At 45.4% G+C, this 72089-nt stretch overlaps 1 protein-coding gene across 1 annotated transcript; it reads left to right on the top strand.

Annotated features, from left to right (window-relative positions):
- The first annotated feature begins 32493 nt into the window (after positions 1–32493).
- On the top strand, positions 32494–49879 carry LOC138299298 (P43 5S RNA-binding protein-like). Its single transcript, XM_069237461.1, has 9 exons — positions 32494–32788; positions 35978–36078; positions 42796–42880; positions 43184–43272; positions 45726–45799; positions 46434–46514; positions 47616–47845; positions 48084–48137; positions 49196–49879. Exons 1-9 carry the CDS (start codon positions 32657–32659, stop codon positions 49445–49447), a joined length of 1098 nt encoding a protein of 365 aa, XP_069093562.1. The 5' UTR covers positions 32494–32656; the 3' UTR covers positions 49448–49879.
- The last annotated feature ends 22210 nt before the right edge of the window (positions 49880–72089 follow it).

The following is a 72089-nucleotide window of genomic DNA, read 5'->3' as shown; positions in this document are numbered from 1 at the left end:
GTGCTGGTACTCTCCCTTCCAAATTAAATAAGTGCAGCTATTCAGTACTGGAGAGTGCCTGCCCGTTTAAAGCACTGGCTCTGGGACTAAGACACCGAAGTCTTAATGTGAGCTGTGGCCAAGTGTTCACGCTGTGTAAACAGGAGTTACCAAAATAAATTGGTTTTAACAAGGGAAATCTTACCTAACCTTTGGTCGTTTGGTCTATGTATTAAGGCAGCTCCCCAATTTATGACACTCCAACGAAATAATAACATATATAAAGACTCACGGCCAGATGTACGAAGCCTGTTTGCATTTCCTAAGGTCTGAATTGCTATTTTGTGCAGTTAAGAAATGCAAATCGGGCTTTTCTTATGTGCAAAGCCCTTTAAGGAATCACGAACTGCAATTTCCATCCTGTAGAAATCGCAATTTGTGATTGCCAGAATCAGAAATCACAAATAGGGATTTCCTGTTTGCGTTTCCTATTCTGATGTATCATGAATTTCCTAAATGCAACTTGGGCATTAGAAGATGCAATTACCATCAACTTGAAGTTGATGGTAACCACGTGTAATTTCAAACAAAGCACCCCAAAGTGCTTTTTTGTAATTGCAATAGAGCACACACATGCTCCTTAGGCATATATGTGCTCTACAGGTGCACCCCTATTTTTGGGGTGCACCAAGGGGGACCTTTTGCCCATTGCCATGCTTGGTTTTTCATTTCCTAAATAGTGATTTCCTAATAAGAAATCGCTATTTAGGAAATGCAAAACTGGCCAATTGACTCAAATACAATGGGATTTCTTAATGGAGAGCTCCTAAAAGCGATTCCTACTTTGTAGGAATCAGTATTAGGAAATCGGTAGCTTAGTACATTGCATTTCTTAAATAGCGATTTTTGTGAAGTCTCTGTTTAAGAAATGCATCAAGTCCTCAGGGCCTGATTTAGATGATGGCGGATGGGTTACTCCGTCACAACGGTGATGGATATCCCGTCTGCCGAAATCTAAATCCCATTATTTCCTATGGTGTTTAGATTTCAGCAGACAGGATATCCGTCACCATTATGACAAAGTAGCCAGGCCACCAGTATCTTATCAGGCCCTTAATTGGCACTAAATGTAAAGTAAATACTACACTATTATGATGAAAGAAAGCAAACATGAGGAAACGTTATACAAAACGAAAAATGCCAATTGAAATCAAATGCAAATAGGTATTTAAAGGGAATGGAAAGTGAAAAATACTTGAAAATATTCAAGTGACCCCCAGTAATCTGCCCCAGGGCCTAGGCCACTCAAGTGGTTGAACCACAGGTCCTTGCAGCTGGAATGAGGTTGTTGGTTTGGTCTGTTGAAGATCTCTACCTTTGCCCTTTGCAATGTTTTTGGACCCAAAAAAAGTAAACCATGAGCAACTTGGATGCTGCATCCAAGACGTGATCTTGCTTTAGCAAGTTACATATCAGAAGAGCGAGACCTCGGTCACTGTTGATCCGTGAATGGACAAAAATTTTTAATAGGATGAGAGGACCCAGAGAGTCGGCAATCACTCTCAGCTGGAGTAAAATTAGTGGTTGCCCAAGTGAGGATTTCTGTATTTGAACTCAGTCACTTTTGTTGAGCTTGAAGAGGCTCATTGAGACAAAGGTTGTCTGTTCCTTGATGTGGAATCAATAATTCTGACTTGGCCTGTTGTGAGAGTGTTTAAATTGCAAAAAACATAAGTGAAGGGGTCTACTTTTTTTATTCAGAGCCTCCCGCATGCACTGTCAAATGCCTACTCACATGAGAGAACCGGTAGCAATAAAGGTGCACAAGGACTTGGTTGGGTTTGGAGGGACGAAAATGAGAGGGACACACTAGCCTCCATCTATGACCGTGACTCGAAGTGGCTGGAAGGATTGCGTCTCACTTTGTATAGGCAGGTCCTCTGGCCACCTTGCAATGGTTCTCCTGCCCAAACAAGGTTGGAGTCTGGGCTCCTAAAGCAAATGTATTCCCAACAATGCACTTTGGTCAAATTCTGCCACAAACTGAGAATTGCCAAAGAGAACACACTTGGGAAAGGTCATGGATCGAACTATCAAACAACTTAAGACACCTACCCCATAGGGATTACCTACAGTCTTTCTTAGAGAACCTACAAACGATGGGGTTGTGGGAGCTCCCAAAGTCTTTCCATGTCTTAAAGAATCGCGTTAATAAAAGCATGTGTCCTCTATCCCATCTGAAACCTAAAAACGTCTTCTCAAAACGAGCACACTTATGGATTACTATACATTCCTATACAATCCTGGTACAACAAACTTAAGTTTCAGCTGGTCCACCTACATGATAACAAAGTTAATGCACTTGAGTTTGGGAGACTTTCCAACACTTGACCTGTGCCCAAAATGACTTGTAACCAATAACAATAACAGCTGCAGAGGTTATTACAAAGTCCCTGAAACTGTCGTGCACGTCATTTGCATCTGTCCAGCATTCCTGAATGGGCACCGATATTTTTTTTAGCTTTAAAACATTAGGAGTGCAAACATGCTGACAAACAGTAATTGCATGCTTTGACGGGAAAAACACACATCCAGATGTGCACACAATTACATTTTTGACTTGTGCTGTCAAAAAATGCTTGCATCCAGAAATTCCGGTGACAAAGCTAACTTGCAGGGTGCAAAATAGCTGGCTTCCCTCCTCTGCACAATAGTTGCAAATCATGTGTTTCCCAGATGAACTCTTTGAATTTTATACTCTATTATGTACTCTAAGCCCATTGCGACCCCTTTCCAGAGAGAATGAGCACATCAACACATTTAACTTATATGAATATTCTTATTGTAATTTAAATGATATAATTTATCAGTGTATTTTATGCAATGGTTTTTTATTAACTGAGTGTATAATAAATAAAGAATTGAAGTCACTGTTAAATGCTGAGTTTTCATTGAAGACTGTCTGGTCTTGTTTTCATCTCATGCCTCTTCCTTCCACTGTCATACATGTGATGTTTTTTTATCTCATTCTTGCAGGTTCTTTGTATCCCTGCTTTTTCCCTTCATGATTGTTTCTATATCCTTCTCTCCTCTTACATTCCCCCTTTTCTGCTTTTTCTGTATTTTACTGTGGGTCAGAGTCTAATGATGAAAAATAACTCAGTTTCCAAAAATGAGTGCTGGTGCCCATCACCTTAAACCACCTGCAAACTGCTTGATTGAGAATTGTTTGCAATCTTACTGTGGGAGCATCTCTGATGGTAGAGCAGGCACTGCTGGTACCAACTCTGACACTGAGGTTACAGAAACCATTTATGGGGATTGTTGCTCCCATACACTGACACACAAGGAGACATATCATTTTATGTTACCTTTCCATGACTGGACTGTGTTTCCACTTGAAAGCCTTGCTGGATAAAGCTCTAGCAGAATGAGGCATTGAAGGGTTGTATGACCCTCCGGAGGTAAACTGCCATGTTTTCAGCTACTCCCTGAACCTAAACAGCTCGGGTTTGAGAAGAAGATCAGTGTGGAGGTTGTTCCGTAAGGGGGACAAACACAGAATAGCTCTCCCATGCATTGCTGCAGGTGGTTTCATGGTACTGTCAGTTGGCGCCGAGATCCAGAGGGCAGGGCTCTCATCAGTCAGAGGAGCTTCAGCTTTTTCATTAAAAAAAGAAGGAAGACTTAGGCCCTCATTATGAGTCTGGCGGGTGGCAGAGGCCACCCGCCAAACTCATACCGCTGAGAGACCACCTATGCGGTCCAAACACCGCCAGCCCTATTTGGAGTTCACCATAGCGTTTTCACCCGCCGGCCCTGTGGTAATTAGGGCCTTAACATTGCAGCCGGCTTGTAATCGAGCTGGCAGCAATGTGGCGGAGCGGCGGGTGCAATAGCACCCGTTGCGCATTCCACTGCCCGTAATTCATGCAGTGGAATGCACGACTGGGCTGTGCATGGGGGCCCCCAGACACCCATATCCCGCCAGCCTTTCCATGGCGGTGGAGCCACCATGAAAAGGTATGGGGACTCATAATCCTGGCGGTGTTGGCGGTCTGACCGTGGCGGCTCCACCATGGTCATAAAGTGGTGGTCGGATCGCCACGACCGCAGCAGTCCGACCGCCACTGTGAGTCTGGCGGTCTCAAGCCTGCCAGATTCATAATGAGGGCCATATTCTGCAAACTGCCAGGCTTCAGCACATAGGGCTTTATTATGAACCTGGCAGTCTCATGACCGAGACATGGTCCGAGTTCCACATTACAACCGCAGTGGTTACGCCGCAGTCGAACCGCCAGCACCACCAGGATCAGAGTTCCTGGCGGTCATGACGATCCTAATCCTCCAGGGCAGCGCTGCATGCAGCGCTGTCCTGAGGATTACGACTTTGTTCACCGCCAGAGATTTCATGTTGGTAGCACTGCCATGAAAAGGCTGGCGGAGAACAGGTGCAGGGAGCCCAGGGGGGGCCCTGCACTGCCCATGCACTTGGCATGGGCAGTGCAGGGTCACCCTAGCCAGCACCCTCGCAATGTTCACTGTCTGCTTTGCACCCTGCGCACTACAGAATTGCCGTTGGCTCGATTACGAGCTGAAGACAATGCTGTAGGCTGTTTCCAGCTGGGCCTTTGGGCAGAAACTGAGGTTTCGGTTTCCGCCCGCTGACCCAGTGGGAAACTCGTAATGGGCCCAGCGGGGAGGCAGCCACAATGGCAGCAACCTCCCCGTTGGGATTTTTATGGATGGGCTTTTCGGTCTGCCAAAATCAGAATAAGGCCCATAGAGCCTAGAACTGTCTTAGACTGTCAATGATGATTCTATGGCGAAATATCACAAACAAAAATATCAGCAAAAAATACTGAGGACACAAAATCAACTTTGTACGTAAACTCAAAATATCAAAAACAAAAATATAGAAGATCACCATATTGTCAAAAATAGGTTGAATTGTAAATACATACACTATATTAACTTTATAAAGAATATTGCATTTAAAAATATACAATTATTATATAGAAATATATAAACTATGTATAACTTAGAAACATAAAATAAAATATATACTTTAAAATCATTAAAAAAAAATATATATATAATATTTAGAAACTATTGTTTAACCCCTTTCCTACTAGCCGTGTTCCTCCCCAATGCTAAGTCTTTTGTTTGCTATTTGGGGTAGTTCACGCTTAGGCCTCCATAACTTTATGTCCACATGAGTTATCCAAGCTAAATTTACATCCTTTTTTCCAACATCCCAGGATTTCTAAAGGACCCAGGGTTTGTTGATTCCCCTGGAGAGGACTGATAAATTAGCCAAAATATAGCTACATTTTGTTTTTTGGGGGAAAAATTGGAAAAAGGTGCTGCAGAAGAAAGTAGCTGTTTTTCCCCTGCAAATGGCATGCACAAAAGGTTTGTGGTGCTAAAATCACCATCTTTCCAGCTTTCAGGAACAAGCAGACTTGAGTAAAAAAAAGGCAAATTTTTAAACACAGTTTTTTCGTGCTTCAACCTCCTTCCAGTTTGTGGTGAAAACACATGTGAAACCCACGGTGGGTCTTGGAAAACTATACATTTCTGAAAACTAGACAACATTCTAAGTTTAGCAAGAGGTCATTTGTGTAGATCCTTCAAGGTTTTCCCAAAGAAACTAACGGTCTCATTACAACTTTGGCGGTCCTAAAAGCGGACTGCCAAAGCCGTGGGTACGACACCACAATCAAACTGGTGGCGTCCAACCAAGTGTATTACAGTGTTTCCGCCGGGCTAACCCACGGGAAAACTGTATTACGCAACAGTGCTACAATATTGACCTCAGCTCCCTTAAGGGAGCTGAGGCCAATATCGTAGCACTCCAGGACCATCAGAATGCACACTATCTGCAATGGACACGGGCAGTGCTAGGGCCCCCCTTTTGGCCCCCAACACTTTCCATAGCAGGGTCCTGCCACCCTGGCTGAGTACAACTCAGACCATCGTCAGCCCATCAGGAATGATGTTCCTGGCAGGCACGTCGGTCTCCTCTCCTGGCAGGTCTCCCCGCCAGGGTTGTAATGTGGTGGTCAGACTGCTACAGTTGCCGTGATCGGTCCGGCCGTCACCGCAAGGCTGGCGGTTCTTGGACCGGCAGCCTCGTAATCAGGCCCTAAGCGTTGAAAATAAAAACAAAAATTGAAAAGTAGTACGAAAAAATATGGCCATTTGTGAAAACGTTTTCATTTGTAACCTCTCTTCATGATGGCTGATTTACTAAAGCAATATACCATTAAAAATGCTAGACTCTTCTGGTTGTGGGTAATATACTGGGATTTTGGGTTTTCCAAGAATTTGAGGTACCCGGAGCCAATAATTGAACTGCACCTTGCAATGTTTTTTCATTGTGTACCAGGTTGCGAGCAATAAATATGGCACACAAGTGATGTATTGTTTTTATCGGGACAAGTGGGAGAATACTGGGTGGGAGGAATTGTGTGTATCCTTGCGCATTCCTGTACTTTACGTCACAGAAATGCACTGAAAAATTGTGTTTTTATTCAATGTTACATTTTTACACTGTATCCATGCAAGCCACACCTCCCTGGACACCCACCAGTTGTCTAGTTTTCAGAAATGTCTCAGTTTGGTAGGTTTCCCTAGATGTCCGCCGAGCCCGGGACCAAAACCTCTGGTGCCCCACTTGCAAAACTAGGTTGTTTTGAAATAGACAATTTTGTTGTCTCTACAATATATTTTGGGCCCTTTCTTGAGACCCAGCATTTGGCACACCCACACAAGTGAGGTAGCACTTTTATAAGGAGACAAAGGGGAATGCTGGGTGCTAGGAACTTTGTACCAGCACAGTCATCCCACAAATTTCCCACACAGAAATGTGAAAAAAATATATGTTTTTGGCAATGAATAAAATGTACAAGGACTTCTGGGTAAGTGAAGCTTGTGGGACCCTTACAAAACATACCACATATTATTGTCTTAGTGGCCAGTTTTCAAAAAGATGTGAGGGCAGAATGTATTCACTACATAGAGAGTGTGCACTGACAGTAGAAAGCAAAAAACACAAAGAAAATGATTGCACAACCACCCACTAGTCAATCACAGGCATACTGGTTGGGTTTGGTATGAGTAATGGTTCATAATAAAAAAAAATATTCACTAATGACTTTACTAAATAAAATCTGCAAAAGTCATTGCTAATAATTTTAACATTAGAATAGAGAACCACTGACTTACAGCTCGTGAGCTGTAAAGCAATGTCAAGGCACCAACGGCTTTACAGTCCGTTCACACGCCTTTCATGCGTCAGACACAGAAAACCATTCCCACTGCCAGCTGTGGGCTCAAAACAATACAGCACCTACATCTGCATACAGAGCCATTCAAGGGCTCATCACTCTCATATGCCAACAGGACTAACACACTAATCACACCATCATACACTCAAACCTCAGACAGCTTACAAGTACACCTCAAGCAAGTCAATACACATACTAGCTACGAGCCACCAATGCATCACCAGCACACACACACACACACCACTAGCCAGATGCCAGTTCAGACACAACAATCACACCACTTGTAAGCTGGCGAATTGTATGGACTACTGTTTCGTTGGCAGTATATGTGTAGTGACTTGCTGTTGGTCACAACATACACACTAGCATCCAAACATCAGTCCACACACACTGCCAGCACACACACCACCAGCCAAATGCCATTCCATGCACATCGCCAGCCAAGCTCCAGTCCATGCACACCTCCATACGTGCACCAGTGTACACACACACTGACAGCCAAGCACCAACTTACAGACACTGCCAGCCAAGTGCCGGTCCCTACACCAAAGGCCAAACTTCAGTTCACAAACACACAGAAATGTATTCCCTGTTGTTTACTGTTTTTGCCAAAAAATGTCTGATCTTCCGCGGGGGGGACACAGGGGATGGTGGGAGGCAGCAGAAAATGGACAAAACACTTCCTAATAATGGGAAGCCACTCTTACCCAAGGGGCCGCTCCCCGGCATGTATTCAGTGTAAATCCCTGGTGTCTAGTGGTTTTCTACTGTCCCTGCGGGGGCAGATGAGCCTAAAAATATAGCTGATCTGTCCCCTAGGGGGGCAGAAATGGCCAAAATAATGCCCCCATAATGGGGAGCGACCCTTGCCTAAAGGGCCATTCCCTAACATGTTTTCCATGTAAATTCCTGGTGTCTAGTAGTTTTCTTCCCGCCTTGGGGGCAGATCGGCCGAAAAGCATGGCTGACCTGCCCCTAGGTGGCAGAAAACTGTAAAAATAATTATCCTACAATAGGGTGCGGCCCTTGCCCAAGGGGCTGCTCCTCGACTTGAATTTTTGTAAATTCCTAGTGTCTAGTGGTTTTCTGTCCCCCCCCCCCTTGGGGCAGGTTGGCCTAAAAATATGGATTATCACCCCAGGGGGAAGAAGAAAACAGCCAAAATACAGCCCTAATAATGGGGAGAAACTCTGCTGTAAAGAGCAGAGGGATTTGCTGCCTCATGTGCCAGGACTGCTTGGAGCTGTCCTTGGCACACAGACACTGTGGTGACGGATGGCTCCAAACTGTCCTCCACACATAAGGGGTTACACATAGATTATTAAAATACTAATAAAAATGATGTAAAATCACAAACACCTGATAATAAAAAAAAGTACAATAACATTAAAATAAAAAAGTAACAAATAAAAAAGTGTATTATTACAAATAATAAAAATATGTTAAACTAACTTTTAAAATTAAAACAAAAAATGAATTAAAACAATTTTAAAAATCAGTTCAAAAAATTAGAGTAGGAGGGGTCATATTCACTACTCCCACTCCAACACAAGCAACAGTAGGGAATGTGCTGGATATTTGAGGGGGTCAGATTTACTATTGCCACTCGCACAAAAGCAACAGCAGGCAAAGTGGTGGACTTAAGAGGGAGGTTAGATTTACTATTCTCATTCTAACAAGAGCACAGTAGGGAAACTGCTGATTTACTATTCCCTCTCTAGCCATCTCTAGCCTGAGTAACTATAGGGAACGTGTTCACCTTTAGAACTATTCCTACTCCAATGTAAGCAGCAATTGGGAACGTGATAGACTTTTGAAGGATCAGATGTACTTTTCCCACTTCACCATACGCAACAGTAGGAAAAGTGTTATATTTTGGAGGGTCAAAACTACTATTATCGCTCCAGCGTAAGCAACAGTAGGAAAAATTGTACATTTTGGAAAGTTTACATTTATTTTTCCTATTCTAAATTGATACAAAATAAATTACATACATATTGAAAATTGGTATAGAAATTTTAATATAAACTCAGAAAACATATTTTATCAGTATATAATTTATATTAATTTGTAAAAACTAAAAACACAAAATTAACATACAGAACTATACATAAATCATGTAAAAAGTCTATCAATTAAAACAATTTAAAAACAGATTTTAAAAAATGAAATAATGTCACAAGAGTCAAACTCCTACAATCAGTAATATATTGTCACCAAGGCTTTTCAGGATCCTATGCATCAACACTAGAGTTAATACAGTGCAATACCTTTTGAAAGCTTTTCCACCCGCCACTAAATTCTTAAGATCACAAATATGTTTAGCATTTGTGTTAGCGAGTGAAGATCTCACGTGTAAAGCAAACCTTTTGTCATATTGCTCACTGTCAACAAAGCTAAGAAGGGTACACTGGAAGAATTCATTAAGCCAATTCTTGCCAACAGCTGTTTTGTGGGGAATCCTTGGACCATTTACCTTTTGAGTTCTAGTAGAGACCTGGAAGCAAAGTACATCTATGTGCAATGCTCAAATTAGCTATAAAATATAAACCACACTACTTAGTCGCACAGCAGGCATCTCAGATCTCGGAAAAAACAAATGCTTGCACTACACTTTGGAGTTGTACAAAACCATGACCCTTCTGTGCTATTTTGCAGAAACAATGTGTAAGCCAGTGAGATTATTCATTGTTCACATGCGGTTTATGCTGTTCCTTAAAACTAGGGACTCATTACGAGTGTGGTGGTCTACAGACCGCCCACTTGCAGTGGAACACTTGCAGTGGCCGTGGGACCACCACACTCCTGGCTGTCCCACTGCCATGTTACAACTCTGGTGGGCGGGACCGCCTAAAGACCGCCATCACCACCAGTAACATTGTTCCTGATGGGCTGACAGCGGTCTGAGGGGAGCGCTAAACTTAGTGCCACCGTGCAACTCAGCTTTCCGCCAGCCTTTCCATGGCGGTCACCCTGCTATGGAAAGGCTAGCAGAAAGCCAGTGCCAGCGGCCCCCCTGCCCAGCAGCATCAGAATGTGTGTTTGCATTTTGAGGGTGCTGGCATGCTACAGTATTGGCCTTGGCTCCCTGAAGACCAAGACCAATACCATAGCACTGTTCCCACCTGTCAGCCCGGATGGAACATTGTAATATGACTGGGGAGTGTCGGTGGCATCCTCCCCGCGGCATTGGTGGTCCCGTAGTGGGACCACCAATGTCGTAATTAGCCTCTCTACTTATTCTGTAACAACTACCAACTACGTATTATTAAGTCCCAGGTAGAGATTGTGTGACCATGAAAAACAGTTTATGTTGCACCTTCTACAATATCCATAGTGCTTAATTCGAGCTGGACTGTTGCCCCTGGGGTTGACCGACACTCATCTGTTAGGACCAGCACTTATATTTCCTCAACAAACTTTGATGCAGAAAAAGAAAGAGAAAAACTCAAAGGGGGAAAAAAGGAGGAAGAGAAAGATGGAAAAACAGTGAAAAAGTGAGAAAACAGGGATGAGAAAGAACATGCTAGTGTGAGCTAAAGAGGTAGGGATGAGGAGGAGTCAAGACTATGCAGCTGTGATATTCCGCACCCTGACATTCGAAAGTGCTGGCTGTGGGATTCGGAGCAAAACTTTGGGCCCCAGCACTTATTCTACTACAAATTAAACACTGCCTGTCTGTAATTTGTCATGTCTCCATCTCGTCAAAATAAAATAAAACTCTTAGAAGAAAAAAAGATATGCTATCAGTGGTTCACCAGCAGTGCCATTGACAGCTGCAATTCAAATTTCAACAAAAAATGTGTTTAGGACATCAAGAGCAGCTCCAGTTCCTAACCTCGATTTGAGTACTGGAGGAAAGGCTTTGTCTGATGCAGTAGACAAACGCAGTACATATTTAACCCCTTAGCTGCTAAGGCTTCAACTAAGTGCTGATACCGGTTTATTCTTATGTTCAGGTCACTTTACACTTAGGACTTCGGAACGTTTTGCTACAAAAGGTATCCAGAACGAATTTAGTTCCTTTGTCTTCCTACATGTTGGAGACCTAAAGTTATCCAATGTTTGTTGATTCTCCTGGAGGGAACAGAAAGTAAGCACTTTTTTTTTTTTTTAAACAGGAAAAAAGTGCTATGCAAGAAAACATATTTTTTCTTCTAAAAATGGCATTAACAGAAGATTTTCTGGGCTAGAATCACCACCTTTCCAGCTTTCGGGAACAGGCAGAGTTGTAAAAAGTGTATATTTCCACCACTTGTTTTGCATTGTAATAAGAAACAGTCCATTTTCCAGTGTTTTGTGGTATCTGCCTACCTGCAGTTTGTGGTGGAAATAGGTTTAAAACCCCTGGGTGAACCCAGAAATCTACAGATTGCGGGAAAGTAGATATAATTCAAATGCAGCAATGGGTTAGTTATATACCTCACTTATGTTTTTCTCAAAGAAACTAATGGGTGAAATAAATAAAACATTCCAAATAAGTTCGAAAAATGAAAATAGGTGACATTTTATTCTAGAATTGTTTGCCTCAATTCATAAAAACAAAATACCATTATGTCCATCAGACCCTTGTGGTTGCAGGGATATGTAACTTATGTTGGTTGTCCAAAAACATGTGACCCTCAGAAATAACAGAAGTGACAACTGAGATGCAAATTATCATGATATTTCATTGTGTGCCAACAATGCATCAATTTAAGTGGTCAATCAATCAATCAAGTAATAAGGATTTATAAAGAGCAGCTAATCACCTAATAGGGTACCAGGGTGCTTGCAGATCCTGGAGGCTTATTCGAACGCCAGGTCTTGAGGGCCATTCAGAATTCCAGAAGCGAGGTGACGGTCCAGAGGTGCGTGGGGAGGCTGTTCCAGGTTTTTGCTGCATTGTGAGAGAAGGAGCATCCTCCACTTCTGCTTTGGTATATGCTGGGAGTATGGGTAAGTGAAATGGAGACAGAGCGTGGTGTTCTTTACGGTTGACAGATGTTTAGGCAGTGGATAATGTGCATGGGTCGTTGGTTGTGTAAGGCCTTGGGTGCCTGGGTCAGCAACTTGAATTGACATCTCTTCTGTACGGGGAGCCAGTGGACTTGCCTGAGGTGGGGTGTAATGTGGGTTAGTGGGAAAGCCGAGGATGAGTCTAGCTGCCGAGTTCTGTATGGTCTGAAGTCTCTGTAGGAGGTGTGCGGCGATTCCTACATAGAGGGCGTTGTCGTAGTCCAGTCAGCTGGTGATGAGGGCCTGTGTCACACTGCATCTCGTGTGTAGGAGCAGCCACTTGAAGATTGTACATAGCATGCACAAAGTGAGGAAGCAAGCAGAGGAGATGGCGTTGATCTGTGATTTTATGGTGAACTTGCTGTTGGTGATGATCCTGAGGTTTCTCGCATGGTTGGAGGGAGTGCGGCAGGTCCTAGATCCGATGGCCACCAGGAGTCATTCCATGTGTTGCTGCTGTTGCCAAAGATCAGTACTTCCATCTTGTCTGTGTTCAGCTGCAGGCAGTTGTTCTTCATCCAGTCAGCGACGCTTGTCATGCATCTGTGGAAGTTGGTTCTGGTGGTGGAGCGGTCATCGGTGAGTGAGAGAATGAGTTGGGTGTCGTCTGCACAAAATCTGTAATGTGGTAAAATCGAATAAATAAAAAATTAGTATGAAGGAATCCTATGCATTTCTAAACTGTGCCCAAGATACTTAATTTAGGAATAGTGTTTTTTTGTACACTTCTGCATTTGGGGTTATCCTTACTTTTATGTGATTCAGAGGGCATTTTGCAAATCTTTCTTACATAGTGGTTTACATTTCAATGCCATAAATAAAGAGAAAATATTAACTGTAATGACCTTTGTGGGTGGGCCTAGCTATTGCAATAGGAGGTCCCCAAAATGCAACGTGGAGACATCATGTTTGTGCATGGACAAGTGACCCATTTGGTCAATGTGGGTAGCTGAGCTGCATTAAGGAAAACCTACAAAACCCAGGCATTTCTGAAAAGTCCATGGTGGTGTGACTTGCATGGATCCCACTATGTTTTCTTACCCAGAATGCCCTGCAAAACTAAAACCATGTATTTTCCTTATAAATATCTGTAATTTACAAAGATCCACAAAATTCCTACCACCCTGCATTCCTACATTTCTCCAGATAAAAATGCAACTCAACTTGTGTGGCTGAGCATAGCGTCTATGACAGGAAAAGCCCCAAAACACAATGCAGAGAAATCAAATTTTCGTCTTGCAAATAGATCCATTTTGGCTGTGTGGGTAGCTGTGGTATTTGGGCGTGAGCTTGGCTGCCACCCAAGAATACCTACTAAAGCCAGACATTTCTGAAACATAGATACTCATGTGAGTCCAGGGTGGCGTGACTTGTATGGATCCCACTATGTTTTCCTACCCAGGATATCATGCAAGCCTCAAACTTTTGTCAACACCACATACCTTTCTCACATTCCTGTGATGGAAAGATCCAGAATCTATAGAAAGACACAAAATCCTACCATCCAGTATTCTCACTCTTCCTCTAATCTATTCCGTGGGTGGGCAGGAAGACTGATGTGCCCCTTAGGGGTGGAGGTCAAGCCCAAAGCCTTGGTGGGCCACCTTCACCCCATTTCTTCTAAAAGTAAAATTCAAAGGGTTCTAATGAGCTTTCTGTCCCCCTGAGGGAGGTGGGGGTAACTGGATGTAAACACTAGGGGGATAGAAAGACTGTTGTTTCCTTTGGGGGAGCACTTGCCCGTTGTTCATGTGGGCCGTACCTTCCAAGCAAATCACTTGTCCCCAGTGGGTGGCTCCTGCTTGACCCGTTGCTTGGGGAGCGGAGTTACGCCCCCCCGAGAAAAGTCAAACCAGTCTGCGCTAATGGCACCAACCGGTTTCACCTTCAGTCAGTGTACCTGCAGTGCTGCCCTCACACTAATTGAAAAAAAAATACTGAGATGGGCAGAATCCAAGCAAAGTAGAAAGAATCCCTCTTTCTTTGTCAGAAGAATGGCTCCTTTCAATATTTATGTTTACATCACAGTGTTCACAAGCAGCATTTTCTTCAAAAGGTCACTTGGTGTTTTGAAATATCTAATTCTTGCATCTCTTTTTAGGATGAGGTTTCTTAAATCTAAAAGTACACCCTGGTAAAACAAGTACATAATACTTATGGTATAATAAATAACTTCCTGCAGGGCCCTTTCTTGTTGAAATAAAAGAGAAATCATCTTCACTAAAGGACTGCAGGCTTGTTTCCTGCCTAGTGCAACAATGTATGTGTTTCACACAAGCCTTTTCTCTCTAGACAGTGTTAGTAATATCGCATTCCTGTGCTTCCTTATAAGACACACTCAATACGCCTCCATGAATAATTTTGAATTTGATCCACTTAATCGACATGATTTGTATCTTAAGAATTTTATGTATGGTCTTTAGTGTTGTGATGACCTTAGTAATGTGTGATAAAATGTCAAAAAGGCTAGATAATAAAAAAACTGAATTTGACTTTTGTCGCATAATATATGCCTAATAAGTCATCTTCTGATGCCACATAATTTACCTTTCCCTACCTCATAAGTTAATCATTGTTGTTGCCGCGTGTGCTTTGATTGCTGAATTGTTACAGTGGCCCTGTATCCCTACTAATGCTCTAACTCGGATGGTACCCTGCAGATGCTGTGGTGAGGGTAAAGACTGCACCAAGCCATCACACTGGACAAACACTGACCATCATCAGTCTGAGCCTAGCTTCCTTGGGATCCCCTCCCTCAGACCTCCTTGAAGTCCAGGCCTCCTCCTGCTCAGTGAAACCTTGACATATGGAAAAGAGTAGGTGGACTTGCTGGGAAGTGTAGGCCCTCCACTTCCTTTCCTTTCTGTTGTGTCCTTTCTGTTTAAGGTCCAGATAGGGCAGTGCATAATTTGAGCCAGTGATTGGTGGTGGGGGCCACAAGCACTCGTTTTGGGGGGCTGGCACTTATTTTTCTGCATCAGACACTGACAGAGAGATACAGAGTGATAAACAAAGCAGAACGACAGAAGAGAAAAACAGAAAAACGCCATAAATGGAAAAAGCAGGAACCTTCAAGAGTGAGATAAAGTGGCACGGAGTGTCTGGCAGTGGGTTAAAGAGACAGGTGATGGATTCAAAACTACACAGTCTTATTATTGGACGTGCTGGCATTTAATTGCAATGGCTGCAATCTACTGAGCATTAGGCACCAGCACTTATTCTTTTACAAATGAAGGGAGCGGGTGATTTGCAGGCATGCTGGACTTGCTATTATGCTTTTTCCCGGCGGGTTCCACGCAAGGGCAGAATTGGCTGCACAGTCCATGTATGCTGCCATTGTTAGAATCTAGTTGTGGCTTTGTGCAGTGTGTGGCTGGTTTCACCATTTTTGCCAGTCCCACCTTGGGCCTGCTTTGCTATGACCCACATTCAAGCTTTATTATTCTCAGACAGTTTTCACTCTATTGCTAGGTTTTTTAATGACCAGACCTGTATTTTGAAGTCCAGGCCAGTAAAAAATGGTGGGAAAAGCAGGGAAATGTGATTTTGTTCCTTTCGGAATCATAAAACTTAAACAACAATCAGATAAAGAAAACAGTTCAAATGTATTTGGGTGCAGTCTAAATCCTCGCATAATGATTATTAGAGTGGATAGGGACGACTGCCATGTTACAATAGCAACCTCAGTCTTACACAAACTCTTTTTCCGCTACTAGTTCTTGGCCATTCCAGAATAGCAAAACTTAAACCGAAGGCCGGTATGTCTTCCTACAGAAGGTGGTAACCTTAGATTGCGAGTACAGCAATTAAAAAATACGGCTAAGGCTGAAATACGTGTAGTGTCCTGCATAATATATTACGCATCAGCCTTTCTCTAGGGGCAGTGCTCACAGCCACCCCACACCATCCAACACAGGCATCACCAGGCAGGCGACTCTGTCCTGCATAATATATTACGCATCAGCCTCTCCCTAGGGGCAGTGCTCACAGCCACCCCACACCATCCAACACAGGCATCACCAGGCAGGCGACTCTGTCCTGCATAATATATTATGTATCGTCCTCTCTCTAGGGGCAGTGCTCACAGCCACCCCACACCATCCAACACAGGCATCACCAGGCAGGCGACTCTGTCCTGCATAATATATTATGTATCGTCCTCTCCCTAGGGGCAGTGCTCACAGCCACCCCACACCATCCAACACAGGCATCACCAGGCAGGCGACTCTGTCCTGTATAATATATTACGCATCAGCCTCTCCCTAGGGGCAGTGCTCACAGCCACCCCACACCATCCAACACAGGCATCACCAGTCAGGCGACTCTGTCCTGCATAATATATTACGCATCAGCCTTTCCCTAGGGGCAGTGCTCACAGCCACCCCACACCATCCAACACAGGCATCACCAGTCAGGCGACTCTGTCCTGCATAATATATTATGTATCGTCCTCTCCCTAGGGGCAGTGCTCACAGCCACCCCACACCATCCAACACAGGCATCACCAGTCAGGCGACTCTGTCCTGTATAATATATTACGCATCAGCCTCTCCCTAGGGGCAGTGCTCACAGCCACCCCACACCATCCAACACAGGCATCACCAGTCAGGCGACTCTGTCCTGCATAATATATTATGTATCGTCCTCTCCCTAGGGGCAGTGCTCACAGCCACCCCACACCATCCAACACAGGCATCACCAGTCAGGCGACTCTGTCCTGTATAATATATTACGCATCAGCCTCTCCCTAGGGGCAGTGCTCACAGCCACCCCACACCATCCAACACAGGCATCACCAGTCAGGCGACTCTGTCCTGCATAATATATTATGTATCGTCCTCTCCCTAGGGGCAGTGCTCACAGCCACCCCACACCATCCAACACAGGCATCACCAGGCAGGCGACTCTGTCCTGTATAATATATTACGCATCAGCCTCTCCCCAGGGGCAGTGCTCACAGCCACCCCACACCATCCAACACAGGCATCACCAGTCAGGCGACTCTGTCCTGCATAATATATTATGTATCGGCCTCTCCCTAGGGGCAGTGCTCACAGCCACCCCACACCATCCAACACAGGCATCACCAGGCAGGCGACTCTGTCCTGTATAATATATTACGCATCAGCCTCTCCCTAGGGGCAGTGCTCACAGCCACCCCACACCATCCAACACAGGCATCACCAGTCAGGCGACTCTGTCCTGCATAATATATTATGTATCGTCCTCTCCCTAGGGGCAGTGCTCACAGCCACCCCACACCATCCAACACAGGCATCACCAGGCAGGCGACTCTGTCCTGTATAATATATTACGCATCAGCCTCTCCCTAGGGGCAGTGCTCACAGCCACCCCACACCATCCAACACAGGCATCACCAGTCAGGCGACTCTGTCCTGCATAATATATTATGTATCGTCCTCTCCCTAGGGGCAGTGCTCACAGCCACCCCACACCATCCAACACAGGCATCACCAGTCAGGTGACTCTTTCCTGTATAATATATTATGTATCGTCCTCACCCTAGGGGCAGTGCTCACAGCCACCCCACACCATCCAACACAGGCATCACCAGGCAGGCGACTCTGTCCTGTATAATATATTACGCATCAGCCTCTCCCTAGGGGCAGTGCTCACAGCCACCCCACACCATCCAACACAGGCATCACCAGTCAGGTGACTCTTTCCTGTATAATATATTATGTATCGTCCTCACCCTAGGGGCAGTGCTCACAGCCACCCCACACCATCCAACACAGGCATCACCAGGCAGGCGACTCTGTCCTGTATAATATATTACGCATCAGCCTCTCCCTAGGGGCAGTGCTCACAGCCACCCCACACCATCCAACACAGGCATCACCAGTCAGGCGACTCTGTCCTGCATAATATATTACGCATCAGCCTTTCCCTAGGGGCAGTGCTCACAGCCACCCCACACCATCCAACACAGGCATCACCAGTCAGGCGACTCTGTCCTGCATAATATATTATGTATCGTCCTCTCCCTAGGGGCAGTGCTCACAGCCACCCCACACCATCCAACACAGGCATCACCAGTCAGGTGACTCTTTCCTGTATAATATATTACGCATCAGCCTCTCCCTAGGGGCAGTGCTCACAGCCACCCCACACCATCCAACACAGGCATCACCAGTCAGGCGACTCTGTCCTGCATAATATATTATGTATCGTCCTCTCCCTAGGGGCAGTGCTCACAGCCACCCCACACCATCCAACACAGGCATCACCAGGCAGGCGACTCTGTCCTGTATAATATATTACGCATCAGCCTCTCCCTAGGGGCAGTGCTCACAGCCACCCCACACCATCCAACACAGGCATCACCAGTCAGGCGACTCTGTCCTGCATAATATATTATGTATCGTCCTCTCCCTAGGGGCAGTGCTCACAGCCACCCCACACCATCCAACACAGGCATCACCAGTCAGGCGACTCTGTCCTGTATAATATATTACGCATCAGCCTCTCCCTAGGGGCAGTGCTCACAGCCACCCCACACCATCCAACACAGGCATCACCAGTCAGGCGACTCTGTCCTGCATAATATATTATGTATCGTCCTCTCCCTAGGGGCAGTGCTCACAGCCACCCCACACCATCCAACACAGGCATCACCAGTCAGGTGACTCTTTCCTGTATAATATATTACGCATCAGCCTCTCCCTAGGGGCAGTGCTCACAGCCACCCCACACCATCCAACACAGGCATCACCAGTCAGGCGACTCTGTCCTGCATAATATATTATGTATCGTCCTCTCCCTAGGGGCAGTGCTCACAGCCACCCCACACCATCCAACACAGGCATCACCAGGCAGGCGACTCTGTCCTGTATAATATATTACGCATCAGCCTCTCCCTAGGGGCAGTGCTCACAGCCACCCCACACCATCCAACACAGGCATCACCAGTCAGGCGACTCTGTCCTGCATAATATATTATGTATCGTCCTCTCCCTAGGGGCAGTGCTCACAGCCACCCCACACCATCCAACACAGGCATCACCAGGCAGGCGACTCTGTCCTGTATAATATATTACGCATCAGCCTCTCCCTAGGGGCAGTGCTCACAGCCACCCCACACCATCCAACACAGGCATCACCAGTCAGGCGACTCTGTCCTGCATAATATATTATGTATCGTCCTCTCCCTAGGGGCAGTGCTCACAGCCACCCCACACCATCCAACACAGGCATCACCAGTCAGGTGACTCTTTCCTGTATAATATATTATGTATCGTCCTCACCCTAGGGGCAGTGCTCACAGCCACCCCACACCATCCAACACAGGCATCACCAGGCAGGCGACTCTGTCCTGTATAATATATTACGCATCAGCCTCTCCCTAGGGGCAGTGCTCACAGCCACCCCACACCATCCAACACAGGCATCACCAGTCAGGTGACTCTTTCCTGTATAATATATTATGTATCGTCCTCACCCTAGGGGCAGTGCTCACAGCCACCCCACACCATCCAACACAGGCATCACCAGGCAGGCGACTCTGTCCTGTATAATATATTACGCATCAGCCTCTCCCTAGGGGCAGTGCTCACAGCCACCCCACACCATCCAACACAGGCATCACCAGTCAGGCGACTCTGTCCTGCATAATATATTACGCATCAGCCTTTCCCTAGGGGCAGTGCTCACAGCCACCCCACACCATCCAACACAGGCATCACCAGTCAGGCGACTCTGTCCTGCATAATATATTATGTATCGTCCTCACCCTAGGGGCAGTGCTCACAGCCACCCCACACCATCCAACACAGGCATCACCAGGCAGGCGACTCTGTCCTGTATAATATATTATGTATCGTCCTCTCCCTAGGGGCAGTGCTCACAGCCACCCCACACCATCCAACACAGGCATCACCAGTCAGGCGACTCTTTCCTGTATAATATATTATGTATCGTCCTCACCCTAGGGGCAGTGCTCACAGCCACCCCACACCATCCAACACAGGCATCACCAGGCAGGCGACTCTGTCCTGTATAATATATTACGCATCAGCCTCTCCCTAGGGGCAGTGCTCACAGCCACCCCACACCATCCAACACAGGCATCACCAGTCAGGCGACTCTGTCCTGTATAATATATTACGCATCGTCCTCTCCCTAGGGACAGTGCTCACAGCCACCCCACACCATCCAACACAGGCATCACCAGTCAGGTGACTCTGTCCTGTATAATATATTATGTATCGTCCTCTCCCTAGGGGCAGTGCTCACAGCCACCCCACACCATCCAACACAGGCATCACCAGTCAGGTGACTCTGTCCTGTATAATATATTATGTATCGTCCTCACCCTAGGGGCAGTGCTCACAGCCACCCCACACCATCCAACACAGGCATTACCAGTCAGGTGACTCTGTCCTGTATAATATATTATGTATCGTCCTCACCCTAGGGGCAGTGCTCACAGCCACCCCACACCATCCAACACAGGCATCACCAGTCAGGCGACTCTGTCCTGTATAATATATTACGCATCATCCTCTCCCTAGGGGCAGTGCTCACAGCCACCCCACACCATCCAACACAGGCATCACCAGTCAGGCGACTCTGTCCTGTATAATATATTACGCATCATCCTCTCCCTAGGGGCAGTGCTCACAGCCACCCCACACCATCCAACACAGGCATCACCAGGCAGGCGACTCTGTCCTGTATAATATATTACGCATCAGCCTTTCCCTAGGGGCAGTGCTCACAGCCACCCCACACCATCCAACACAGGCATCACCAGTCAGGCGACTCTGTCCTGCATAATATATTACGCATCAGCCTCTCCCTAGGAGCAGTGCTCACAGCCACCCCACACCATCCAACACAGGCATCACCAGTCAGGCGACTCTGTTATTAAAAGGGCCTGGACGCACATGCTCGTGGCCAGTTCCACACCCAGACTCTACATGTGTCTGTGCTATCATTTTACTGGTATGTGGGTGTTGTACATTGTAGGTACATGGTAGGTAACTAGTTTTATGTTAGAGCGGACAATTTCTTGAGCTCGCTGTTCCAAATGCCCAAGACTAAGCATGAGTAGTTTTCTGCTTAGTGAATGTTTATATTTGTATTTTGTGTGTCTGCGTGGCCCCCCTTGTGCCTAGTATGTATTTGTTATCCTTTGAATGTGGGCGGTTCATGCCTGAGCTGCCTTGGGCGTTGGTGAGCTGTTTTCACTGGTGGCCGGTGCTTGAGGTGCACTGGTTGTAGGCTCCATGTTCTTCTATACTAGAATTATAAGCTTCCCTGCCACAACTTACCTGAGTGGGCATGAAGTCATCTTGTATTTGAATGCAACATTTGGCGACAAGCTGATTTGGTGAAATTTGAAGTTTTCGACCGGACCCACAGTTGCTACATTTTGGTCACGTTCTATCAGTCCCAGGTACCGACTTAGGTGATTTGGCCATGGTAAAGAAGATCCGGTTACCTTCCGGCCCAGCCCGCACTGCCTCCGGAACAGGAGTAATGATCGGAGCAGCGTAGCAGCAGTTGGAGCAGCGTAGCACCAATCCCAGATGTGATTTATTCATTTGCAGCTGTACTGACACCTCGGCTTGCTCTCGCGCCCTGATGCACGCCTTAGCGGCGCTATAGTGGTTGCCAGGTTACGAGGAACGCAGAGGCGGGTGACCAACTTTAATTGGGGATCAAAACGACTGGCGACTGTTGTACATGCACTTTATTCAGCGTGTTTCAACTGCTTTCAATGTTCAGCCTGCACATTGGGTGACAGGCACACCTTACTTCTGCATCATCACCCAAGATTCCGCCTGCATGATCAGTGACAGGCACACCTGAACATTTATAAAAAGGTACTTTTAATAAAATATGTTTTTTATTTTATTTAATTTGACTACCATTCGATGGCAAGATCTTTTAGGATTTATTTGCACTTGGCTTTCAGCACTCTGACACAGTGTATCAAGTGTGTTAGATACATTTCACTGCCTTCATTCATATTTTACAAATTATTGCAACACAGCTTTAAGTGACTTAAGGTTTATTGAAATGCAAGCTTTATTTTGATCTTAAATGGGATTATGGCTACAATGTCTGCAACAAATTTTGTGCAAATCTCCCCATTCCTTCACAGCCCAGGGAAACCAGCAGTTAAAAGGAGCATTTGCTTAAGACCATTTGAAAACTATCTGCTTGCTGTTGAGGCTGATGAGTTTGAACCACAGCGCAACGCTGCTGTCCTGTTCAGTCACTTAGGCCGTGAGGCATTCACCTACCTTGCAGCGAAGACTTGGAACTCTCTCCCTCTTCATCTCAGGCAATCCCCCTCTCTGCCTCAGTTCAGGAAGGACCTCAAGTCCTGATTCTTAGACTGAACCAGCCATCCAGCAATTTGACTGAGATCCCCCCACCTCCCCGCTGCCGTGAGATTGGCCACGCTATAGAAGAACCCTAATTATTGATGAGGGCCAACAGGTTTTTGACAATTTACCCAAAGCTGTGGCACCTCCTGGTGAATCTGGTAATTGGGATGAGTTTTCTGAAGCTGTTACCAGGCTCAAGTGAATGTTTGCAGAAGAGCCTATTGTATCGCTAGAGAGATTCAATTTCTTTAAAACAAAACAATCACCTGATGAATCAATAGAGGAATTTATGTCTGCCTTAAGGTTGTTGGCTGCAACCTGCAATTTTGGTGCATCCCTTGGCATTTATCTACTGGAATAGTTTGTATACAGCTGATTTTCTAAGAAGATACAGAAAAGGCTGCAGGGATCCTTCGTTAAATGAAGTACTTGATTTGGCAAAGAGTATTTAACATTCTACTGTGCCTATTCTCACGATGGCTCAGGAGAGCTTCATATCTTTATCTGAATGCTGTGGGAACTCTAGAACATGTAGATGCAATTCACTTGAAGGACAAGAATTGTAGAACTGTGTCTCATAATTCTAACCATTTTTGCTTCAGGTGTTTTTCCAGGTTGCATTCAAGTAATTTTGCCCAGTGTCCTGCAGTTGGTAAGCGTTGCACTAAATGCAAGAAACTCAAACACTTTCCCAGTGTGTGTAAGATGGGTAAGAATTCAATGAAAGTGCACAACATTGATGAATCTGATAAGGATAGTAAGTTGGATTTCTCATATCTTGTTTTGAATCTTGAAGTGGATTCTGTGGTGGTTGGTAGAGTTAAGGACTCTTGATATGATGTGTGACTTAGGGGCACACATAACAGTAATTTCCAATATGTTATTCAACCGGCACTGGAGACTGCCAAACTTGCATGGTTGATGCCACTGCATGGCGGTGGCGTCTTCCCCGAGCATATTACAATATTTTTGCTGGGCTGACCGGCGGGAACATTGCAATATGCGTTCCTGACGGTCAGCCCTGATAGAACCCTGCTACGATCTAGCACTCGGCTACCTTAAGAGAGCCGAGTGCTATATCATACTACAGAGGGGGCTGTTCAGGACCCTTGGAATGTGCACTGTCTGCAAAGCAGACAGTCTCAATTTCGACAGTGCTGGGCAGGAGAGCCCCTGCACTTGTTCTTCACCAGCCTTTTCATGGTGGGGAAACTGGCATGAAAAGGCTGGCAGAGAACAAGGTTGTATTCAGCCAGGCAGCTCTGAGTTCAGCACTGCCCTGGATCACTACGACCAAGACCGCCATCAGCCCGTCAGGAACAATGTTCCTGATGGAGACAGCAGTCCCCTGGCGGGTCCACCCACCAGGGTCATAATTGGGCGGTCAGACTGCCTGGACTGCAGTGGTACAGCCGTCAACGTGAGTGTGGTAGTCCTCGAACCAAAAACACTCGTAATGAGACCCTGATAGGCCAACATTGGTGAGTCGAAGTTCTTTTCTTTATTGGACCTCAAATTAGCTTATCATCAGATTCCTTTGGATGATACCTCCCAAGGCTCACCAGCTTTGTTACCCCATACGGGTGTATACATTTTCCAGGTTACTCTTTGTGTTGGCATCTACGGCCAGCGTCTTTCAACAACTGATGGACACCAACATGGAGGGTGTTGTTGGTGTGCAGGCCTTCCAAGATGATGTTCTCATTTTTGCACACTGGTTGAGCACAGCCATATATTGTCCACAGTTTTTGTGAGGTTTAAGGACTATGTCATCACACTTCGACAAGTGTAGGTTTCTGACACAACAGTTTGCTTATTTGGTGTATACCAGTAATCCCACTGGGATTTCTCCAAAGTTTTCCCTCATAAAAGCTATTGAAGAAGTCCAACCACTCAGGGACAAGATACCCTCCATTCCTTCCTGGGGTAAGTGAGTACTACTCATGTTTTGTCAAAGGATATGCATACATTGTTTAGTCTTTGAAAAATCTACTTAAAAAGGTGTGAAGTACATTTGGTCAGATGATGTTCAAGAAGCTTTACAAATGGTGAAAAAACGTGTGATCTCCGTCCCTGCATTATCTCCATTTGTGGCTGGCAGAAGGTGTGTTATTACAGTTGACACCAGCCAGATTGGACTTAGGGCTGTGTCCTACCAATTCGCCCAAGACAAAGAATATACCATTGCTTTTGCCTGGCGCTCTCTCAGCACTGCTGAATCACATTATAGTATGATTGAGCACGAGGCATTGGCATGTTCCTGGGCGGTTGAGATTTAAGTCTTTCATTTGGGGTACACATTTTGACATGTGTACGGATCATAAACCATTGTTGCCTTTATTCCATGGAACTGGGTCTGGGAAGGAATCTGCATGCCTTGTCAGGTTGCTATCCAAATTGTAGGAGTTTGACTTTACTTTAAAGTACATTCCTGGTGGGAAGAATGTACGGGCGGACTGCTTGTCCAGATTACAAGTGACGAAGAGGACATGGACTGCGTCTGTGAAGAGGAGTGTGTTGTTGCGCTCATTGATAACATTCTTAGTAATTAAGGCACAATTACACAAAAGGTTTGGTTAGAAGCTGCTAGTAAAGATCCAATTCTGCAAACTGCTTGCACCTACATAATGAACGGGAGGCCTGGAGAGAGGAATGTTGAAGAGCTTATGTACAAGGGTCTGAGGACCTTTATCTGGTAGATGGTGTGTTTTTGAGGGCTGATGATTGTGTGCCACCAATGTCACTCAGAAATTCTCTCATTAAGGAAGCCCATAGAGGTAATTTAGGTGTTAGCACCACCAGTAAGGGTCTTTAACAGTTTTACTGGTGGTCAGCTATGGAGTCTCAGGTTGCAAAGTTCATTAGTGAATGTACCAGATGCTTGGTTTCAGACAAGCACTGGAAGGTGCATGAGTCTCTGCTTCACCCAGAACCATTTCCTGAAGAAGCATAGCACAAGGTTGCCTTAGATTTTGTGGGCCCCTTCGAATTGTTACCAAACTTTCAACGATACATGATGGTTCTTGTAGATTATATTTCAAAATTGGTTTATATTGACTTCATGTCAGTTGCCAACACGGATTCCATCATCAGGTTTTTGGCAGAGAATTGTTACAATTGAGGGGGCACCCAGGGAGACTGTGGCCTATACCAGTACTCATTTTACATCCATTTGCATGAAAAACTTTGTTGCTGGATTTCAAATTTCAGCCTTTACTCTACTTCCTTAAATGGCCGGTGGAGCGCATAAATACATTTCTGAAAGAAGGTGTGTAGACAGTATTGACTACTGTTCAGGGTTCCTAGGAGGGTGAAGAAAGGTGAATCTAAATTTTCAACACCTGTACGTGTGGAGAAAGTGTCTAAACGATCTGTTATTTTGCAAAACAAAGGATGGAGGAGCAGAAGAGGTGTAATTAAAGTTACAGCTGATCAAGCTGGGAACTTTAAGGAAATAGACACCATACATTAGCAGATGTGCCAAGCTTGCAAGACACCTGGTTACTCATGAACGGAGAAAACCTCAGGGAGAATTAGAAATAAACAACATGTAACAACTGATAGTTCCAAGGATTGATAGATCCAAGGCATCCATAATCTAAGCTCTGATCCACATCATCAAACTGCTTCACCAATTTACAAGAAAACAAAGGTAAGGGGACTGAACTGTGAAGCAGTTCTGGATGGTTTGTCACTAGCTCTATGAGTTTCCAGTCTGGACCTGAGCAGAAACAAATCACCCCCTTTCCGCCCCCACTAAGTCTGCCTTCCTGAAGTGACAGCCCAGGCAGGAGCTGATAGACAGGAAGCACTCATCCAAGATAAGTGAAGCTCACTGAAAAACATCCTGCTTCATCCCTAACCAGTGGCACTACAAACTTGCAAATCTCTGTTCCTCCCTGCCTCGCAAACTGGACCATCATGCTGGACACGACCAGGCAAACAACCCTAAGTGAGGCACGCTTTCCACCGTCACATAGCAGCATAGATGGGTATGGCTCTGCGGAACAGGCCACAGTCAAAGTTGTCAAGACGAGAGGCTCAACTGGTAGCCATTTTAGACGTGAGGGGAGTAAGAGAGGAATGGCCTAGGTATGCCTCAGCCTAAACAGGAACACGTCTCCCTGTGGGGTGGCCAGAGCGTCGCAAGAGAGGACTCAGACACCGATTGGCTGCATAGCGTAGATGCCGGACCATAGATGTGCCGCAGCAGCAGATGGTCCCTGCCCACCCTTTCACAAGCCTGCTCGAAGCCTATCGCATGTGAGGTGAGGAGAGAATTGAAGGACCCAAGCAGGGAAAAGGAGGAGAGCACTCTGACCCTCCCTTTGCAGGTTGAAGGAGTGGAGGCATCACAGGATGTAACACAGAACACGAGGTGCATCCTACTCCTTGCCACCCACTAAAGAGACTGAGAACCCCAGAGACACCACACTGGTTGTCCAAGCCTTTCAGATGAACAAAGCCCCAGTCAGGAGACGGTCCAAGGAAAGCGAGGCCAGTCCAGAAGGTGCATATAAGTGCACAGTGCTGGGACTATGGTCCAGAGACTTACCCGCGAGGCACACTGTGTCACACCCAACCAATTACGCCAGATAGGTGTGATCCATCAAGGTGCAAGTCCTGTGCCACCCTGAGAAAGGAGGCAGAACCACACCTACTTACTGCCCACAGAAGGAGATCCCAGAAGAGAAAACACCACGGAGTAGGGACTCCAAGAAGTTCCCTGAGGAGGGAATGTGCGACACCTGGCATGCCACCAAACTGATCCAGAGAAGAAGAGGGCAGGCAGCAGGAAGGCCCTCAAGGCAGAGAGCCATCCACACTCATCTCCTCATGGAGTGAGAACTCCAAGAAGGTCCCAGGAAATGGGACATGTGACACGAGGCCCAAATCCACACAGCAGCAGAGAAGCAGAGGAGAACGGGATCAGCAACTGCCCTGATCATCACCAAGCAAGAAGTCAACACCTGAGGCCGGTGGCTGGACTACAAAGAGAGTTGACCACTGAGAGGCCCTATTGGTCAGCCTTGAAAAATGTGCCTGCTGCTGCATCCAGAAGGAGACGAGACTCAGGCGCTAGAAGTCTCACCCTCGTAGTCCCAAAGATGGTGCATGCCGCTGCACCCAGAAGAAGAGAGCATGCTGAAGCACTAAGAAGAGGAGAAAGAAATGTGACCTGGTTTACACTGGGAAACCCGATGACCGACCAAGCCCAGGAGGGAAGATAAAGAGCGGCCAGGACTGGAAGGCGCACTTGAGAGGGCTTGAGCTGCTGACAGAGTGCGTCTATCCACACTAAGAAGCCATTGAGGTGAAACAAGGACAGCCTGGTGACAGGAGTAAGCTGTCAGCATGCGCTAACCGAGTCTGTGTCCCAAGCCCAGTGGGAGAACCTGGGGTAAGCCGCAAGCATCCGTAAACCAGTTCTCTGCCCCACTCTTCCCAGCAAACCATCCACAGTAACTGGTGGCTCAGCAACTCAGAGCATCCAGGCTGAGGTATGCAGATGCCTCTATGAAGAAAGAATGTTAGCACCCGGCAGCCATTTCTCCCAGGTAGTTGACGACACAAAAAAGAAGACCTGCAACCATCAAGGCAAGTCGTCGCCACCTGTTGCACAGGTTAACCACACAATTGGCAACCCCGTGATCCCAGCCCCTGTCTAGTGCATCATCACTACCCCTCATGGAGCACAGAACAACCAGAGAGGAGTCTGACACCACTGCTATATCAACAGACATGAAGCATCAGTTACACTCTGAAGATGTAGTCAACCAGATCATCCGGATCCCAGTGGGAGCAAGTCTTGACCAGAACCAACCTACCCCTGCGGTTGCATGAGCACCTAGGGAGTGGATCCTTGGTGGTCTTGCAGAGGCCCAAGCACCGCGCATATGCAGCCCCATGCAGAACATTCAGAGTCCCATGGCAACCCATCCAAGGGGCTCCACAAGTGCAAAAGATGGCCTTGTCACTGCCCTCACCGATGGCTTCCAGAGGTTAGCAAGGTCTTGCAGCAGAGACTCCAAGAAGCTGCAGCAGGACAAGACTGGAGTCAGTGAGCTAAGCAACATTACTAAAGAAAGCCTCATGATGGACACTTCGTAGTTGACTTCAACAATGCTTCTGAAGCACCCTGTGTATCAGCAGAGTGTATCAGCTCCTTAGAATGGACATGACTTCGGCCGACATGCGGCCAGGAGGTTTTGGAAGTCTTGGACCCAGTGTTTGTGTCCTGTTTCACACAGGTTAAATCATGAAGGCGAGCAAAGATGTCCTGTTGCAGACAACGTCATCAGTTCCTAAAGTCCACAGATTTCATGCCGATTTCCTCTAGAGACCTAAAGACAATGTGGTGTCTAGTTTATTTTTTGTTTTGTTTCCACAGGTTGGGCGTGTTCTTCGTTTCGATTTTGGGAAGAATGTAGTGTCCTGCATGACAAGATATACAGCAGCCCCTCCATAGTGGCAGTGTTAACACCCACCCCTCACCCAACCAACACAGGTGTCACCAGTCAGGTGACCCTGTCAATAAAAGGGCCTGGGCGCACGTGCTCGTGGCCAGTTCCACACCCAGACTATACCCGTGTCTGTCATCATATTACTAGTATGTCGGCGTTGGGCACCCCACGCAACGTAGCAAAAGGGACAAGAAGGGTGTAGGATCTTTTCTCACCTGCAGAGGACGCCGAAGGATAAGAAAAGATACCACCTGTCACGGTCAGACAGTACCCTGAAAATAATACATACATTTATAGCATTCTATATAAAAAAGAAAAAGAAAAGAAAACTGGCCTAAATATTGCTTTCCATGAAATTGCATATCACTGGGGAGAAACGATCTCTTTAACTTCCCCGAAGTCGTCTCGCTGCGCCACCCACCACCCAATGGATGGCATGTTCTGTTTTCGGCACGATTTGTAAAACGGACTCCATGTCCTGTGTTTCCAACGAAAGAAGGAACATTCCGCGTACAGCGCTTTCCGGCTCCGCAGGGAGCTGAGGCAGCGTGTTCACCGCCCACGATGGAGCTATGTTCCACATGTCATGCGGAAAACATACTGCTTCTGTTTCGATTGTAATCGTCTCTATCTTTTTTTGGGCACAGAAACAGGGTGTGCTTCCTGCACGGCGCTCTCCAATTTGTTGTTCAATCTAATGACACACCTGAAAACAATGTAGGTCAGTTCACGACATTTCGAGGGTCCACGGATCCCTTTTTCATGTAGCAACACATTGCATTGGCATTTATATAGCGCTCACTACCAGTGCTTAATTTGTAAATAAAAAGGTGCCGGTGCTCAAAGCCCTCCTCTTAAACACCCGGCTGCTGTAATTAAATCTGCCAGCACAGAATACCAAGGCAGCGTAATCCTGAAGCCATCTCGGGCCTCTTCAATCCATTTACGGCCACCCCCTGCCCCTTCAGCTCGTCCTGCAGCTTTCTACTTTCACCATTTATGACGCTTTTTCATTTTTCACTTCCTACGTCTTTCCCATATGTGTCTTTTGCTCGCAGCAAACGTTGAGGCCGAAGAATAAGCCCCGGCCCTCACAAATAAGTGCAGGTGCTCAGCACCGGAAACAACCAGCACAAATTAAGCACTGCTCGCTACCCCTGACAGTGCTGAAGCACTGTGTGTACAACTAGCACCCTGCTGCGTGGGATTTAAGGCCCATATTTATACTTTTTTAGCGCCACATTTGCGTCATTTTTTGGCGCAAATTTACAAAATACAATTGTATTTTGTAAGTTTGCACCGCTTTTGAGTCAAAATGCGGCACTAAAAAAGTATAAATATGGGCTTAAGTGTTAGTGACTGAGTTAGGCGTTAGTGTTCAGAGTACATCATGCCGTTTTCCTTAAGCGCTAGGCTGTTAGTTTATTCTCGTCATGTAAATTGTGGTTTGATGCAGATTATTCTTAGGCGGGTGATATACTCGTATCTAAAACACGCGGCTGCTGCAATTAAATGTGTGAACATGGAAAACTGAGGCAGCATAACCCTGAAGCCTTCTCGGGCCTCTTCAGTCCATATAAAGCCACTCCCTGGCCTTTGAGCTCACTCTTTCAACTTTCTGCTTTCTCCCATAGTGACGCTTTTTCGTTTTTCTCTTCCTCCGTCTGTCCCATATGTGTCTTTTGCTCGCAGCAAGTGGTTGAGGCAAAAGACTAAGCTCCGGCCCTCAAAAATAAGTGCCAGTGCTCATCTCCGGAAACAATAAGCACAAATTAAGTACTGACTGGGGCCACAGGGTGAATGGGTGAGATGATCAAGGTTTGGGGTGAACTGTTCCCATAAGGAGCAGGGTCAGTAGTACTTGCTTTAGGCAGGCCTCTGGGGCTGTTTTAGAGTTTTTGCAGGCGGGTACTCCATCACAACAGTGTCAGAGTACCCTGTTCACTAAAGTCAAGGTCTGCCTGCTCGATTTGAGTCTTATGGCAATTGAAGTTTTATGGCAACTAGGTAAAATTTAATATGTTGATGTAAAACTTATTTTGATGGCCCGATGGAGTAACTGCTGTCAGAAGTAAGCCATCTTTTTGTCAGCCCTATTTAGAGTGGATGGTTTGATGACTTTTTTTTTTTACTGTCAATCAATGCGTATATCCTGGTGGTAGGAGACAGTTTAAAAAAAACGACTCATCAACTGTGTGAGAAAATTCCTCAGATGTGGGGCAGTTTTTTGAATTTTTCAGTAGCAAATGTATGCTTTGGGAGTTTTGTTTTTAAAAATAATACTATTGAAAAGGTTGGTGTCTGCCCATCATGTTTGACAGAGCTGTCTATCAAACTTTTCCTGCATTGACATAAACTGCCTTGACAGTGGTCTGTATAAAGGTGTCCGATCTCTAGTTTTGGCGGGGTAGGGAAGGTAAAGTCCTCCGCCACTCTATTTATTTTTACTCCATCCTCCAAACCATAAATCAGGCCCTCTGTCTACTGTGGTGCAGTGGGTGAAAAAAAAATCAATGGGTTGGAATACTTCCCAAGAGACTGCCAGTCAACTTTTGGGTGTTTAATTGCCAGAGGTATGCTTGGAAGCCATCGACTGCTGCACCTTTCCAAACCTACTAATGCCCATGTTTGTGAATTCCAAAAAATAGTAATTTTGCTTCCATTTAAGGAATATTTCCATGACTGCAGACTTACTACTTTTGGGGTAAACTGGTCGCTTTCTATATTTAAGTTCCTCTAAGTGGGAAAATGACCGTGAGAAAAACCAACAAGGCATAGTAGATCAGACTTGTGCCCCTATACCCAACTACCAAGCCAAGAATGCCTTTATTGTCAGGAGTATCACACTTCAAAAAGCCCCTTCACCCCGAGCAATGCACCTGGTGACCATTGACAGCGTCATAGACAACCCCAAGCACTGTTTTACAGAGCCACACTTTATAACTTGGGACCATTACAGAGGAACAGATTATCCCACTGGACCATTAGAAAGTCTGATACTGCCCTCTTGGCTATTGCATAAACACACGACAGAGCTTGGGTCATACGCGATTTGCTCGCCCAGTTCAGGTTATTTATTTCCATTCAGGAAATTGAAGTCCTCATTCAATAAGAGGGTACGTAGAACTACAAGTCCCAGAATGCAATGGGAAAAAAACTAGACTGGATAAACTACTCACGCGTGGAATTTGGGAACCTAAGAGCTCGTGTAGTAGACCCTTGGCCGCTGCTCGAGCATGATTCGTGTCCTCTCAGAGCCGGGGATTTCCAAAACACTGGGCGAGCTTCTTAGGGTCGCGACATATGGTCGGGAGAGGGCCCCGGAGAGCACGTGAAGTGGCTCAGGTGTTGCGGCGTTATATTACTCACAAGTGCGGCTGTGTTGTTAATGAAGGGGCGGGTCTCCGCGGGGCCTGTGTATAATAAGCAGGCAACTCGCACCCGCTTGGGCCTGTTAGTAAGGGCTCCCGTTTTAAAGTCACCCACTTACCAAAGAGGCTGCGTGTGATCAACCAGAGCAGGGAACAGAGGTTTGTAGAGAGACCCGCTGAGATCCGCGACCATGAAGCCGGGTTTAGCTGCCACCCTGCAGGTTCCCCCTGCCAAGAAGATGAGCTGTTCCGTGAAGGACTGTGGGGCCTCCTTCAGCAAGGGATGGAGGCTGAAAGAGCATCTGTGCACTCACAGCGGGGAGGTAAGGGCCGTCTGCTTCGGGAGGTAAGGGGAGGGGGACCAGGCGCCGTGGATTTGCGGGGACGGTCCGGATTTTTCACAATCTCTCACGACAGATTTCGTGAATTTTAGCTCGTGTCTCGGTTGTTAGAGGGTCGCCTGAAAAGTGTGGGAGGTAGATTTTCTTTGTTTTCCAAAGAGCAATCAGGAAGCAATTCAATTAACAGTCATTATACTGGCTTTAAAAATTGCTTTTTATGTATGTTCTTGGTGCCTCTTCTATAATTTTGTGCTGAGTGCTCTCATTCTGGGCGCTCGGTTGATGTAAAATTGTGGTGTGTGTGTGTTTTTTGTGTGAAATGTCCCGTTTTAAGTGAGGGCAATGTGCGTTGGAGGGGAGGGCAGTGTTTTCGGAGGTCCACGTGCACCGCTGCTGTGGTGTAGGTAGAGGCTGGGGCAAGGGGCATTTACCGCCCTCCAGAGTGGTAAAATGGACTTGAAAAGACAATGTCTGCTCCTCTCTTCCGCGGGCAGTCGTGGCATTGCTGGTTGCAGAGTGCCCGGGATGGTGAGTGTCTGGGAGGTCCACGCAACAGCTGCGGGGGTGAAGAGACGCGCGAACTCGGCGCCCCTCCCCGCCACGCGCCCCTCCGCCACGCGCCCCTCCCCTCCGCCGCGCCGCCCCCGGGAAACCTGGAGCATCGCGCATGGGCAGGGGGGTAGCTTGGCCGGTCAGACTGGAGAGGTGTCCGATTTCCTGACAATCACGCTGGCATATCTTCATACAGCTCATTATGAGCAGCAGGACACGAGAGGGGCTCAAGAGGCAGCGAAGAGGAGTGTGGATTGTTGGAGGTATTTAAAACACAACTGTTTTTAAACTAAGTTTGAAGGCAAAGACGAGTGTTTTTGCCAATGTGTGAATGTAAACACACAGGGTAAAATCCGACTGAAAGCACTCGTACCCAACACTGCACTACAGAATACACTTTTTTTCAGGGAGTGTACCCCCCAACCCCAATGTACGCCCCTTCGCATGAGTGGCTCAAGGACTTGCAACATTTTGCAGCTGTGGCTGCTTCACGCTGTCAAAGTAAGAGGGGAGGCAAACGGTAGAACTAGTTGCCAGGGCCCCAGGTTAAACGAACAGCTCCCCACCCAACATGTAGGTGTGAGATGTGCTACTTACAAACCACAAACTCCGAGGGCCTGTACCCCAAACAGGCCCCACACTCCCAGCAGGCTTAAGCCGTGGGTTTCTGGTAAAACATGACTCAGTTGCCCCCACGGTGCATTCTGGTCCCTTGTGGCCAATCTGGTCATAGTTGACGAGCTCGTGCAGAGCGCGTCTGGGGAGGAAGATACTGGTAGAAATTAAGTTATCGGGTATTCTCGAGGTCTGGAATAACTTCTTGGATGTTGTGGTACGAGCTCACTTTTATATCTAATATAGGGCGTGGAGTAGCTGGAAGTTTTCCAACAGTCCCGGGGGAAGTGATAAATGCTGCTTTCATCATTCAGCTTTGCAGTTGACCTGCATGACTGCAACCATGGACGTTTATGTAACAAATGCTGTACTCTGGGCGCTAGCTAGTGTCTTGACAGCTAGGATAACGGTTCTGATTTTACTGTACTAAACCCCGCCACTGGTACTCAGTGCACCGTTCATGTGTGCTCAAGTAAGACTTAGTGAGAGGCACATGAGCCGGCAAAGGGGCAGGATGGACGGCCACTATTACACACCAGTGGTCCGCAAGGCCTCTAGCAGCCTGGGTAGAATCCAAAACACTAAATGGTTTAATTACCCTAGTGCTCAAGCTTCAAACACTCCTGAAGTCAAATGACCCCTAATTATTATGAGTAGGAATCTCCATCAGGGTGTGTGCCCAATAACTTCATGCATTTATCAAGGGCTCAGTATATAAGCGGTGTTGTCTAAATACGGCTCTCTTCTCAGAGCATCACTCTGAGGCGGCCTGCTGGTTCAGAGGCCTGGGACAGATGTCAGTAGTGATGCCCGCTCCCTGGTCCTGCAGCTTCCCCTAGGGGAGCACTGATCGGTCACCGGCCACTCTCCTCTTCCACTCATCTCTCTGGTGGTAGGCCCAGGCTCCTAACCTAACCGGGGATCTCCTCGCCTGCTGTGCCTACTTGCCTTAAGCCTGTGTCCACTAGGGGTGGAGATGACTGGTGGGATCTGCATTAGCTGCTCCGTTAGCATTGGATCCACCCCTCCCATAGAAACTGAAGGCTATCTGATTCTTAAGAACCATCTACTCGGAGGTCCACGCAGTGTTACGGTGCACGAGGAGCCAATAGGTACCTGGCCACGACTGAGTGCCAATGTAGAGTCTCGGACGTGAGAGATTTGCAGGGCGTGTGCCTGCCCCGCACTCGCACAGAAGGCTCATTCTGAAGGCGGGGTACCTGAGCTGAGGTCTGAGGTAGCATAACTAGTCTGTCTTTACTCTTCATTAATGGCTTCTGCCCCGGTCTGGCACATAGGCCACGCCTCTGAAAGAAAATGGAACACCTTTGCCTCTTCGGTGGACTGATGTCTAAGGTAAGTGAAGTGACTTAGAGGTTGCTCTACACCTTTACCCATCAGCCTGTGAGCCAGGGGGTCCTTGAGCACTGTTCCTTTACATGCCACCATAAGGGTGGGCAAAACTGCCTTGTTTGCAGACCTTAGTTGCCCTATGCTGCCTTATCTTCCTTAGCTTGTGGAATCTACCCAGTGTTGTGAATTGGAAAGACCTAGGTCACTAGGACATAGCAGCTGGATAAAGTCATTATTTTAGTAACTGTTTAAACGACTAAGGTGTCGTTAACCAATACACTGAACAAACCTCTGCTCCTTTTAAGCCATCACACCACTTGCCTCTTTTTGTAGTCTTATTTAATGTTTTTAATTGAAAGCTCGACATTGGGAGTACTAGTCGAATAACCTCGTAGTCTCTTAAATCTCCAGTGCTTGCCCCTCGGCATCTCCACTTTTAATCTTTTGTAATTTAAGAGGGGAATGTAAAGGGCTTCATAGACATGCAAGCACAGTAGCAACTAATCGCTTTCAGAACTGGCTTCTCACCCCCCAGTAGGGGGCAATTGGTGGCTCTTGGGGTGGGTGCTGCAGCCACCTAACAAACCAGTGATCAGCCCTTTTAGGTTGTGCAGTTCCAAATTCACCTGCTTCTGTTCTCTCTACATGTAGAAACCCTTCCGGTGTGACCAACCAGACTGTGACAAGTGCTTCACCCGCAAGGACCACCTCAGGCAGCACCTGGCCAAGCATGCGGGCCAGAGGAACTTCAGGTGAGGCGGTGGCTGGGCACGGAAGCCTGGGAGGGAGGAAGCAAAAGGATGTGCTGGTGGATGAGGGGGTATGTGCATTGCTTATTCAGAACACTTCTTACCTCTAAGTTGAGGGGTCACGGTCACAGCCTTTCAGTCCTTCAAATTACTCTTTAGACCGTTTTCTAAGCCCCTCATGGTTCAGCAAACACAATGACTGGGTATCATGTAGCATTTTGCAAAATGTTGCTCTACCCAAGGAAGGACTAAACTGATGCACAGGTTTCCTACTTCAATCCCAACACTAAATCCCTCCCCAGTTGGCTAAATGGTGTTCCTTTTTGTCCCTGCTCTTGGCTACAAGAAACCACGCAGGTCCTGTGTATGCCTCCAAGGCGTTCGCAGTGGCCCTTCCTCCCCAAAACAAGAGCCCAAGTCTGCATATGGATAACCTAGTTCATAAAAGTTTTCGATGGCGGGTTTAGGGGCATCTGCATCTTACTGTACCCTGGTTGTCCATCTTTTCTAAATTCTTGTTGCTAGGCAGATGTCGAGTAAGGAACTGTTGCCATCAACTGGTGTCCCATGGCTTATGGTGTTGCAGCTCAGTGTAATTTCATTTTAGACATCAGTGAAAATGAGGACGTTCTGATATAGGCTGATCAAACTTAATTTTCGAAAAGTCAAATAGATGAAATTATGGAACGTGTTTTTTTTTTTTTTGTTTTAATACAGGTGATGAGTGAAAAATAGTAAAATGGGTGGGTACACAAGGGAAGTGCTCCTAAAATAAAAAATAGGGGAGTGGGGGTTCCGACCGCCAGTTAAGAGAAAAAAAACATTCTGAAGAGAGGACACTTTCATCAAAGGGTATTAAGTTGGTTTCTTCAACTTGGTGATCATTCTTGCTAATAAAAAAATGATTGATTCGATAATCTTTAGTCCGAACCACTTTCTTTGGAGTATTTGTGAAAACCACAGTTTGGTCCTTGGAGGTGTACTACTAGTAAACCACATAGAGCAGTCAATTTATCTCTTTGGCTGTGTACTACTCGTGAACATAAAACAGTCAATTTAGGTCCTTGGCGGTTTACTACTCATAAACCTAGTCAGTTTGGGGCCTTGGAGGTGTACTACTCGCACAAGTTAGGTCCTTGGAGGCGTACAACTCGAAGGTGAATGCCCCGCTGTTGGTTTGAAAACCAGTTAATGTATTTGCACTGAAGAGGCTGGTTGGGGTTCTCAGTTACGACCCTAATGAGAATGGCATAAGGGCTGCCATTGGCTGCAGAGAACTGCTGATTATAAGTATTGGCAAAACCTGGGCTTCAAGCCTGTGTGCTGGCTTAGTCGAGGAAGTTTCACGTTGGGCAGGTCCATCGAAATGAAACCAAGGTTTCTTAGCAGCTGTCACTTCAAAGGGACATTGCTACCACTGGGGTGTTATGCTTGGATGGCTGATCAAATGGATCTAGACTTTATTTAGTAAGGTAACAAACCTGCCACTCAAAGGCATCGCTGTCCCAGTTTCAATATAGTTGGTAAGAACTGCAGAGATCTCAGAGCGAAAGTAATCTCGAGGCAAAAGTTGAGACAAACTGGTCCTCTAGTGTTCAAAAGCTTGTTCTCCCCAGACTTACTATCTGTCAAGACATGGGGCCACAAGGTCCAACCAAGGAACCTTTGCTAACATCTGGCTGTACAGGGACCCTATAATTTGTAACTCTCTGCCACCAATGGGGGTTTGAGATCAGAGGTCAAAACTGGCCCAACCAAACCCATGTAAAGGACAACTCCTTGATCTTTGGGTGGGATTACCCTCTTGAGACTGATTGAGCTCAGTGGGGAGTCCTGTTCTTCATGACAGCTGGGCTCCTCACACTGTCTGGAGTGAAATCTGTAGAGGTTGGGGTATGGGAATGGGATGAGTGCTCTTCTCTAGGACTCTAACTTTATATTGTTTCTAGGCAGGTTTCTCTTCTAGCAGGTTCACAGCAGAACATTCATCATGGCCTCTTTCTGGTTTCCAATTTCAGGTATGGGTCCACTGCACTCTACCTTCACCATAGGGTGCAGCAGTTCTGGATTTCTAGCCCTTGGTCTTCAGGCTCCTGAAAAAGGGGCTTGGAGCCGTCTTTGCCTTATCTAAAGCAACTGCATAGATTCTTCAGGGGTAACTGGAAAACGAATGCCACTTAAGGTCTGTATTCTCTAAAGTCATGAGCACCGCTGAGAACTAGAATCCAGAAAGGGGTTGAGCAGTGTGCAAAGGGCTGGGGTGACAGGGTGGAGGTATTCAGAGGGGCTTTCTCTCTCAAGAAATCGAGAGGGAGGATGACACCATGTGGTGTAGGATGTGTACTGAGGCAAGGCATCCTGAGGACTATCACTGGCCAGATATTAGCTGTGGTCATTCCAGCAAGAAGGAAGATGTCGAATAGGGATAGGCCGAGTTACTTGCAACGTCATGACTTAATTTTACAATTGGTGACATTTAACAAAGTGCTATGACAGCCACTCCTGCTTCCTGGGCAGTGGGTGAAGCACTGCCAGTCTCCAGTTCTCTGGGTGTTCCAGTAGCTGGGTTAATATTCTGCCCACATGACGAGTGCCAGGAAACCCAGTTAAGATCCAGGGGAGACAAATTCTAGACGAGATACTTTTATTCCATGGCTCCAGATGGGCATTAGCTCTGCATATTGTAACTCCCAACTATGGTGTTACCACAGGGTCCATTGCATATGCACACATGACCTTTCCTTAGGTTATGGAAGAGGGGGTAGGAGTCTGAGTTATGACATGAATTTAAATTTACTTTGATTAGTAGGTGTCATGCTGGGGGAAGATGAGCCCCTCACTATATTTTCCCTCCTGCCCTTACAGTATCTCACCACTGCCTAAGTGGCAGCATTGATGAATGAGACTCAATGTAGTTTCATGCTAACACATGGGACTGGAGAGGTGCTACCTTAATAGTTGCTTATTGTCAAACTAGTTCCAGCTTAGAAAATGTATGCCTGGGTATAGGAAGCTGGCTCTGTACACTCTACCAAAGTGAGGTATAGTGTACAGGGTCCAGGGGTTCCCCAGAGGCTAAAGTAGATAATACGAATGTTCGTTGTGGTATTGCCATTGAGCAGTTAGGCTTATCAGAGGGTAGTGCTAAGCATTTGTTGTATAGTCAAAAAAAAATTAGGCTCCCACTCAATGACTAACTCCAGGCCAATGTTGATGTATAAAAATATACTTTACTTTATTTCTAGAACCAAAAGGATCTTTGTTGCAGGTGCATACATTCTTTGAACTGTATCACCTAAGTAGCAAATGCTCTTTGTAATTCACAGGTTTCAGGTAAGTAATACTTTTCAATAGCAAAAGTAGACACAGTTCGAAAATCATTGAAGGCAATGCAGTCCTAGGGGAGAAATAGTTCAAGCACAATTTACAGGTAAGTCCAAACCTTCAGTTGTTAAGGCGCCCACAGGGCAAAGTTTAGGAAGACAGCATACACCACCTGCAACCATAGGGCTGGCTGGGTGCAGAGGTCAGTTGGTGTTGGGCTCCCAATGGAGACTGGGGTCACTCTGGAGTGAATTTTGCAATCAAGGACCTGTGTTTTTAGGGCAGAGGGGGAAGGTGTTGGGGTTTGGATCAGCATTGGGGTGCAGGTCAGTACCAACCACACACCCTCAGTGGCACCGGGGCAGCTGGGTGCAAACTACGCTGGGCCCCAATGTGTTTCAGTAAGCAACTCTGGGTTCACAAAGAGGCTGCAGGCTTGGTCAAGGGAGCTGCTGAAGACCAAAGGCTCAACAGGTAAGTTGAGGTCTCTCCAGACAGTGCTGAACCATCGCCTGGGTTCCCCAAGGCCAGGGTACTGTGGGTGCAGGGGTACCTTTACCAGTCTGGTATTGCCACTGGATCCTGTAGTGGTCAGGGGGAACACTGGATTCAAGCTGAAAGAGTCGTGTTGGTCAGGAGGGGTCAACCTGGGGTGGACTTAGGGTCCGAATCACCTTGGGACTCTGTTTGGTGGACCACCAGCACTCAGGCTGTGGGCATCAAGTGCTGAGTGGGCAGGACTTGCAGATCCAGAGGGCTCTGGTTTCCTTGTTCAGTGGTTTCTTTGTGGACGGGCCTGCTGTCCTCAGGAGATAGCCTGAGGGAAGGCAGGCAGTCCTCTGAGGGTTTGTAGAGGTTGCAGGTCCTGCAGGATGAATAGTCTTCTTGTTGCAGAGGTCTTGAAGATGCAGACCAGCTGGTAGGGTTGGGGGCCAAGTCAATTGTCATCTGGAGTCTTCACTGCTGTTGTGGCACTTTGGTCCTTTAGGTTGCAAGGAATCTGAAGGGTGTGGTTCAGGGGTGCCCCTAAATACTAGATTTAGAGGCATTGCAGGGGTCAGAGGGCAGCCAATGGCTACTGACCATGAGGGTGGCTACACCCTTTGTGCCCACTCCCTTTGGGGTGGGGAGGGCACATTCCTAACACTATTGGCTAACCGCCTTCAAAACAAGATGGAGGATTCTGAAGAGGGTTTCACCTCAGCTCTGGGCACCCTAGGGGTGGTCCAAGCTGGGTTGGACACTCCTCCTGTTTACTCATTTTTCCACTGGACATACCACCAAAATTGGGGTTTGGGGTGGGGGAACATCTCCACTAGCTGGAGTGCCCTGTATGTACACAACAAAAGACATGAGCCTTTAAGGCTCACTGTCAAGTGTTGCCGTTCCTGTAGGGAGGAGGTGTGAAGCACCTCCATGCAGAGCAGGCTTTGTTATGGACTCCTGAGAGCACAAAGGCTCTGACCTCATGGAGGTCAGAATCTTGTCTGGTGGTGGCAGGCTGGCAGAAACCAATCACTCACACTAGAGCTGGATGACTTTCATGAGGCGTCTCCAAGATGCCCTGTGTGCATTTGGCAATAATTCCAACAATGGCATCAGTGGGTTTTTTCATTTGACTGAGAAATGTAATGCCAATCCTCCTAGCATTCCATGAACCCATCATGGTGCTGTGGTGTTTATGACAACCTCCCAGCCCATGTACTCAAAATGGCCACACTGCACTTACAATGCCCAAGCATAGACTTGGGGCACTGTCAGGGCATATTGCTCATGCAGCAATGCCCTCACCTGTGGTATAGTGCAACCTACCTCAGGGCTTTAAGTCCTGCTAGAGGGGTGACTTACCTGTGCCACAGGCAGTGGTTTGTGGGCATGGCACCCATGTCAACTTTACCTCTTTCTCCCCTCCAACACACAATCTGCAGTAGCAGTGTGCACATGTTTGAGGGGTCCCTTAGGGTGGCACAATACATGCTGCAGCCTGCAGGGACCCTCCCTGGCCTCAGGGCCCTTGGTACCACTGGTATGTCTTACAAGGGACTTAACTGTGTGCCAAATGTGTAAGCAATGGTACAGTTTAGGGAAAGAATACAGGTCCTGGATCCTGGTTAGCAGGATCCTAACACACTCTATGTTGGCATCAGATATCAGGCAAAGTGAGGGGTGACAGGCCAAAAAAGGCACTTTCATACATTTGGCACTGCACTGACTGGATGTTTCGTCTCCTCCTGGGTTCACATTCCTGCTCTCACCCAGACACTGACCAACTCTGCTTAAGTGGTAGAGTAGACAAGGTGGCCACGTTACAGTGGTGACTTGGCCTAGCACATACTTGGCTGCTCTAAAGATAGTCCTGTTTGCTGGGCTCCACCCTGTACTGCTATGTTCACCTTCATAGTGTCTGGAGATGCTTTGGTTCTCATCATACCTATTGAGCTCCACCAGCCAGCATGGTGCACATGTTAAAAACTGATTTTATTTTTACAAAATCTGTTTCTTCTGCCTCTGGAACATCCTAATCCTTACCAGAAAGGAGCCACACCAGTGACCAAAAGTGTCCAAGACAAGTAGAGCCCAAGTCACTGGAGGGTTCTCTTGGTCACCTAAATTAAAATGCTTTGGGGCCCTGGAATCTTGATGCCAGCCCATTCCAAGAAATTGGCCGGTTTGTCTGCCAGAACTGCTCAATCCACCTCAAAGTCCCAGGTGCACCTAACCATATGACTACCAGATTGACAAACAGCAAATGTCTCACCTGCATACATCTTTCTTGCTATAGAGCATTAATTAACAATGGAAATGCTTTTCTGCAGAATCAAATACTATCTTTTTTTTTTGGTCTGAAGACGCCCAAACAGAAAAACCCAATGCACAGCTCTGTAAACACTGCCAGGTTGGAGATGGTCTACAAAGACACTTGTGACTGGTCTTGCTCCATTGTATGTGTAAAGCAAGTTTTTTTTTTTTTTTTTTTTTTTTTCTGTTAGCAGTGGCTGCCACTGCTGCTTAAAGAACATGTATGTTAGATCTTGCTTCAGTGGTTGCTTTTATGTAGTGTCATCCTGTCTTGAAAGGGTGGGTAATTGGGCAAAGGTGGGTCAAACTGCTCATTTCGTCAAATATACAGATGCACACCAGCAGTCTCTGAACGTTGGATATCCAGGGTCTGAAACTGCTCTTGATATGCAAGAACTACTCAAACTCTACCATAGTTCGCTTTTTGACTAGTGTTAACGTTGCTTGCACCCCGGGTCAGTGGGAAGATGGGCAGTTAATCTTTAACACTTGGTGCTCATTGCTAATCTCAAGGCTGACAGAAGGAAGGACGCTTCCTTCTGAGGTTGCAGTTCGTCTTCAGCTTCTTAACCTCCTGTGCCTGCCCTCTCATTACAGGTGCTCGGAGGCAGGCTGCAAATCGTCCTTTGCCACAGAGACACTGCTCAAGAAGCACCAACGCAGACATGTGAAACAGTACAAGGTACCGCTGGCCTCACAACTTGGGCATGTTGTCCTCTAAATCTTGTTTGGAGCCTGTCTGAGGTGGCTCAGCCCATCCTGTCCTTTGGGAAGCCCATACTGAGTACATATGAAATTGGTGCTTACAATTGCTGGTGCTTGTCCTATCATTATTGCCAAACTCTAAAATGGCTTTGCTTTATCATAGCTACTGTTGTCTCTCAGTGCAATGTTGGTGCATTTGAAAGTTGTCTAGAGCCTCAAGTTGAAGAAAAAGTAGCTCAAGCTGAAACATTTTTTTTTTTTTCTTTCTTTTTGTGGCTAGTGTACCTCTTCTGGGTGCCAGAGAATTTTCAAGAAGAAAGCTGCTTTGAAGACTCACCTGCAGGAGCATGGCGTTGCATTCCCTTTTGAGTGAGTGTCGTCTTTTGTTGTGCTGATCACAGGCCGGTTTTGGTTTTAGTGCACCAGTAGCTCTGGGCTGGGATATTTGCCCTTGGAGGGCCATCAACCACATGGTATATTGTTGTAATAGCTTATATACTGGGTTGGGTATCTGGAATGTAGGCAGTAGACCCAGTGTGCACCTTGCAGACAACTCTGTACATTGATCACCTAGCTCTGATGGCAGATGCTTAGGTCACCACTGTGTAATGTGCACTACATTATAGTGCTGGGGTGCCCTAGGGTAGCTATGCACTCTGACTGCGTGTACCTCAGTGTATTGTACTAGGCACTTAGAGTGGGAAATCACGGAGGGGTTAATGGAAAGTGGGCATTCGCATAAAATAGCGCTATATGCGGAGGATATAATCCTTTTCTTCAATGTTTTTTTTTTTTTTTTTTGGACCTAAGGGGTGCTCTCTGGCAACACAAATGCTTTGGGACAGCATCTGCATAAACTGGCAAGTGTCTCCTATTCGTTTTGCACCATCACACACCCAGCATGCAACTTGCAGGTTTAAAGTGGGAGAAGTACACATTCCATTCTCTTGGAGAACAAATATATCATGACCGAGGTGTACCTGCAGGAAGGGAATGTGTGCAGCGATGAGGAAATGTGGCATTCTGGGGGACACCCCCTTTGTCTGTGGCAGGCTGCATTGCAGTAGCTAAAATGGTGGCTTTAAAGAGGCGGATTTATTTACTACACTGCCCATTTTCCTTCCAAAATCCCTCTTTTCCAGTAATTGAACACAATACTAATTAACCACATTTGGGGGAATGGTAGACGCAGAATAGCTGTGAGCAGGTTGCAGTGCCCTACAGGAGAAGGAGGGTTGGGGGGGCGGCGGCACTAGCTGCCCAGACATGGAACTATATTACCTTGTGGGTCAAATCCAATGGCTTGATGTGTGATGGGGGTGATACCCCAGTGTCCCTCCCTGCCTTGAACTACTTTACATCCTGATGCGACCCAAACTAGGTCGCCCTGGTGACGCAGCAGAATTACAAGTAATACAACGCTGCTGTCTACGTGGTCTGCAGCGTACTCAGACAATGTCTCCTTACATACCTGACCTCCTGTTGTGATGCTTGGTAACTTTGCCGGGTGGACAGAATCTGAGAGGGGTGGTGGGATGGGAGGAACACTGTTACCACCCTGGGGATCTATACAGAGATGGACAGTTTATACCCTTTGAAGACCTGTAGACAGTTATGGATTACCGCATGGTCGGTTCCTTTTGTACAGGATGGTGGCCACTAAAATTAGGCAGCACTGGGGAATGGGACCCTTGCAGCCCAACTTCACTTGTGCTGCCAGACATTGTGTACTATAAGCAGCAGGGCTGGCGCAGTCATACAACTACACAATGCATTACGGGTGGATAAACTATTCCCGCTGGATGCCCTGCGCCTTTTATTGGAATGTGACCTCGGCCTCTCAATAGATGAAATAAAATGGTCCATCTTATCACTCATAAGTACAATATCTACGAACGCCTGTTTCAAACGGATACACTTCTATATACTGCACAGACCTTCTCATTCCTGGTAGAATAGCCTGGGTGTTCAATACTGAAAATGTTCCCCTTTCCCCTTTCCCCTTTCCCCTTTCCCCTTTCCCCTTTCCCCTTTCCCCTTTCCCCTTTCCCCTTTCCCCTTTCCCCTTTCCCCTTTCCCCTTTCCCCTTTCCCCTTTCCCCTTTCCCCTTTCCCCTTTCCCCTTTCCCCTTTCCCCTTTCCCCTTTCCCCTTTCCCCTTTCCCCTTTCCCCTTTCCCCTTTCCCCCATAACATAGTGGGACAAGTGACTAGGGCATTATCATTTGGCAGATGAGTAGAGGATGTAACCTGGTGTATAAGTTGAAAATGTTGGTTTTACCAGGAGGGCTGCTAACATTACAAAAAGTACACTAATATTTTGATTTACTGTGTAATGCATTTCTGCAACCTTCTCTGAAATCTGTTTTGATTGAAATGCTAATAAAATGTTTAAAAAAAATACTGTTGTGCACGAAGGCTCAGCAGATTGAGCCTTACATGATCAATGTTGGATCTGTGGCTCAATGCCAATTTCACATTTCCTAACACCATAGCTCCCAAGCTGCTGTGTGTGATGGACTCGAGGGAGATTTGCACTGTGCCAGCTGCTGAAAACCTTGGCTCAGGATGAATGCTAGTAAGATGACTGTTTCTTTTGTCAATTGTATGCCCGGACAGACACTACCTTGTTAATTCGGGGTCCCCTATAATACACCATTTGACTGAATTGCAAGGTTTGATGGTGTAGAGGCTGTAGGATACCCCACATTGGTTAGACTGGGCCTTGTACAACCATCAGTAGGCTAAGACCCAGGAGAAGTTTCTGGCTCTGGTTGTCATTGACCCTTCAGTCCCTACAAATTGTGTGGGTTTTCACCCCCTAGGTGTCAGCATCCAGGCTGTGGAATGAAGTTTGAAAGCTCCGCCAAGAGGAAAGCTCACCACAGGAAGCATTCCGGTAGGGATGGTTGTCATGTGTATACCTGCAATGAAGGGGTTTGGGTAGGGCTTAGTCTGAGACTTATCAAATTAACATGTTTAAATTACACCAGAGAAACTTCATGTTGCGCTTATGTGAAATCTCACCATTGTCACGTTGATTACTCTGCCAAAAAATGGACTCATTTTGCACTAAAATACCATGCTATAGAATAGATTTGCTTTTTTCACAATTTCATATTTGTGAAATTGCACGCCACAAAACAAATTAAAAGAATTTTGCACACCTCAACCTCTTGAGAAACCGGACCATGCAGCAGTTTACCTTTGTGCCATTGTTCACATTTGTTTTTGTATTTGCGTGTAAGTGGGTATTGCACCCGTATTCTGACCCTTGTATGGTAGAGGCCATTGGTTACCTCAGTTGTATTGGTGTTGAGGTTTCATGATGATCACAGTCTGTGGCACGTGGTGGTTTTATGGGGACCATTGTTAAATGTCAAAACCCAGAGACTGCAGATATAGTGAGTTTACAGATAGGCACCTCTTCCCAGCTGTACATTGGTTAGATTTCTTTACCTGCTCTGGACCTAAGGTTTATATTGTGGATTAGAAAAATACCCAGGGTAATTCCTCTTGTCACGATCTCCTAGCGTACCCGTGCCCCATTGAGGACTGCAAGACTGTTGCCCACAGCTGGAGCGGACGTATGAAGCATCTCAAGACCCACCCAGGTAGGGTACCCTTCTTTCATTGCTAGAGAATGAGGTCGAGTGCTTTATGCTTTGTTAAAAAAAAAAAAAAAAAAGATTTAATTGTGGGATTTCAGCTGTGAGTTCTTAAATAACTGTTGCGATTGTAAGCCTGGCTTTAAAACCCCGAGTTGACCTCATGCTGAGATTGAAGTGTAACCTGCAGGCAAACATTTGCAATGGCTAACTTACCAGGTCATCTTGCTATCAAGTAGGGTTGACTGGAGGCCGCCTAAGCAGAGAATGCTTGCTTGGGTAGTAGTGCTGCCCTTTGTGATGCTCCTTGCTAATGGTGTTTTGGACTATATAAGGTTGTCCCTGCTGTACCACCCTCTGCAGCTGGATACATTTTTGTGGTTTAACTTTAGGCTGCACTTTTAAATTTCAAGCACAGACTCCAGATACACATACGATCAGCTGATCTATACCCTACAAAAATCTTAACAGTATTTCCAGCCCTGTCTCCAGTCCAAAAATGCTGCTACACCATAAGCTCGTGACTATGGACTAGCTCGGTTTAGGACTTTTTGTTCTGGATGAGACCATGTCCTCTGAACAATCCCTTCTGTGGGCTTTTTCTTTTCGTCAACCTAGAGGGACTGGCTGCCTCATTATAGAAGCATGATAATGATTGTGGGGTGAGTGACCTGCTGCCGGGTCTCTTAAAGACCATTGCTCACTGCATGGTCTACAAATTAAAGTCTGGTTTCCTCTTAAGTGATGAGTCTTTAGGATTAATTTGCTGTATTAAGCCTACTTTGGCAACTCACTCCTTGATTACCAGTAGAACCGCTGCTGAAAGATCCTATACCCAGAAAGAAGTGAGTAATTGCTGTGTGTTTCGTTTGGCTTCTATAAGTTCTGTAGTATCATATTTTGGATGCTTATATTGGATTATAAGATGTCTAATGTTTATTTGTCATTGACCTACTATCTGTAAAATATTTGCTTCTGAACATCCTCCACTCCTAGTCAGGGTGCTGACTAAATGTTTTCTGAAAACTGCCAGCCAGGTTGTAGACTGGCAGAGGGGTGGCGGATTCCTTCTGCATAACTTGTGGCATGTTGCTTTCTCCTCTCCAGTCGAGTACAACTGCCTCCTATGTGGAAAGATCTTCAAAAAGCAGAATGGCCTCCGACGCCATGGCTTCTCTCATGCTCCCGATAAGCCTGTGCTGTTGTGCCCCCGTGAAGACTGCAAGGCGTTCTTCACTACAGTCTTCAACCTCGAGCACCATATCAAGAAAGACCATCTCAAGATCCTAAAGCACCATTGCTACTTCCCAGGCTGTGATATGGCCTTTGCCATGCGAGTGAGTCCTTGTTCACTATACGATCCCAGAAGGGGTGTATTAGTGAAGGCCAGATCCTGAATTGGGTGGGGGAGAGGTGCAGCATCACAGTAGCGGGGGTGATGACCTCTGCTACTAGAATGGATGTTTAGGCATCTTTGCGGTGGGCCTCCCCTGATTTGGGATGACTGGCTTTTGAGTGACTTGTTTCCGCAAATGCCATTTGCTTAATACTGAATGGCTGCTCTTCTGTTTCTAGGCCAGCCTGACCCGGCACCTTGTAGTGCATGATCCTGACAGGAAGAAGCTGCAGGTAAGTGTGATGGCCACTTGGAATAGCCAGGAGCCACTGTGGCCCCTGGAAAGAAAGCTGGTGATATCGGGGAATCGGACCATGGGAATGAAAGCAAGTCATAGGCAATGATCAACTGGCCTTTTATTGGAAGGAAGTGTGGTACAGGAGGGAGTCCAGCATGGTAGCAGATTCCCTTGTACTTGGATATGTTCTTGCTTCTCTGTCAGATTCCAGAGCTGGGAAGAATGCAGTGAATTCATTCCTGAGCCTTTAAGAGCATGGCACTTGGGCTCTAGAGATGGGGAGTGGTTAGATTGACTTTGAGCAAGGGTTGCATTTAGTAGTGTCCTACATTAGGGTTTTCTAATGTGTGAAGATGATACATGGTGTTCTCTAGGAGCATGCTTTTGTACAAGCACTAGAAGTGATGGATCTGAGCTGTGTGGGTGAAAAATGATGTAAACTAAACAGTGGTTGTAGAGCCCTCATAGTTGGACTTGAAGGCTGGTTTGTAGTGTGGGATTAACAGCTGCTTTAAAGCACTGGATGTATGGTTGGCAGTGGGTTTCTAGCTCAAATTGATTTGTAGGTTAGTGTGGTAGGGTTGCTTTGCTGCTATGGAAGCTGGATAGGTTTGTGGCTTGATCGAGTTAATGAACAGTGTATGATTTGGCTCTAGATGACAAATGAAGGTTCCATAATTTGTGTGGCAGGGTAGTGTACCTATACTTTGTAGCAACCCCTACATTGATGGAAGATGATACCCAAGTGTGTACTTTGGGAGGTGGGTATGGTTGGTCGTTCAAGGGTCTAATCTTGTGTAGTGGGTGTGCACGCGAGGTAGGTACATTATATTTCACAGCAAATGGGGTGGTCATGTTAATGTGCTTATAGTATGAACCTAGTTTGGCAACAAGTGTTTGGAGTTGAGCAATTGTGGATCACGTAAGTATATCTGGAAGAGGTGACCTACTCCAATTAGAGGAGGTTGAACAACGCTAGAAGAGGTTCCTTAATTGACTAAGACTGGTACTGCCACTCCTTGGCCTTGCATGCAGCTAATGGTTTCCATTCAGTTGCAGCCACGGCGTACTAAGAGGTCATGGAAAAGGCACTGGCAGAACCGCAGCCGTGAGGTACCGATGGTGGAGGGAAATCTAAGCCGGCTCTTCAATCGCAAGCTGGCCTTCCGTTTCAAGACCAAGGTGGAGAGTAACCTGTCGGGCCTCTTCAACGAGCGCAAGATCCGGCCTACTCCTGTTCCAGAGGTCAACCTAGAGAACCTCTTCTACCTGCCGAGTGGTCGAAAGGCCGAGAAGGCCCTGTGAGGCCTGCTTCCGCTGACCGATCTCTAGGACAGGAGAAGTGTCCTGTACCTACTGTGAGACTCTGCCAAGCCCTCACGACCAGCCAAATATGATCTGTGTGGTCAAACTACACCAGTTACCAGTGGAACGTTTTGATATCCAGGTGGATTAACTTTGAGTTGCACTTAATATAATTTGGATTAAATTAGTGTGAGGACAGTGCAGCCCTCATCACACTTCCTTTGTTTGCATCCAGTTTGCCCTTTGACGAGTGAACTAAACTCTACAAAACTGCGGCAGAAGTGAAGTACCTCGCTTGTCATCTTTTGAGTTCAGTGACTTTTGTTTGCCTGAACGTACAACCAGAACGAAGTTATTTTTGCTTTAAGTTGTACTTGTTTCTATAAATGGAGCACAATAAACCTGTGGATGAGCATTTTGGCTCAATGTAAATGGCTGTTGGCATATGGCCTGGCTTCTTTGGAGTTTCTCCTCCGTGCAGAAGTAAAACTGGGATGAGGCCAGGGGGTTCTGTGCATTAAGGTGGGTTGTCTCTGAGGTTTGAGGGGGAGGGTTGAACTGCTTTTGGTTGGTAGAGTACAGCAGTATTCTAGGTTATCTTCAGTGTGGGGGTTTGGATCTGTTTTGGCTGTAGAAATGGTGCTTTTGGGGATGAGCGGTTTCTTGGTACATTACTAGGGCACTGCACCACCTAAAAATTGGGCAGATTGTCGGAAGGACAATTTATTTAATCTGTGCTTTTAGCCACAGCCCAGAACAAACTAGGTATGGTAACAATATAATGTGCTGGTTAATTCACAACCAGCAATAACGTGGGATTGTGTCTTGAAAGTGGGGCTTTAAACTATGAAATGATGCACCCCTAATATGATGGGTAAGGGGGGGGGGGGGACTCTTTACGCAAAGAACGGTGCTACAAAGTAGCAGGGTGAAAAGCATGCAGTGTGTAAGGAACGGAAAATACAGGGGCTTAAAAAGAGGTATTTAAACAAGACCAATTTAAACCACTAACAACGAGCTAGAGCACGGATACTCGTAGTACGGCCCGGGGGCCGCATGCGGCCCCCTTTACCTTTACATGCGGCCCCCGGGACAACCGGAGTACAGGGTTCCTCTTCACTTGATCGTGAACTTAGAGGCAATATTTTATTTCAAGGTTAACTGGTGTTAAGGAGAGGAAGTAACCAGGGAGTCCTGACCTTCACTTTAGAAGCAAGTTCATTTCTTAAGACATCTTGCAGCAAAAGTGTACATATAACAGTTACTTCAAAATTCAAAAAGTGTGTTAAATTAACACGCAGTCCATTTCACCAAAGTATAATTTATTGTATCAGTACAATGAGAAGTATTAATTTAAATGTGAGTTTTCAAACAAGAATTTAGAAACAATAATTTTCACTTGTACCCCGACTAACACGCCAATAGTGAATTAAGCAAGTCAGAGGTTATGTGCACTTTTTGAGTGGCCTGGGTTCCTATGAGATGAACAACATTATAGTTTATTAAATCAAACACAGAAGCAGATTTGTACAGTGCAGACCCTGTACCTAAAATTAAGCAATTGCCTAGGATCACACAATTTGTAAGAGTGTGGAAGCGAAGATTAATCCCAGGTTTTCTAGTTTCATATTGCTCATTTCAGCCGCTAGATTTATACCCTTTGCTTCACCTACCAATACTCCACCACCAGTCCTCCAAATCCCCTCGCCCAACTGTCATTCCGCTGGCATTGATGCTGCCCTCGATCACATCACCGACCAAACTTTTTGGCCCCTGGGAAAAGGTTTGGGAGTACCCATGAGCTAGAGGAAGCAAACCAAGTAAGAGAAGTAACGTGAGTAAATTAAGAGTGGTTTAAGACCAATGAGCAGCAACCAAGGCAAAACAAACTTGAGCTTCAAAGACCTTCTCAGAGTTTACAAAATAGGGATACACTTTTGACAATAGATTAGATATAAAAAATTGAGAGAGATTCTAAAGTTTAGGAGCAGATGTGGAAGAGCACATACTCATCTGACAATGGGGTAAGTGGGGGAGGCAGTACGGGGGTGGGGGAGGCAGTACTTGACTTCCTCCTTGATCTGCTTGCAGGTTGTGATCCTTACTCTAGTTTAGTGTTCTAGCAAAAGGGTAAATGGACAACTAGGCCAGGCGTAACTTGCCAGCTGAGCCTAGTGACAAACGTGACACATCCTAGATACAAACGTTTGGCACAGAATGGAGTTTCCTTCTCGACCACAGTATCATTAAAGTATTCGTGAAGTCCCCCAGTTATTGATTCAAGCTTGGGAACCATAATTTGACAAATCTTTTCTCTCAGACTGACCAAGAGGCGGCAAGAGCATCCGTGTGCCTGTCAACATAACTTAAGTTTTCGAAAACCCTTCTTAATTTAGCCATATTAACCAGAGGTCAAGCTAGACCTCTCCAACCCATCTTGCAAGTCTTCCATTACATGAGAATTCGGGTAAAGCAGGTCTCTTGTGTACGAATACTATATTGGACAGCTCCAAGATGAATGTGCTACAAAAGACACATTGTTGGTGTCTGAACTACTGATCCGCGTACCTATGGAGGGGCGTGTGTCAGCTGGTAGGTGATGGGGAACGGAAGTGGGGCAGAAACTGGCTCTGTGGATGTGTAAAGATACCATAGGGCATCTCTACAGTGGGGTGAGCTGACTTGAAAGGCAATGGGAGTCTCTCAGGTGATGTTAGGCTTTATCTTTGGGTCTCCGTTTCTGGGACTACTTGGCGATATCAAAGTTGGGTTTAAAGTTTTAGACTTTGTTGCAGGTTAATATTAACACACTTTTACAGATGGGGGTGGTGAGAGGGGTGGAGGGGATATTTGGGGTCCTCTCCTGTAGAGGAGCATCGTACTAGGGCTCAAAACAAGTTACAAAAGAACGGTGTTAACCTGACAGATGCAAACATGCAAGTTACCAAACGGTGGAATTCCACTGGTAATGGTGAAGTATTGGAGCAGTCGCGGTCCTATACTGAAAGTTATACCAGACTTGGTGTTGCAAAGGTGCGGTTGGGTGAGCAAAGCTTTATCAAGGCAGTAGGAGAGAACATAGCAGTAAAGTTTCAGGTCGGGTACAAGACTAAAATACACTATTGTAGAAGTGGCAATTTTGACTTTTTGGTGTATATATGATCCAGGGAGAGCTCAGTGTCAAACCTTTAGGGATGGAGAATGAGGGATTCAGTCAGGGTGCCCTTCTGAAAACCAGATTAGTTTAGGCAGATATTTGTACTAAACAAATCTCTGACCTCACAGCATGGTGTGCCTCAGTTACAAGGGACAATTTATCTTAGTACCAAACACCATTTCCATGGCACTGTTGCACCTTCTGTAACTGGGTGCTCGTTAATAATAAAATGTTATGTACTAGAAAGGCAAACTATACAGCCATAGGCCGCAAATGGTTGGAGGGAGATCAGAACTGAGGTGTGGTCAGATCAGGTGGCCTGCTGTCGTGGAAGCCCCTCCTGCCGACAAGAAGCGAATTGGATCTTTAGTAGGTGGTATGATTGTAACTTAAGTCTGGACAGGAGCAGTCTAGGTCATGAATTTGAAGTCCTCCTAGGAATGGAACATCAGATGCCATTCAATATCTGAAGCTGGTATTAGCAAAGGATGACTGCTAGTCCGGATGGCAGGGAGTGTAGACCCACCCTGTATAAACAAAGAATTTGGCATTAGTAAGTGCGAGGCGACGGCAGTGAAGTACAGGACTGGTTAACTGAGGCTCAAATCTTTTTAAACTTCAGTTTATCATAGTTTTATGGAGTTTAGTTTAATCGGAGTTGGAGTTCTCAGCCTGAAGGTGAGCAGAGGGATGGTGTATTCAGCAGATGCTTTAAAATACACGTGTACACTGGTTGAAGGAAATGCCTGGGGATCCTAGATCACTGGCCACCATGCATGTTGAATAGCACATGGGACCTGGATTGACCCTTGGGAATCCATACAGTCTCCAGAAGGTTGGAGCGGGGCATTAGATCCTAGTTAGCTAAGAGATAAATCTGCTGGCATTTTTATTCAAGATGTGGGCTAATCTGAAGGGATTAAATAAAATGTCAATCTAGTGTCTCCTCATAGTCTAAATTCTTGATACTAAACAGGCTTATTTGGCTTGTCAGAACTGGCCATTCATTGTCTGATCCGACATGGGCTCTGAAGACTTGGTACTTCTAGCCACTAGCGAACAATTACTGTACCAAGATCCGCTCCATTGGACCGGAGCCTCTATACTCCACTTCTGAAGGTGTGCAACTGCGCACTACATTGGGAACTTTCATAACTGTTAGCAATGTCTTACTGTGGTGTCTGCAACATTCCAAATTTAAATCTCCATATTTTATTTTCACATTGGATGATACTTTTAATGTTGGCATCCTTGTGGAACTGTTTCCTTATTAATGGTACCCTATTATGGACAGACTATGGCATATCTTGCCAGGAGTGCAAGACCATTTTGACCTTCCCAACTACCGGTGCCACAGAAACCAACATGGTCTACACTACACCTTCTAAATGTCACCTACCTGTGCAATTGCATTCTAGCAGACCTAGCAGATGCTTTTCAAACCATCAGTGGTTCAGTTTAACCAAGGGTGTGTTTACTCGTTACTGTAAACTGTCCACCAGTTGGACTTGCAGAAATTCCCCAGTCTAGCACCTCCCTGCAGGCTAGTGCCTTCAGTTCAATGTCTGACCACCTTTCTAATGCTGGTGGCAGACCGCAAAGCAAAGGCTGCCACAAATTTGCCTTGTTTTGGTGTCAACTACCTCTAATCCTATCCCACTAGCATCGCTAGTGATGCCATGTGTCCAAGCTGTGCCACACATTGCTTCTTTCACTACATCAAATGCCTTCTGACCCATTTATCAGCTCTGACTTCAGTTTTGCGCACCTGCCCAAGTGCATGCAACTTCCAAAACGATGTTCACAAATTGGCAATAGAACTTGATCAATTCTAAATTATCTGAGGTCATACCTGCTCTGGAGCAGGGGCCTTCTTGATATTGGAAGCAATTTCTTCTTGGGTTGGGCCCCTTCCAGGTGCAACACATGGTCCAGGTAAATAACTTCTTGCTCAAATGTAGTTTAGTGGACTCTGCAGTCCTCGCTTAGCTTCTAGGATACTCTGCTGCTTGTATTAATTCCTATCTCATGCCATGATGAATACATCCTCTTATAAAGAACACATTGTGCATGCCCCAAAACCATTCCAGCATCAGCTTTTGGAAAACTGCTGCAGTGGATGCCAGTCCGAATGGAATGAAACGGAAAACGTCCAAAGGGTGTGATGAAAGTGTTTAATATCTTGTGTTCTAGATGTAGAGGCGTTTGGTGGTAGTCTAGAGGTATCTTTTGTGGAATCACAATGCCCCTTGTAACATTGAAATAGATCAATGTAGATTTTCAATTCACTTAAGTCCACACAATCTACTCTAGTCGTGGGACACCTTGCTACCACTAATGGAGGAATCCAAACCTCTTTCCTGATAACGACTGGTAGGCCTCACCTTGTGTATATTGGGGACTGCAATAACTTTCAGTACATTCTTATGGGAGACCTTTTGCCACTTGAAATGTAGTCTAATTGAGAAAACGAGCCCAAATAATTGAGGGGGAAAAGTATGGAGGAAGCACACGTGTATGTCAGCTTGTAGGACGGGTCACATTATCGTTGCATTACTGCTCTATTTGTAGGTCGACGAAGCCCTGGGTTTGAGAGCGCACTGCATCTTAATATGCACTTTAGTGAAGAAATATCTCTTAATCGCTGTCCGCCCAGCGAACGTGTTTTCGTTGCTTGGACTTTCTTGGGGCTGCAACTTATAAATACAATATTTGCAATACATTGTGGTGATCAATTGACAATAAACCAAACGTGCACCCCAGAATATGCACTTACATGCCTAGTTATTCTGGATGCCATTGCTATCCTCTATAGCAGAGGAGTCCAATGTCACATTTATAAATTACTGTACACTCGTTTTCCAGTTATAAACTGTAACCTCTTAACTGTTATAACTTCAGTGGTTTATTGTCAATTTCCTCAATTTTATATTATTTTGACCAAGTTAACATTTTTTTTTGTTCCCTGCTTCCCCCCACCCCCCCAAAACTGAGTTTCCTTCAGAGAAGGACATTACTTCCCTGTAAGTGTTTTAATGAGTTCTCCAATCCATGCTTCCAATGGCAGTGCATAGCATGAAAACAGGCTTGTCATAACTTGCCTTTTATGAGGGTTGTTGCAGATATATTCCAAGAATACCAACTTATCTTGCCAAATACTTTATCCATTTGACCATGCCAGTATGAGGACCTTCCATAGGAATTCCTTTTCAGTCACTCTATACCTCGTAATATGTATCCCTAGTCAATGCTATTGGGTGACTTACCACCCTTCCTACTGTCTACTCCTGGTTAAACTATTTTATTGTGCAAGCACAGGCTGGACCAAAACTAAATATGCACAGTCATATGGCATTCCTAAATGCTTCGTGATGCGGTGACTCAATAGCAGCCACCTTTGTGAAAATGGCTTACATTTGGGAGGCGACAGTTCCAGATTATTCAAGCACATCCAAAATAAATTCAATAACACTTTGTCGCCAGTATCGAGTTTCCTTGGTTCACACAGGAAATGTGTAGGCAGTAGGCCCACCTGGTATGCAACGTAGAAGTATTTCTGAATACCCACATCTCTTACCTTTACAAAACGACCTTCAGTTCACATTAAGCCCGAGTGTGGTCTGTCATGTTTCCTTTATTGATAATCCTTCCAAAGGTATAGAATCGTATACCTTTTTATCCAATACAAAAGGATCATATGAATGCTACGTTCTTTTAGTAAATACATTCCATAGTAATCCTTTTCTGTAGAGGAACTTTCAACTGCTCCAGTAATTCTCAATGGAGCTAGCAATATTCCCTACAGATGCGAACTATAAAGTTATACCGTGTAGGTTCTCCATCTGCGTGAAAGACAGATTGCCAGTATCGATCGTGGTATTTGAACTCCGCAGTACAAGACCGGTTCTGTCCATAGCACTGTGTAGTGTCGGTTCTACACTCGGTACTTGAGGAATAAATCCTCCTTTCTATTAGTAAATGGGACTGCAGCATCTTATCTGAGTTCATCTTTTTGTTGCTGCCAGCCACATCAATGTGATATTAGATGAAATTCACACAACTAAGGTGTGGTACTGAGTGAGTAAATGTGTGCTTACAGCAAACAATAGGGCAATTTATTTTTTAACGGTTTTGTTCCCATCACTTTGGAAAAGCACTTCCTACATATACATAGCTGCTGAGTTTTCTAATGCCTTAAGCGTGACATTTGAGTGCCTTGTGTGACACTTATGTTTTACGGTGAGTGCAGTCAAGCAGTTTTATCCATTTAATAAGCGCGTGTCCTTACCACCACCCTGTGCACAAGTGCAGGTAAGTTGTGTAGATATGCCTATGGCGGGCTAAACGTTATTCACTGTAGTGTGGGATATTTAACGTGTTAGTATTCATTGACACTAAGGCACGTGATCTCCTGCAGTGACTATGTTCTAAACCAGCCATAAAAAAAGGGCTTTAGCATGAAACGGTTAATAGGTAATCAGTCTGACTTCAAAGTCCGAACTGGCAGAAAGCATCCATCACATAAGAGAAGGCCACTTGGTAACCGCTGCCTCACTTACCAGCACCCTGCAAAATACAAACCGTGTCTGATTCGATGGCCTTTCCCACCTGCAGGCAGAGGAATTTCAGATATGCACATTTTTTTTTCTCCCCCACTTAGACCTGCAAACATCAATATTTTGGTTTTACTTTTCCACTCGTGTTACAGTCCGCAAGTGCTAAGCCACCCCATCTGCTTGGCCCCAATAGTTTTACCAGCCGCTGCAATATAGTTCTTGAGCCCTCTTAGGCCTAGTCGGGTAAGAGCGCCTCTTGGTCCTTTTGCATGCATTCCTCTTATGGCAGCAGTGCTCTTACGACTGTTTTGGCCAAAAGAGCTGGCTGCCACTAGGTGTCGCTGTCTGACAGCTAATAAGAGTAGAGTCGTCCACAGCCACCGCTTAGCTTCCTTTTGTTTGCGTGACCAATTACATTGTTATGCGAGAACTTAACTTAAAATGTGTTACCCTAAGCGACGTGTGGCACTTGACATGACTGCTTAAAATAATTAAAAGCAGAGTATATCTTACAAAATGCCAAATCTTTATAGCCATATTCAATTAGCTAAGCAGGTGGGGAGATATCGATAAGGGGGGGAGGCACCATCTTAACATCAACTCATATCTTCAATTGTTGAAATATAATTTAAAAATAATTTTCTGATGTTATCAGTTCATACTTGGAGTACCAGACACTGGCAAAAAATCCGATATGGTGTAAGTCAATTTTTTGTGTTGAAGGCGTGAAGAGCCTACGTCACACACTTAGCATGCGGTGCTTCCTGGTACACTGATACCACTTGTACCACGCAGATGAGGCAGTACTTGCTCGAGGCAGCAAGGTTCACGCGCACAAGTGGGATGCATGATGAAATAGCGACCATAAAATATTGTGGCACACAGATTGTTTTCGAAATAACCACCAAACATTGACTCCACATACATATATAATTAAAAGTATATGAATATAGACTGGAAAAATTGTGGACAAAAATATTTACATTAAGCTGGTAAGCCTGATAATTAAATAAAAAAAAAAAAGAGGCATGAAGGTGGAGTAGATTGACGTGACAAAGATTCCTCTGCCTGGACTTACTGACATATTTTGCTATATGTGGCCGCCTGTCTGTCATGAAAACTCCGAATTGACCCGACATGGCCTGAGGGGTGCTGCTAGGGCACACTCGGCAGGTTTCGCGCTCTCTGGGTCTGTTGGTAGGGTCAGCTGTAGCAAAGCGACTCAGAGGCCACGAGGATAACTGTCATAGCAGGTAGAAAATCCTGGGAAGCCCACTCCTGAAACGTCGAGGCATACATGCCTACAGACCTGATCTCTCCCACCACCCCCCGATCTTTTTATTCATTTTTTAAATAGAAAAAAAGCTTTTACCATGTCGCTAGAGCAGAGCTTCCCAACCTTTTGACTTCTGTAGGCCTCTCTCTCTCAACCTGGGGAGCCTCAGTGAATAATTTTTGGAATCTGGGACTCCCCACTGAGTCGTTACTGGGAGCTGGGGACCCAGCCCTAAACTTTGAATTGAACCGCAAATCAATACACAAATAAGCATTCCATCACACACATACACAAATGATTATGCATGTTATTTCATTTGAAAATAAATAAAATAAAAATTGTAATTTTAATAAGCAGGTTGGAGCTTTTCTAAATTCAATTGAATCCACGTGTTGTCCATACTATATTCCATCTGATGTGCTGCTCCCACAAATCAATTTGAAGATACTAATTTAATTTTTAGTCTTCAAATTCCTTGACATTTACAGTACGTTTTAAAATTTCCATTTGTACATTTATCCACTTTATTTACATGCATGTTATTAACAGTGCTTAATTTGTAAATACAAAGGTGCCGGTGCTCAAAGGTCTCCTCTTAAACACGCGGCTGCTGCAATTAAAAGTGCAAACACATAATATTGAGGCCACCTCGGGCCTCTTCAGTCCTTTTACAGCCACTCCTTGCCCCTTCCGCTCACTCTTGCAGCTTCCTGCTTTTCCCCTTTCTGACGCTTTTTACTTTTTCTCTTCCTCAGTCTTTCCCACGTGTCTTTTGCTCGCAGTAAATGCTTGAAACAGAAAACTAAGCACCGGCCCTCAGAAATAAGTGCCAGTGCTCCGCACTGGAAACAACCAGCACAAATTAAGCACTGGTTATTAATCTGTTGATTTTTTCTAAGCAGTCATGGACACCGTGAAGAGGTTTCACAGACCCCCGGACCACAGGTTGGGAACCACAGCTCTAGGGCATTGCTTGTACACGTAACTGGGCCCGCCGTCCCCTTCCCCTCTGTTCTCCAGTAAGCTACTGATTTTTTTATTTTTTTTATTTTTATAAAGCCACAAGAGGCTTTATTTTAGCTACCTCCTGCCTGAACTTGCCTCTGCATCAATGGAAGTCTGTGGAGAGAATACAATCGCCGATTTAATCAAACAATTTCCCTTTTACTCTTCAAAATATTGGCATGTATGCTGAGGGGGGGGACTCGCATAAACAGAAATATAAGAGGCCAAATTCAGGTAGTGTGTGAGTGGGGCATGGTGCTGACTCTCCTATCCAGTTTATCTCCAGAGAGGGGAAGATTAGGTGCTTTTTTTCGATGGATCTTGATATTGTTTTGGGGGACTTTGGGAAGGGGCGGGCTTACACATCATGAGACAATAATGCGATCAGGCTCACAATACAACAGTAGGAGTGGGCAAGCAAACACCCAAGGGCATGAGCACTCAGTACACATTGCACCTATCAGAGAAGGCACTTAAGGTTACAAGGCTAAATGTGAAAGGCTTCAATGCCCCAACAAAGAGGTTGGCTGTTATCTCCTTGCTGAGGGATTCTTCCAATTAGTTCAAACATTCAGCCCATCATGTTATTGTATACCTAACTGGGGCGCCTTAAGTGGGGGCTTGTATATCCAGACATGGGTCTCATGCACCAAATTATACCTGACTGATGACCCCTAATATGAGCAAAACTGCTCTTGGTTTGGTTGTGTCCACTGGAATATACGGCAAAAGAGGGCCAAATTTTGTGGCAGGGTTGAGTAAATTATGCAGCAAGAAAAAGCAAATTATCTGGTGTAATGCAGCACATTTTGTGATGCCACAACTATAGTATTTTGTCATTTTTACACTGTCGGGGGATTGGTTGCACCTCCTCAGTACAAGTTAAACATCCAAATGCAGCAATAAACAACAGAAAAGTGACCAGTCAACTTTTGCAAAGGGCCTTCCACTGTACAGCAATGTCATTGCATTTTTAGTAATTTTTGAACCATTTGAGCTAGAAACAAAACATTTTTTTTATTAAAATCTGCAGATTTTGGATGTGGTCAATGTATAATGACGCAAAAACACCATCGCTGTGCAATCACATAATTCCAGGGACCCTGGTTGTTTCCAGTCTGGGAAGGCCTGGTAGTTTGGGCTGGACTGTTCCCATTGGCGTACACTCAGATTGCAGAAAACGTCAGGACCCAATGGGTTCCCTCCCCAGACTTGCCGTCTCCTGGCGCCCATCCTCATATGCCTATTGATTGTGCTGTGGGAGATGGGAATAACAATAAAATGACAGGAGTCCTCCGTCACAGTACTGCCCAAGCCAGGTAAAGATCCTGAGCGGTGCGCCTCATACTGCCCTTAAATAACCCAAAAGCAGTGATCGACAGAAAGAGAAATGGTAAAGGAAAATAAGTGAGAGTCAAATGGAGTGAGACAGAAGGAAGGAGAATAGAATGAGAATAAGGAGACAAAGATGGGAAGCAAAGAAAAATGAAAAAAGTCACAAAAGAAGAATGGACATAATGAAATAAGCATTGGCATAGGTCTCCCCTTTGGGCCTCATAAGTGTTAAGCCATGCAAAACATTATCCTGGGTGCTGTTCCACCAAGGAAGGAAGAGCTATACAATAACTTCACACTGGGCAGTGCACTGTGCTTCAGGAAGTCCATAGCAAGAGCAGGTGTTTCAGGCTATTTCATACAATCAGCAACACAAAAGAATGATGGACATAATGCTGAAACTTTTCAAATACCCCCTAGTCACAGATCTGGCTTTAATCTATCATTGTTTTGCTCACCACACTGCCCCAGTATGGACCCAGCCATATGCAAATCAGTCTTGAACCTGCTCCCCATGGGAATAGTCCAGCCTGACCTGCCAGGACATGTCGTCCTTGGTCTGGAAATAAACATCCTGGGACCAGTTTCAGGGTATCACCCCTTATCAGCCAGGATAGCTGGAATCCAGTGGCTCAGTGAGCAAGGGACCCATGTCTCGGCATACCCTGGTCACTTAGGGTGACATTAGCATCACAAAAGGATGATGGATGGAGTGCTGAAACTTTTTCAAACACTGATATTTTTCTTTGTTACTACAAGCACCCCCCCCTCCCGGAGGACCTACGATGGAATAGCATAGATACTGAAAGTAGGTCACACATGCATCACATGTGTTTTCTTAGAGGTGCCTCACATGTTTAAGTGTGTTGTAGTGTTTCTTATGTGTAGTATGTCTTGTATTTGTTTTTCTATATGGATTACAAGTGCCATTTGGCTAGGTGATGGTGGCAATAGCACCACACCCCTGAGAGATGCTTTTACTCTCTTATTCCTTTTTCTTTCACATGTTTGCCCAGCAGAACAACGATACTGATGGGTATTATTTAATTTAGTTACATATATTACCTTACCGTATAGCAAGTAGTAATAGTGCTTTGTTTAGTGGTAGGCACACAAGGAGTGACACTAGGGAGTTCACTTTGGTCCTAACGAGGAGTCTAGGGGTAGACTCCGAAACATGTAGACCACCTAGGAGGTAAGGTACATAATATACCCACCCTCCCAACACCCGATTTTAATCATACCACCCCTGTGAGACGTATTACATTTGTAATATCATCCAGAAGGTAGTATTTTTAACTCACCAAGACCCCACCACTCCTATCCCTTTCTATCATTCACATTGTTGAAACCAACAGTGCTTCCACGTATTCCGTCGGTCGCAGCACACCTCGTTCTGCAGCAGAAAGGGAGGAAACCCAATGATGAAGCATGCCCCCAGGGGGTAACCCTGGTGGGTGAGGGATTTTCACACAAAAAAACCCTTTTTGTCTCCCTGTGAAAGTTTCTTTACGGGCTGGGCCTCTATGTACGTTTACTGAAGCTTTAAAGAGGCTAGACCCAGCTCCTTTAAACCCTCCTCCTCCCCTTTAGTTAGTGGACCTCCAATTGTGCCACATGGGTGGGCTGTCTTGGACAGGGAGACTAGCGATGTGTAAGATTACTGCATTACCAAGAATTGTATTTGTAGCCCAGGTGCTGTCACTACAGCCCCCCATCTCCCACTAAAAACAGTGTGCTCCAACATCAGAAGATGATCAATAATTTTATGTGGGTGGGAAAGAAACCATGTTTAGCTGCTAAAATAATCCTTTGCCACACTGGGGAGGCAGCAATAGTTCTTACTATTCAGTATCCCCAGACTATGTGGCCCATCTCTGAATATGGTGGAGTGGCACCAAACAGAATGAAAAAATGTTAGTGCTTCAACGACCAGATAATAGCTGGGCACATTTTTGCAAGATCTCCTGGTTACACAGGAAAAAAAGGGCATGGGCCCTGTCCTCCTACCCAGTGCTAAGGGCCACACTAGCAGCTTCACGCACAGTCATGAATGGGAGGTGTTTGTCATATGTTCCATCCCTGCTCGCGTCCAATACCAGCAACTCAGATTTTACCCCCTCACTGGTGGGGGTGGGGGGCTCAATATTTAAAGCATGGCAGGAGGCAAGATGTAAGAAGTGGGGGAGCTCTTGGATCACAAGGACCTACACTTTCTTGCAAAGGTTAAATCACACTTTGGTGACTCGGAAAAGGACTACCTCCATATTAGACTTTAGATCACACAAAAAGTGAAAAGATCACACATTAGAAGGCCAATGACAACATTTGAGAAATGAATACTCATGACATCAAATGATACTTTCAGATATCCAAGGACTCCTAAATAATTTGGATAATCCTGAGAAAACTCCATGTCAGAGGACATGGGAGACAGAACTCGAGGTACCGTAGTCATCCAAAGGATCGAATGATGTGCTTCACAGGGCAAAGATAAAAACCACAAGTGCATCAGTTAAGGGGACAATAATCGAGATTGCAGACTTCTGGTACCTCATTCATAACATAATTCACACATGGGGCACCTCCAAATCCAGTGACTGCTGCAAAGGGTTGTAGAGGGCCACTCAGAGATCAGACAAAGCTCCCAAATACAGGGCACGATTACACAAAATGTGGGGAATAATTGGGTTAGAAAGTAAGTAAGTAAGTAAGTAAAGAAGTTTATTGTTTTTAGTTATTTTAAACTGTAACAATTTGACATAAAAACAGCATAAGAATTCAAGATGTCACAAGCTTCATTTTTAAAATGAAACATAAGTAAAACATTTCCCCTTAAAATTAATTAATTCTAATATTGTAGTCATAAACCAATGTGCAAAGTGGTCCAATAGCTGCTCTTTTAAGGGAGAATAAAGTGCAAAGTTCTGACCAGGGCTATCTCATCATACGTATGCCGTTATATTGCCCACCCTCTGACCCAGATTGCTTGCCAGGGACTGTTAAAAATGCAACAAGTATAATGAAAACTGCAATATGCCATTTGGAGTTCTATACGGGCACAGAGTTCTTATTCAACATTAACTTTATAAATGTCCTGCAGGAATTTAAACAATCCACTTAGACATATTTCTATAACTATCTGGCATTGCTTGAGTCCTAAATTGCAAAATACTGGTTTTAGCCAAAATTGCCTTAAATTCTTCAATTTGTTACATATGCAGACTACATGCAGCATTGATTCAAGTTTGTAATTGCATAGTGTACAATTCAGGGCCTCTGACCCTTTCAGTCATCCATATTTGTAGGCATTCATAGGTATTATACCACATCTTAGCCTGATTAGGTTTCTTTTTCTGCTCTAGTCTAATATGGCTAGATAGATGTGGAGCCCTTCTGTTGGACTGGTAAAGGGAGATACTCAAGTTTGCGTGGACCTTTGCTGAGGTATTGTGACACACAGTTTTGGTCAAAGGTTTAATCCAAGGATTTCCCGGGCACCAACGCCGCTATTTGAATCCATCATGTATGATCCCCATCCAAGCTTACTGTCCTACATGCTTGATCATATTAACTCCCTCAGCATGCCAGGCGGGGCAGCCTTGAGTTCAATATAGTAACTTAAGAACCTTATTTTCCCCAGGACCACTTGCTTGCTTAGGTTGAATTCAAGACGAATTTGAGATGACGGGGTGACATCAGTCAGCTGGAATAGTCTTATATAGCAATGAGACTAGGCCCTGTCCAGCCAGATTCCTAGATGACCTTTGAGTATTAGAGAGCCGAATGACAGTGTTGGGATAAATTTGACATTAGTGATGCAACATATTGCAGTTAGGTTGGGACCTCTCATTTGTTTTAGTAATTTTTGAAAGCTAACAATCACGGCTGCCGACCTTCCTTTCATTGCCTGAAGGTGCGCTTGCTGTGAGCCATGTTGGTTGAGATAGATGCCAAGATATTTCAAGCTAGAAACCTGCTCAATATTTGCCTGATCTAGGGAAAATTTGGTCTTCCTGACCTTCTTCCTCCTACTCACCATAATTTTTGTTTTTGAGGAATTGATAGAATTTTTATTTGCACTGCAGTAGAGAGACAAGGTATTCAGTGACCTTTGCAGACCAACAGCAGTATGGTCAAATATGATTGTGTCATCTGTATATTGTAAACACTGAAGGAGAGAGCCAGCAAACATAAGTGGAAATGTGTTCATTTCGATTAAGGCATTATTTAAATCTGTCAAGTAAAGATTGAATTGTTGGTGAACCAATAAACCAATATAAATCCCTGTTTCTGCCCTTGGTTTATCCAGGTCTTTTTTTTATGTATTGTTGCAAAGAACAGAGGCCCCTAACTAATGAAATCATGAACAATATTCTGGGGACGAAAATAACAAATCCCAGGTTGTGTTCAATCAACTTGTAAAAAAAAATGCATTAATTTATCAGAACAATTAAAGATCATCAAATGGGGGTAGTTACACCCGGGGGCACACAACATTAGGGTTCAAACAAACATACAGGCACAAAATGACACAAAATTTCATAAAATCAATGTCACAGCCATGTATTACATGACACTATTACACCCATAATCGATTGAATATAATGACTAGTGTCAGTGTGTTTAGGTTGACGATGTTTCGATCCACCAAATATAGTGGGATCATCATCAGGACAAAACGATGCATGCCTGGGGACAGTTTTACATAAATCAATATGCAAACCTGTTGAAACAAGAAGTAGAAGAAAAAAAGAGGGAAAAGGGCAAAACAAAAGGAAAGAGAGAGAGGAGTTACAATGATTTAAAAAATAAATATTTTAATCAATAATTGAATGAGAAGATGAAAATCTTCCAGAAAAGGTGAAAAAACTTGCAGTAAAACTCTCCATGTGGTGCCCAATGTCACATAATATAGCTATATTAAGTCTTCAGCATAGTGTCAGATACATACCATCTGGTGTTATGTAAAATCATACAGTGATGGAACTGCTTGCATGGTGTAATAGGCAGCACACGACAAAATGGCCTCAATTGTGGAAGAGAATCCAATATATATCAACCAAGATCAATTACCAAGGAAAATTCAGGCCCCAGGTCAAAGCTGCCAGGAGCACTCCAATACAGTATTTTACCCTGAGAATAGTCCAACCAATGGTACTTCCAGGTGACTGTCAAGAAAGTTACAAAACCATCCTTACATAGCCAGAAACGTAGGCAAAATTAACAGTAGGGCTCCAAAAGGGGCCAAATTATCAAACTGCATACTTGTCAATAATAATCCCAGTGTATCAATCTAAAGACACCGGCAGGGAACCGTTTCCTGAAGTGAGGAGACTTAAAGAAAAATGCCAATGGACCGACCTTGGCTCAAAGGCACCCGCGTTGACGATAGGCTTACGAAACAGCACTAGCATAGGGAGAAAGGACAGGAACACACCGTATTGTATAAATGTGGTGCATTCCTGCTGTTTCACTTTGCCATATGGCAGGACAGCAAGGTTACTTACTGTGCTGTCCTATGCCAAATCCCCGTAAATATGGCCCTCCACCTTGGCCCTAGAATATAAATCTAGTTTATTGGCTTAGCCCTGGGAGCAAGACCTTGCCACCCCCAACATCTATCTTAGTCCAAACTATCACATTCTAATGTACATTATTCCTATGTCCTACGTCTTTGTCTCAGTCACTACTCATGAGATGGTTCCCACCTCACCGCAGGACCAAAACTAGGAAGTAGGAATGGATATGACCTTGGCCCGTCCCGTCAGTGGTGGTATAAGTCATTATACACTCATAATTTTTCCTGTTTTGGTCGAGCCTAGGCAGCGCATTTGCTGTCTCTGCGAGACATGCTGTGTTCAGTATATGGGCTTTAACGATGCCCACTCTTGCCATTTGTTCTTTGTTGTGCTTATCTTAAATGGTTCATTTTTTATTGGTGCATTTTTCCTCAATATCTCTCTTTTGTGTACTTAGTTCCCTCCCAGGCAATTTCAGTAAGAAAACGTTTTTGTTTGCAATCACGCTACATCACGCTTCCTCCTGTTATAGCGTGTGATGGCCCCTCCTCCCTCCTCCTGTCTGTTTTCAACTTTAATCCAAGCTGCGTTCCTTTCTCGACCAGGTGCTCTCATGAGTGCTTCCTCACTTCGACTCCCCCTTTCATCGTAGCTTCTGTTGAGTTGTATATTTTTTGATGTGGCAATCTTATTGTTTTTACTTTGTTGCTTGTGTCCTATACGTTTTGTCTGTTTTATACTTGTCTCCTTGTTTACCATTCACTCTATTCCTCTCTGCTCCTGCTTGCCGACAGAGTTTCAGTTCGGTACCCTCTTGCTTTGGTCTCTTCCCCGTAGTCCTCCTCAGCTGAGTGCTGTGCTGCTTCTGCCTGTTCTCGCTGCCTCAGGACCCAAGCCTGGCTCTCCTGCAAGAGGCAGTGCTGATGAAGGGGCAGCCATTCCCCAAGGGAAGAGCCACGGAGCCCATGCAGCACCCAAAGGATGCAACAACAACAAGAAACAGAGCAAGCGGGTAACCAACGAGCCCTCCACTTTTTGTGTGTGGCTGTAAAGAATGTAAGAGACAGGCTACCAAGTTGCATTTTTGTAAATGTGCAGTGAGCTTTGGGTGAAAGAATGAGGTGAATACAGGTAAGAGGTGATGGTCACAATGATTTCTTTTGTACATGCAGATGCAGCCGGTGCAAGCTGTGTGGAATGTGGGTAGGTCGTGATTACCGGTTTGGAGCGGGCTGCAGTGCGGGCGGTGCAGCAATATGACACCTATCCCAAGACTGTAGAAAGTGAAAGTGCAACATGTAGTATGTCATGCAATGCACTGCGATCTCATTCTGAGAGTGTCGGTGTGCGCATGGGTAGGAAATTACAACTGGAGGAGGATAGTCTTGCTGCTGTTTTTCTGATAGTTTGGGTGGGCTGCCCAGCAGTTTCACCAGTAGTTTACTGCTGTGAAAGGAGGCTCAGGACCCATGACTGTCCATGGTGGGTAACCAATGAGCCCTCCCTGGTGCTGACCCTGCAAGAGAACAAGAGCCTTTTCAACTTGCTAGTCAAAAAATGTGTGGTGAGTGCTGAACCCCCAAACTACCACCTCAGCGTCCAAAGGAACCTCATGCTAGACTTCCACACTTAGCAGTCCACTCCACAGGCAACCCAGCAGGGCAATCTGAGCCTCTTTAACTTGTTAGGCAGGTATTGAATGGTGAGCTGAACAAAACACACTCAGCCGCCCCACTCCATGACTCCTACCTCTTTCCTTTCTGAGTGCCAAGACCCCACCCTTTGCCCCTACCAGTGCTTAATTTGTGTTGGTGGTTTCAGGTGCTGGGCACTGGCACTTATTTTTGAGGGTAGGCACTTATTTTTCTGCCTCAAGCATTTAGTGAGGAAAAGACAAATATGGGAAAGATGGAGGAAGTGAAAAACGAAAAAGCGTCACAAAGGGAGAAAGCAGAAAGCTGCAAGAGTGAGCTGAAGGGGCAGGGAGTGGCTGTAAACGGATTAAAGAGGCCAGAGATGGCTTCAGGATTACCTGCCTCAGTATTCCGTTCTCGCACATTTATTGCAGCAGCCGTGTGTTTCAGAGGAAAGTTTTGGGCACCGGCACATTTTCATTTACAAATTAAGCACTGGCCCCTTCAAACTACCATTCCAATCACACGGGAAACCCTCAACTACCCACCGCTTCCTACTGTTAGTCCCATAGGAGAACCAGAGCTGAGAAAATGCACTGTGAGCGTAGAGTTAACCAACCTTTGGTTTATCTTAACCTGGCCATTCGGCCATCTCCAGTGCTGACCCACAAAAGAACAAGAGTTCAGGCCATTTACTCTTCGGTGCAAAAAAAAATTAGTGGTGGTCTCAGCGACCCTACTGCTTTGTCCCTTTGGCTTGGATACTTGTGACAGTCCAACTCTGCATGTTATAAGACAGGAATGTGAGGTGGTGTTTTTTGGCAAGTAGCTCTGCTTGGCTGAGGAAATTTAGGAATCATTTCCTGGTTGCTCTAGTCCCAACTGCCTTCCACCTTTCACTGTGATAGGATGTTGCTGCTTGGTGGCCAAAGGCATGCTCTTCTAGACAAAATACCTTTGTGAGGCACGATCGGGTGGGAAACACAATACCTGCTTTCGGAATAGCATCACTGAATGCAAAACGTTTCTTACATAGTATGCTTTTTTAATATATCCCCCTACAGGAACGTGGCTTAAAAAAATAAGTCATAGAGCCTTTGAGACACATGTTGTTGATACCATCAAGTGATTTAACACCTGTCTTTAGTCCTGTAATTGCACTCATTCACAACTCAGCAGGGGCCAGAGTTTTTAGGTCGAGTCTAGACAGTGCCCATGCTTTGTCTGCAAGACATGCTGTATTCAGGAGGGTGAATATATCCCCCCTGAATACAGCATCTTATCATGTGGGTATACTCTCTGGGGGCTGACTATATAGATACATGACCATGTTTCTTCCAAATGCTATTTTTAATCTTGTGCCCTCTATGAGATGTTCTGACCATTACAGTCTAATGAGGAGTGTATAAAGGAATGCGTAAACACAGTTTATTTCTGATAAAGGTTTAATGTGCTGCATGGCTAAATACTTATAAGGTCCAAAAGGCAAGACCTACTGGCTATGCCAATGCTTGTTTTTCTTTGTCACATGGGTGAGTTGAGGGTGTAGGGGTATGGGATCCCTGCTGGGCTTGAATCCTCAGTGATATCAGAACATGAGACCTCGATGTGCCCAGCACATGGAGGGGAATTAGTGCAATGCGGGAGCAGGGGGGAAGCACAGGGGAGGACACAGATCCTCGTGTGCTACTTTGACGAATATGAGTTAGTTCCCCTGAGTTTGGGTAGAGTTGACATGGTGTCTTCGAGGATTATTATTTGCAGAAAGGGTTGAAACATCGTTGCCACAGCAACAAAGGGCAAAGTACAAGAGGACTATTTTTGTAACAGGCACAGACATACATGGCCTATGGCCTCGATTATATCTATGATTATTTGTTGTAATCACATAGTTTTACCTTTTCGCCTGTTATAATGTATAGGTTATGGTTTTAGGTTTTGCTTACTTGAGACATACTTCTCTTGGCACGTATATATTTTTGGAATAATCACTATTCCAAAGTGATTCTTCAACTAGAATATTCTGATTATAAGGAGTGATGGTCATATATTTTACTTGTGACATTAATTGTGAATAGTATATTGTGATCACAAATTATGATTATGAAAAAAATGATACCAATGAGAATCACTGTCTTTTCATCATAATTATATACCCGGGCTTCCATGGGTCTAATTGGTTCTCTTGTAAAGAAGATATATTTAAATCAAATAAGTGATTCTTCAGGCAGTCTTCAAAGTGGCAGATTAAGCAAGGGAGGGAAAGACAAAGAGGAAAATCCTCCAGGTTGCAACTTGAAAATGAAAAAAGATCTTCCCACCCGGGAAAGCAAGTGAGATCATAGCTATGCCAAGAATGGCCAATGATGGCCAGTTCAGTTTGAAGAAGGATTACTCACTTCCTAGAAATTTGGAAGCAATATATTTCAGATTTCCGGGTCCTACAGATAGTGGAGAAAGACCATAGGACCGAGTTTCTTTCAACTCCTCTGTAAACTGTGAAGATTCAAACTCAAAACCCACCCATATGATGGATGTATATTCCCACATCTCAATTGCAGCAAAACATAAGAAGTATCTCGGATTCTCCAGTTTCAGCATTCATTATCAGTTCCAGATGTTGCCATTTCAAATCAGATCTGCCCTGAGGGTTTTTACAAAGATGATGGCCTCACTGACATCTTTCCTTCATCTCATGAAGTTTTTAGCCCAAAAAGTCATGGAGAATTGTATTACAGGTCATGGATTCATCTTGGACTATGCAATGTGTCAACTAAATCTATCTCAATAAAGAATGTTCATAGGAGCTCTGTTCACAGCAGAGATACAAAGACAGACCTTATATTATCTGTTCCAGAAGGAGGCATCAGCAAGCCTATGGATGAGAGAACAAGGGCTCATAGTGTCTTGTGTATTTCTAGTCCTTTGGGCAAGATTACACATGAGACATCTACTAATTCATTTGCTGAAGGTCTGGAGGCCGGCATCAGTGGAGTATGACAAGAACATTCCAGTAACAAGACAGATCTCAATCTAGCTGCTGTGGTGGTCAGGACTTCCTTTTTGACCAAGAGCTTTCCTGTTTTCTTATGTCTTAACATCTGATGCCTGTCTGTGAGGTTAAGGTTAGGCCCGGACAGAATTACAATTCCGCAAGCAGAATTGGCAGAATTTGGGTAACTCCGTTCCTTGCCAAACTCTGCCAGTCAGCGCGTGGTGGAATCATTCTGCCATTCACTCCTCTCAGGAACAACACAAGGCTCCACAATCTGCGCTTGTGAGTGTGAGTGAGATTTGTAGGCCAATGGTGTGCTTTCCAATTGCCAAGGATTCTTTTCATGCCATTTTATAACACTGGTGGAAGCGAGCGGTCAGAGGAGGCTGCTATTCCAGTATGAGTGCTGCTGTGCGCGTTCATTTTCTACTCAAATGGCAGCAAAATCAACTCGAATGGCTGTGTGCTCTAGTGCAACGCATGGTGCAGTTTGTGCTAATTTTCAGAGCTGCTTATGCCACCGGTGCTAAATTGCAGCTCAAGCAGCATATTTTCCGGCCACTGGCGGAATTCCATGGAATCTCGCTCATCTCTCTTTTCTGAAACTCCGCGGAATTCCGCAGAGAGAAACGCCTCCCTGGTTAAGGTGCAATTCTGTTCAATCACACAGCTCAGGGAAGATGGTCTATAAACCAGGGGCTACAATCTTCAAACTGGAAGGAACTGGCAGCTATCTGGAAAGCCTTAACATTTTTCCCATTCTGAAACAACATCATGTGTGGATTTGGAAATATAATTACGTAACAATGACATATTTTAACAGACAGAAAGATAATAATTTTAATTCCTGAATCTAGCATCAGTGAAGATAGGAGTTTGTTCACAAATGTAGCCCCGCCCTCATTATCAGAGACCCCAAAATTAGGAAATCGTCAAACTCTGGCGTCACTCAGCTATTTCTCTAGGTAACATATCATCAATACCCGTGCTATCCGAGTAGTAAACCCACTGGTGCGACTTCCGGCTCTTAAGTTGATGATAAGCTCCCAATGAGACATTACTTGTGTCCAAACGGGTGATTTGTTGGGCGGGGTGCTGGGCAAACAGCAACACGCTTAAGGTATTTGAAGAGTAAAAGAGTCGTGCTCTGTTAACGCGATTT

The sequence above is a fragment of the Pleurodeles waltl genome, chromosome 6 (assembly GCF_031143425.1).
Source record: "Pleurodeles waltl isolate 20211129_DDA chromosome 6, aPleWal1.hap1.20221129, whole genome shotgun sequence".
NCBI lineage: Eukaryota > Metazoa > Chordata > Amphibia > Caudata > Salamandridae > Pleurodeles > Pleurodeles waltl.
Note: the sequence above shows the minus strand (reverse complement) of the source record. Positions and strands in the feature narration are given on the sequence as shown.

Coding starts and splice junctions, on each gene's coding strand:
- LOC138299298 (XM_069237461.1), top strand. CDS start 32,657: ATGAAGCCGGGTTTAGCTGCCACCCTGCAGGTTCCCCCTGCCAAGAAG. Junction 32,789..35,977: donor TGTGCACTCACAGCGGGGAG/GTAAGGGCCGTC, acceptor CTCTACATGTAG/AAACCCTTCCGGTGTGACCA. Junction 36,079..42,795: donor GCGGGCCAGAGGAACTTCAG/GTGAGGCGGTGG, acceptor CTCTCATTACAG/GTGCTCGGAGGCAGGCTGCA.